The sequence below is a fragment of the Pistacia vera genome, unplaced genomic scaffold (assembly GCF_008641045.1).
Source record: "Pistacia vera cultivar Batoury unplaced genomic scaffold, PisVer_v2 Contig566, whole genome shotgun sequence".
Taxonomy (NCBI): Eukaryota; Viridiplantae; Streptophyta; class Magnoliopsida; order Sapindales; family Anacardiaceae; genus Pistacia; species Pistacia vera.
The window spans coordinates 75,721-147,809 of record NW_022196408.1 but is presented as its reverse complement, the minus strand read 5'-3'; the positions used below and the strand labels follow the sequence as shown (position 1 = coordinate 147,809).

Below are 72,089 nucleotides of genomic sequence, written 5' to 3'. Positions count from 1 at the left end.
AAGTTTTTTTTCCCCTTAAATATGCTTTTTTTTTTTTTACTTATTTAAACACATAAACATAATATACAAAAAATACAAAAAGCATAAATCTAAAAACATTAAGAAGAAGAAAGAAGATTAAAGAAGAAAAGAAGAGAAAGAAAGAAGTGAAGTAAATTGAAAGAGAAGGGAAACTTATGCTGCTTCGAACGGTTAATTCAACTTCGCTTGGAGTCACCAAGCAAAGTGGAAAAATGAATCCATACATATGGATTTTCACTTGAATAAAGATTTTTTTTTTTTTTTTTTTTTTTGAAGAAACATCATGTAAGACAAAGAGACTAGTTTATGGGAGAGAAAAGACCAATTCACCTCTGCAACTTGTTAACTTAATCTATTAACCAACAAAATTTATGTAGTTTATTTTTTAATTTAATTATTGAATTGGGTAATTTAGAGATTTAATCAACCCCCGTTGAACACATTTTAAGCCACATGAATCATTAATAGTTTAAAAAAATTGTCAAACATTTTTCGAACGACAAGTTTGCATGAAAAAAGAGTAATTTTGTATTTTATTTGAGTTTTGTTGGTTATAAATAGAGATGGGCGTTTTCCTTGTCCCGTTGGTGATTTTTCCTTGCAAAATCCTTGTAATCCAGGGTGGACAGGACGGAGACAGGGAATGGGATATGTTAGAACTCGAGCCTAATTGATCAATTTCGCCAACACAACCAAGATTCAAGATTAAATCGCACACACACACACACAAAATCAAGACAAGATTTACCGTGGTTCACTTATCCTTTTATGGATAAGCTAGATCCATGTTGAGCTCAGGAACGGTATGAGCTCGTTGTACTTTCTATTATCAAGAACAATCAAGATTACACAGATTTGACAAGCACCAGATCTACACAAATGTAAACTGCAATCAGCCTAACAAGATACCCACTAAGTATCCCTAACCCGAGAGAACAACACTCTCACCCAAATGATTAATCTTCCTAACCACTCGAAATGATTACCCAAACAATCTGTAAAGAACTCACAACCCTAACTTAGAAATCGCACAAAGGAAGAAAACCTAACAGTATGTCATTTCTGTGTAAAAGTGAGTTTATATATGGTTGACTTAAGAGATGATTCTGGCCGTTAGATCTGGAGTGCATTTTGCGGTCTAGATTCATTCTGGTTGCTTTGTCTAAAATGACGTCGTACTTCTTTACTCAAAACGACGCTGTTTTAGGCTTCCATTTTTAACAATCTCTACCTTGGAAGCACTGGAAACAACCTCTCTGCGCATCTTGCTCAGTTACATTCCATCATAGCTCTTATATCACTCCAGAATACTTGATATACAGCAGGTTCAAGTAGTGCTTGAACTTGGCTGGAGTGATTATCTTGGTGCCCATGTCTGCTGGATTTTCTTCCATGGGTACCTTCTTAAGATCAATGATTCCACTTGCAACTTGATCCCTTACGAAGTGATAGCGGACATCCATGTGTTTAGTTCTTTTGTGATACACTGGATTTTTGCTTAGATGAATTGCACTCTGACTGTCGGAATACACTGTCACCTTTCCACCAATTAGATTTGCCTCTGTCAGAATTCCTTTTAGCCATAAGGCTTCTTTGACTACATCAGTTACTACAATGTACTCTAATTCTGTTGAAGACAGTGCTACTATAGGCTGCAGTTGCGATTTTCAGCTTATACAATTTCCACCCAGTGTAAAGAAATATGCTGTCGTTGATTTCCTAGTATCCTTATCACCTGCAAAATCAGCATCTACAAACCCAACCAGATCAAATGCAATATTTCTTGTTAAAATAGATAAATAAATGGGTTAAGTTAAAATAATTAAATAAATAAAAAGAGGTACAATCGTAGAAAGGAAGAGTGGCTTGAGCCACATACTATGAAACGTATAATTATAATATGTTGTTGCTCCAATCATTTTAGAGTATGGCAGCACCGCAGCAGTACCACAGCTAATCAAAGAAAATATTCGAATATTCTCACAACCTGAGTATAAACCAAAGTCTCCTGATATCACTCTGTCCATTTACACTCACAATAACTTCTTAGTTACAACTTTCGTTTAATTTTGTCTTACACGATGTCTCAACAACATCCTTTATTTGCTAAAATTATACCTCCTACCATGACCAGTCACACTGTATACTTCAATCAAAATTTCAAATAAGCACAACAGCAGTAATTCCTTTTTGATTTGATGAAGACTGTTATGTGCATAATCCGTAATGGTATCCAAGGAAAGATTATGTGAATCATGCCACTTACCTTCTAACAATATGGAGTCAACACTCCAACTGTCAAATAAAGTAACTGAAGGCTTCCTGAATGCCACCACCCCATATGGTATATATCTACAAAACGTTTAATTTTTTCAAGGAATCAGTAGCACATCCTCCATCTTCCAAATTTGATGCTGTTTTTTATGCTGATACCTTCAAGGAAGCCACATAAGTATTCCCTGCAAGTCAAGAAAGCTAGATATATATCCTCTGCAAGTCAAGAAACAAACAAGAATTTAACTTTTACATAAAATCTATTATCTAAAATATCAATATCATCTATATGAAATATAAAAAATTCTACTCGAGCGAGATAAATATCATTATACCTCACCTGATAAACTGAAAGTGATTGGTCTAAGAGTGACTAGAGTTTTTGCAATTTTTTTGGAAATTAGTCCTTTTATGGTAGAAAGTAAGTTTTTTTTTTCCCCCTTAAATATGCAATTTTTTTTTTTTACTTATTTAAACACATAAACATAATATACAAAAAATACAAAAAACATAAATCTAAAAACATTAAGAAGAAGAAAGAAGATAAAAGAAGAAAAGAAGAGAAAGAAAGAAGTGAAGTAAATTGAAAGAGAAGGGAAACTTATGCTGCTTCGTGCGGTTCATTCAACTTCGCTTGGATTCACCAAGCCAAGTGGAAAAATGAATCCATACATATGGATTTTCACTTGAATAAAGATTTTTTTATATTTTTGAAGACAAAAGAGACCAATTCATGGGAGAGAAAAGACCAGTTCATGGGATAGAAAAGACCAATTCACCTCCGCAACTTGTTAACTTAATCTATTAACAAACAAAATTTATGTAGTTTATTTTTGAATTTAATTATTGAATTGGGTAATTTAGAAATTTAACAACCGCCGTTGAGCACATTTTAAGCCACATGAATCATTATTAGTTTAAAAAAATTGTCAAACATTTTTCAAACGACAAGTTTGCATAAAAACAGAGTAATTTTGTATTTAATTTGAGTTTTGTTGGTTATAAATAGAGATGGGCGTTTTCCTTATCCCATTGGTGATTTTTCCTTGCAAAATCCTTGTAATCCAGGGTGGACAGGACGGGACAGGGAATGGGATCCCTGGCCCCGCCTTGCCCTGTGCCCATCTCTGTTTATAACCAAGAAACTCAAATGCATAAACTGAATTTCTTGGTTTGGTTACTAGTTTAAAGAATTTATAAAATCAGTTAACTAGAACCAATTTTGTAAACTGGTTTTCACTTTAAACTTAAAAAACCTTAAATCCCCAAATCTATTTCTCTTTACTTTTCACCCTTTATGCATTTCTCCTATTTACTTTTACACACAAACACAAATTTTAGAATTTAGTGTGAGATTCAGACCAAGTAAGGTGGGGAACATATTCATATAGAAGTTGAAAAAAAAATTAAACAAAATAAAAAATAAGTAAAAGGGAAAAACAGTTCAAAATCGGTTAATCGGCTTTTACTAATCGGTTTTCCTTTTAACCGGTTCGGTTTCAGTTCAAGAAAATTCTTGAACTGAAAAATCGGTTCGGTTAACCGGTTATGAACACCTCTAACTAAGACTATATCAAAATATATGCCACTCACATTAATCAATTCACAGACTCACAAGAGAGATAAAGAAGGAGAACTTGGAGCCAAAACTTCAGCATCATAACTGTTAGTGTTTTTGTAAATGCCGGTTGTCCAAAGAAAAGAGAGAGAATGAATAAAAACTGGACTACTTTTCATTAGACAGAAAACTGAATATAACATGCTGTTGTTCAATGTTCCAACTACTGTCAGAACTTTCACTTAATCTCAGCTAGACCACTCACTTCTAACAACTTCAAACAACTTCATTACAAAATAAGCTAAGTCAACTAATTCAAAATTAACACTAAAATATACAGAAGGATTTAAGCTACTGAACTTCAGAACAGCACCATGCACGTCCATCCACAGCAGCAAAACAACTTCAACTTATAGCAAATCTTACTTCCAGCACAGCACCAATCTTCAACACTCCACCTTGGTGCTTTGGCTGGAAACACCAAGTTTTAGCCTAAAGGCTTCAAACTTGGATTTGCAAAATACCTTTATCATTATGTCAGCAAACTGATCTTCCCATCTAAAGTGCAATAAGGTTACTTCCCCACTCTGTTCAGCTTCCCTAACAGCATGATACTTGATCTTAATATGCTTAGTTCTGTCGTGGAGTACAGGATTCTTTGCCATTGCCACAGCTGACTGGTTATCATATAGGATCAGCGTAGGACCACCCTGCACTTGGTGCAAGTCATCCAACATTTTTCTCAGCCACACAGCCTAGTTCACTAATGCTGTGGCAGAGACATATTCAGCTTCAGTAGTAAACTGTGCCACAGTCTCTTGCTTCCTTGATAGCCAACTGATTGCACCCTTATTCAGATAAAACACATAACTAGAGGTGCTTCTTGCATCATCCAAGGATCCAGCCCAATCACTGTCAGTGTACCCCAACAATTTCAGACTTTTAGCCTTCCTAAAACAGATGCCTAACATGATGGTTCCCTTTACATATCTCAACACACATTTTGCAGCCTTAAGGTGCAATTCACTTGGGTTGCTCATGAACCTTGAGAGATAACTTGCTGTGAACATAAGGTCAGGTCTGGTGGCTGTATAATACAGCAGACTTCCTACTAAGCTTCTGTATTTCCCTTCATCAACGCTCTCTGCACCATCTGTTTTGCTTAATTTTAGGTTGGGAACCAGAGGAGTATTCACTGGTTTGCAATTCTCCATTCCAAACCTTAAGAGAAGCTCGGTTGCATACCTTTGTTGACACACAAAAATCTCACCAGCAGCCTGAGTTATCTCCATGTCAAGAAAGTACTTCATCAATCCCAAATCTGTCATTTCAAATTCAGCTTGCATATCCAACTTGAACTGGTCCAATTCATCAGGATTACTCCCTGTTACCAACAAGTCATCAACATATAGGGAAACCATAGCCACTCCTTTCTCAGTTTTCCTAATGTAGAGAGTGTGTTCATTAGGACTTCTAGTGTATCCAAGGCTGCACAAATGGTCATTTATTCGGCTGTACTACCAGGCTCTAGGGGCCTGCTTCAAGCCATACAAGGCCTTCCTTAGTAGGTACACATAGTCCTCCTTTCCCTCAACCTTGTAGCCTTCGGGTTGCTCTACATACAGCTCCTCTGAAATCCATCCATTCAGGAATGCTGATTTGACATCTAGCTGGAAAATTTTCCAGTTAAACTGAGCTGCAAGTGCCAACAGCAGCCTGATTGTGTCTTGCCTAGCAACTGGGGCAAAGGTTTCTGAAAAATCAATACCTGGTTGCTGTGCAAAACCCTTTACCACCAGCCTTGCTTTGTGCTTGTAGATTGAGCCATCAGGGTTGATTTTCAGTTTGAAAATCCATTTCACCTAAATGACTTTCCTTTTTTCAAGTCTTGGTACCAATTTCCAGGTTTGATTTTTATCAATCATACTCAGTTCTTCCTGCATTGCAGCCCTCCACAATTCAGATTTTGCAGCATCCAGGTAGCATCTTGGTTCCACCACTGCCATATTGCACCTGTCATACACATCAGCTAGAGTTCTAGTTCCTCTAACAGCATGTTCTTCTTCCTCATCTGAATCTGCCTCTTGAATCAGTCCCTCACTTCTCTCATTATGACTTGATTCAGCCTGCACATCAACCCTTTTTTCCTCCCAATTCCAGACTCCACATTCATCAACCTTTATGTCCCTTGTGATTACAATCCTTTTGGACTCAGGAACATAAACTCTATAAGCTTTAGAGTTGCTGCTGTAGCTTATAAATATCCCAATTTCTGCCTTGTCATCCAACTTGGACCTTTTGCTGGCTGGGATCATCACATAGGCTATGCTTCCAAATTCTTTCAGGTTCCCTACTGCTGGCTTGACTCCACTCCATGCCTCAATTGGTGTTTGATGTTTGACTGCCCTGGTGGGCAGCCTATTCAGCAGGAAAACTGCTGTATTAATAGCTTCTGCCCAGAACACTTTAGGGAGGTTTTTTCCAGCCATCATACACCTGGCCATTTCCATAATGGTTCAGTTTCTTCTTTCACAAACACCATTCTGTTGAGGGGTGTATGGTGCTGTGAACTGCTGCTGTATTCCAGCTAGGCTGCAGACTCTCTTGAACTCATTAGAAGTGTACTCTGTTCCATTGTCTGTCCTTACTGCTTTGATCAAGGTTCCAGCTTCATTCTCCACCAGCAACTTAAATTGTTTGAACACAGCAGCCACTTCATTTTTCTGCTTCAAGAAATAAACCCAAGCCACCCTTGAGAAATCATCAATGAAGAGTACAAAGTACCTGCTGCCATTTAAAGATTTTGTCTTCATTGGACCACACACATCCGAGTGGATCAATTGCAGCTTGTGGCTTGCTCTCCAGGCTTGATCCAAAGGGAATTATGGCCTGCTGAGTTTGCCAAGCTGGCAGGCTATGCACAAAGTCCTTTTCTCTTCTATCTCGGGCAGGTCTAATACCATGTCCCTTGACTTGAGCTCTTTAATTCCAAGGTAATGAAAATGTCCAAGTCTTCTATGCCATAACTCAGACTCTTCAACCTTGGTGATTAATGCTGAGTTTTCTGGTTTTTTCAAGTCTAGAGGAAAGCTTTTACCAAGCATCCTTACACTCAACAACTCATTTCCCTCACTATCCTTTATAATGCAAGAATGGTTTTGGAAATGCAAGGTATAATTTTTCTCTAACATTTGACCTACACTTAGCAAATTTTGTGCAATTTCAGGTACAAATAGAACATTAGAAATAACCTTAGTCCCTGCCTGAGTTTGGACTGCTACATCTCCAATTCCTCTTGCTTCCACATAGTCCCCATTTCCAACCTTAACCTTGGAGCTATAAGTCCTGTCCAGTCTAGTCTAAGAAAATTCTCCACATTTGCTGCCATGTGGTTAGTACATCCGTTGTCTATCAGCCAAACATCTCTATTGGTCTGCATTGAGTAGCATGAAGCTACAAACAACTGTTATGGTTCACTGGTCTGCTGCTGGTCATCTGCACTTTGTGCTTGCTGTGATGGCTGTGCAGCCTTGTTCCTGCACACTTTTTCAATGTGGCCGAACTGCTTGCATCCCCTGCATTGAATCCCAGGCCTGAACCAGCACTTAATGTCAAAATGTCCCTTCTTTTTGCAGTGGGAACATGGTGGATAATTTCTTCCTCCACTCTGCCTTCCCCACTGACCACCAGCCTTCTCTTTTCCTCTCTTATCTCCAGCATATTTTCTATTACTTCCCTGCATATTCACTCCCTTTTGAGCAGCCAGCATAGCACCTTCATTTGAATCATCTTGCCTCATTAACCTTCTTTGTTCTTGGGCCTGCAGGGCATGAACCAATTCAGTGAGGCTGATTTGGGAGAGATACTTTGAATCTTCTAAGGATGATATCTTGGACTCAAATCTTTCCGGAAGGCTGACTAACACTTTCTCAACTATCATCTTGTCACTCATCTCAACTCCCAATAATCTGATTTTGTTCACCACACTCATGAGTCTATCTCCATACTCTTTAACCTTCTCTACCTCCTGCATTCTCAGCATTTCAAACTCCCTACGCAGGTTCATGACTTGCATGTTACGGGTTGTATCACTTCCCATGAACTCCTCTCTCAATCTATCCCAAGCTTTCTTTGTAGTTTCACATGCCATTATCCTTGTAAATACAAGGTCTGTTACTGCAGAATGTATGTGAGAAAGAGCTCTTGGAGCTTTGGACATTTCCTCCTCATACATCCTCATTTGATTCAAGGTTGGGTTTGGACCAAGTTGCGGTGGTTGTTTCTCCTCTTCCACAGACTGCCACAGCCCTTGTCCTCTTAGGTAGGCTTTCATTCTAACAGCCCATATGTGATACTGGTCTCCATTGAACACTGGAGGTGAGAGAGAAGCTGATTGAGTAGCCATGCTGAAACTGGTTACAGTTTTCTGGAAAATTTGTTCTTGCAGAAGGTCGAAGTTTGATGGTGATTTTGAATGAGTTTTTTGAGTGAATTTGTTAGATGATGGTTGGTTAATGGAGCTCTGATACCATGTTAGTGTCTTTGTAAATGCCGGTTGTCCAAAGAAAAGAGAGATAATGAATAAAAACTGGACTACTTTTCATTAGACAGAAAACTGAATATAACATGCTGTTGTTCAATGTTCCAACTACTGTCAGAACTTTCACTTAATCTCAGCTAGACCACTCACTTCTAACAACTTCAAACAACTTCATTACAAAATAAGCTGAGTCAACTAATTCAAAATTAACACTAAAATATACAGAAGGACTTAAGCTACTGAACTTCAGAACACCACCATGCACGTCCATCCACAGCAGCAAAACAGCTTCAACTTACAGCAAATCTTACTTCCAGCACAGCACCAATCTTCAACAATAACTGTCAAGTCGCTGCCGTAATTCTCAACCAGTTTGAAGCAATTATAAAAGTACAGTTCAATTCCTCGGGAAGTGCTTTGTTCTGGTGGCGATAGTCTTTCAAGTGAAGTACAATCCTGTGCTCCAAGAACAACTATTTGTGGTGGAAGCTCTGGCAATGACTGAAGCTTCTTGCATCTTTCCAACCAAAGAATTTCAAGTTTCATAAGTTGATTGATGCTTGGAGGTAAGGTATCAAAGTTGTTTCCGCTTAAATTTAGTTCTTCTAACGAGCATAAGGAGCCAATATCATTGGGGATCGCTCCATGCAAAAGATTACAGTCACTAAGATCTAAAATTTTGAGAGTAATTAAACCTGAGAGAGGTGGCAACAACGAACACATGGAATCTGGATTTTTGTTCGGTAACAACAATGACAAGAAGAAAGTGAACCAGGTTTGGGGTCGTTGTCCGTTACATCCATGAAGAGAGAGTTTTTCCAGCTTTTTCAATTGTACTATGGAGGATGGTACTTGTCTTATTGCCGTCCTACTCATATCTAGTTCTTCCAAACATTTAGCTACCCCTATGTTTTGAGGCAGCTTGTCTAATTTTAAGCAGCCACAGAGATTAAGAATCTTGAGAGACTTCAAACCATGGATATCGCTTGGAAAACTCAAAAGATTTCTACAATTCTTCAAGACAAATACAGTTAGCTTTGTGAGAACTGCAACAGATGGGTGAACCTCATGCAATTTCGTACAGCCTTCAAGATCTAGCGTCTCAAGATTTGGAACCCCAGTAAAGTCTGGAGTTGTTATCAGGTTGCAGGAGTGACTGAGATTAATGGTTTTCAACTTCAAAAAGGACTGTAAGAAACAGAATAGAGTTAAGAAAATACGCTTGCAAGGACTTGACGTACGTTGTAATAAAAGTAATAATGAATAAAGAAAAAATACCTTCATGCCCTCCGAAAGATATTCAATGCAGCTGTTGCACATAATTAGTTCAAAGAGATTCTCCAGGTGGAAACATAAGGGCAAGAACTTTAAAAGGTATCCATTCCATTCGAAAAAACGTAACTCACTTGAGAGATATTCGACGTTCTCGGAAAGGTGAACATTACTGATGCTAAGTAACCTTAAATTGGTCATGGCTGAAAAAGATTTACCATGCAGGCCCATGATTCCTTGTTCGCGCATATCTCTCGAGTGAGTTACATCAACCATTATACCTTCAATTGCTTCTGTTTCCTGATAAACAAGAAAGAAAAAACTAATAACTGATGCATCCATAATCAGTTTTCTGAAGTAATAGTTATCAAAGATTTGTCAACCAGTTCTTCTATTCCAATATTTGCATAAAAATTGCAACTATTTAGTATCTCAATAACTTGATAGTTTTCCTCTCCTTTGAAGAAACATGCTATATCTAAGAATATTTTCTTGTTCACATCCTCTAGTACATCACAACTTATTCTGAGTGATTCCAAAATATCTCTATTTGGAAATTGTTGTAGTCTATCCAAGGTACTCTTCCATACCTCAACACCACTTCTACCACACAAATGGGATCCCAAAACTACAATAGCTAATGGAAGTCCGTTCGTGTAATTCACCACCTGTCGCGAGAGCTCAAGAAGATCATTTGTGGGTTGTGAGTTTTTAAAGGCATTCAAATGAAACAGCCGAAGAGATTCATGGAAAGTCAGTCCATTAACATCATATATGTTTTCAGTTAGATGGGATAGCAAATGTTTATTTCTGGTTGTAATGATGATTCGACTCCCAGAACCAAACCATTCTCTCTCCCAAGCTAAACTCTTCAATTGTTTTAATTGATCCACATCATCAAGAACAAGAAAAACCTTTTTCCGGTAGAGACGTCTTCTAATCAAGTTGATTCCATGAGAAACATCATCCACATGTAAATTTCTTTCATGCATGAGTGAATGTAGAAGTTTTTGCTGCAAAGGTTTCAGACCTTCTTTGTCATTGACTTGTCTAATAATGCGAAGAAAGCATCTACAATCATAGTCTCTTGAAAGCATTTCATATACAACTTCAGCTATTGTAGTTTTACCTATCCCTCCCGTTCCACAGATGCCAATGAAGCGAACATCGTCCAATCCTGGTTTTATGTATGCAATCATTTTCTCCACTCGAGACTCCATACCAACAAGATCTCGTGTAATATATGATGGAAATTCTTGATCAAGTTTTCTCGATAGGTCTTCAACAATATCTTGGATAAATTCTGTTTCATGCCTACAAAGAAGAGCAATAAACAAAGCAAGTAAAAATAATTTGACAATCAGCTATAATGTACTAAATTGTTTTTTGAAAAGGAACATGAATATGGTACACGGACTTTTTTTTTTTCTAAAAGAATTTAAAAACAACAGATATGTTATACTGGTCAAAACATGCTACAAGTTATAATTACTCAATTTGGGATATGACTTTTGAAAGATGTTTAAAATATGAGAATTGCATTCGAAATAGAAATTTTATGGGGATGTTAATAATCAATACTGCCTTACCAAAGTATATATAAAATTTCCATGAAAAACATTTCGACTTTTAGTACTGATATTTTCAAATTATCGGAAAAAGTAAATTATTGTTAACTATTTAATTATGCAGGGTATTTATTGCTAGATATGCGCATTGGAAGCTAAGAAAGCCACAATCTATAAGGAGAATAATCAGTACCTCTCCTGCAAATGGTATCCAGAAATACTGGCAACTCGTTTGAGAGCTGATCTCCAACTTTGCACCTTCTCCTGATTCTCTTCTTCATATCAAAAGCTTTCTTGAAATCTCCCCTCTGTTTCCTTACATCTGATGGATGTACGTCGTAAAAAATTGGAAAAGCTGTTTGCCCCTTATCCTCCATGCAGTCAACAATCTTGGCAAGTTCATCCAAACACCATGTAGAAGTAGCATAGTTTTTTGATAATATTGTGATGGCAAACCTCGACTCTTCGATAGCCGTGATGAGAGCTGAAGAAATTTCTTTTCCCCTCTCAAGTTTTTCATCATCTCTAAACGTAAAAATTCCTTTCTGAATTAAAGCATAATATAGATGATCGGTAAAGTTTGTTCGAGTGTCCTCACCTCTAAAACTTAAAAATGCGTCGTATCGCCATTGATGGACAAATGATAAAGACGCCATTGAACTTAGCAGCTCCTCTGCTCCGAAATTAAGAGAAAAACACTACTTCTGTAAATTGTAAGAATTAAGCAATTTCAATGGTCAGTAAGACCATAAGAGTACACGCTTTCAAGTGTTATGGACGTGGGAAGACCTGGCATGTTTGTATTTGAGGTTTATCTTATTTCTGTAGGCTTTAGGAATGAACTATAAAGCATCTCCGACAATTTCTGGCACGCCTGTAGAGCCCACAAATAATGTCATATTTAATGTACCTTAATTCAATACATCTTGGTTTTCTTTTACACTTGCGCAAGAAAGTTTGATTTATTTTTTACCCTTACCCTTCTGCGAAATTTCAGTTTTATCCCAGCCTTAATTTACCAGGCTTTAAAGCACAAACACTCATTCACGATTAATGTAAGAAATAGTTAAACCCAAAAGTTACAAGTCCAAACATTATAATATAGTGACATTTTCCTCCCAGAAGTAATTGTCATTAGCTTAATCGGTTAGATAAAGGGATAAAGTTGGAAATGCATTGAAAATTAGTCATGTATTAAAAACAAGAGTTTCTTTTTTGTCTCATATTCCTGACAACCACGTTCTCAACCACATCCGTGATCATACTTTGACCTCCATCCGCAACCGTATTTAGGATTGGCCTCTCCAATGATTTCCAAAGTTCTGATACCATTTACACCCACGTAATATTTGTTCTATCCAGTATAACAAATATTATTACAATTAATTACTAAACAACCTAGTTAATTAATTGGAGAGAAAATACATAGATTCAGTTTAACATATCAATTCATACCTAGATATCAATCGTCTTGAATAAACATTTTTCCTTGTCTCGAGTGTACGATTTAAAAGTAAACAAGAGATTGAGAGAACTTTTCACAAACTGAAAATATTATTAATTTTCTCTTGAATAAAATGTACGTACACTTCTCGTTATATAGAGAAGTTTCGGACTTCAATTGAAATTGAATCTGTAAAAGCAAACAAAACAAAACTTACAAAAATCTAAGCTAATGTACAAAAGCTTACAAAGCTTTAAACAATGTACAAAAGTCTTAAATAAGACTTGACTTAGCAAAAGAAAAAGTAATTACAATTTTGACTAACATGTGTCTTACAAAACATATATTACAAACGACTAAATAACACATATTTACTATAGCTGTCAACATCCAATGCTTCTTTAAATCTGGATCATCGAATTTCGTAGGCAAAATCTTGGATGTCCACGTATATTCCCCGCTGTTTGGTACACGTCAGCGTAATACATGTTGGACGATTCTGGCTATCCAAATTTCCATCCCCCTGGATTTTTATCAACCCTTGAAGTTATCCACTTCAATCAGATCTATGAAATCCTTCAGAGTGTCATCTTCTTGTTGGACTTCCTGGTCGTGGGCTAAGACCATCCTTAGAAGATCAATTGTTCCTTCCATCAAGGCTTGCTGTGATAGATGGGCTAAATCGAACCCTTCTAGAAATGTTCTCAACTGGGCCTGATTGTGTTGGAAAAGAGTATCCTGGATCACTGCATACCTGTCTGGTAAAACAACCACTATCCCATTATGGATATAGACAGTAGCATTTGCTTTAATAAGCTCATTCAGTTTGGACTTTACCAGTAACATTTTTGCAATGTGTAACCTAGTCCAATCCTCGTCTTTTTTCTTCTGAATTTCTTCTAGTGCATAAGAACCCATTTTTACCTCACTATTTAACATAATGCGATACCATGGTTCTCCTACAAGAAATTCCCATATCTGTACAGGCTAAACATTGTAGTTCTCTTGCAATGAGGAATTAATCATGCAAGTGAATGTGTCGACCTTCCAATTCAATACACAGAGTGTTTGCTTGACCACGTCTGGCATATTCGGGTCCACCATTGCTTCCTGTACGTCAATTTGCATTGCATCGATCGATCCTTTACTCAAAAGATCTCCACAGAAACCCTTTCTAAAGATTTTCCATGGAATGAATAATTCCATAGCACTATTAGGATAAACTGATAATCCTTGAACCAAATCTGTCATGTCAGTTTTTCCCAATTTCACTATTAATTCATTCAAATTCTCGAGTTTGAGTTTTACCATGTCAAACAAATGACATTCCCTCATTACCTCAAGTTTTTGAATTCCTGCCTCATAGAGTTGTGAAGTTCCTCTAAACTCCTCGTCCTCATAGAACAGTTTATCAGCTTCCAGCCATGCTAACCTCCTTGCTAGCTTCTCTAAACATCTCTGCAACTGTACTTCCCCTTGGCCTGTCACCATAGCGAGCCTAATTTGGGTTTCCAGAGCCTCCCAAAGTGTTTGACTAGCTGAAGTTAACCTTAAGCCTTCTAGAAAGCTAAACCTCTCACAAATATCCGCATCAATTAACTGCTTCTTTTGTGGAGTGTGTGGAGTCACCAAGCTTACAACACCTGATAAAGATTCCTCAGAAAATTTTTTCTTTAGTAGTGGACAATTAGCCCGTTCATGTCCTTCCTGTTTACAAGACCATCAAACAATTGCTTTCTTCTGAGTCTTTTCCTTCTTAGGAGTAACCTCCTTTGCTGAAGTATTTTCCTTTGTAGAAGTTTCACCCTTCAATCGTTGAAATTTTGGGTCTCTTCTTTCCGAAGTATCAGAATCATAATCCCGATTCTTTCCTTCTTTAACCTGCTTTGCCGCAGTAACCTACTTAGAAGAAAAAGCCTCATGCTTATCCGCAGTTTTCTCCTTTTCAGCAGTAACCTTTGAAGTCAAAGTAACCTTCAAAGGACAATTCCTCCTCAAGTGTCCTCGTTGTTTACACTTGGAGCATGAGAAGTGACTTCCAGTTTCCTTCTTGTCCGCCATTATCCTGTAACTCTTCTGAGAAATGTTTGGACAAAAAGTCAGCAACAAAGTTAGATTTACCAGAAATATATTCAAACTTGATTTTATAATCTGCAAACCAAATTGTCCATCTGGTTAATCTAGATTTGTCATCCTTCAAAGACAATTTCATAAAGGTTTTTAGATATTTGGAATATGTCCTTAAAGTAAATTCCTGATTGATTACGAACAATCGAAATCGGTCAATACGTTCTTTCGCTGCTAAAACTTCCTTCTCATGGACAGGATAGTTTATTTCAGTAGGAGAGAATTTTCCTGATGCATATCGAACAATCCGTTCAATATTATCAGTTCCCTTAGCCTTAAGCACTCCTCCCCAATACAAGTGAGATGCATCACTTTCTATAATGAGTTTATCCTCATCCTCTGGGAGTTTTAAAGGTTTTAACTGCTTTGTCAAGGCCTTGGTCCGCTTAACACAATTAGTGTCTTCAAGTATCCAAATCCAGGATACTTTGTCACTAACCTTAAGCATCAAGTCATTGATTACATTAGCGAGATTAGGAACATACTCGCGCATGTAATTGGCTAATTCAAGAAATTGCTGTAACATGTGTTTATCTTCCATCGCATCGGGAAAATCCAGCAACTTCTTCGAGATATGATCTTGGAGTTGAATACCTTCTTCACCTATCTTTACGCCTAAGAACTTCACCTTGTTCTTAAACCATTCTATCTTTCTTTCAGATAGAATCATTCCATTATCAAGGAACCTTTTGATTACCAGTCTAAGATGATTTATATGTTCTTCCTTGGTTTTACTAAAAACCAGAACATCATCAACATAGACTATACAAAAGTTAGATAAGTCCCCAAAGACTGAATCTATTTTCCTCTGGAATATTGATGGTGCTTGCTTAAGTCCAAAAGGCAATACCATCCATTCAAACAATCCTTTCGGACAGGTGAAAACCGTCAAAGGAATGCTTGACTCTGCCATTCTGATTTGCTAGAATCCTGACTTCAGATAGAATTTTGAGAAGATTTTTCCAAATCTAGCTTTATTCAAACAAGCCGATTTGTTTGGTATCTTATAGGCATTTTCAATGGTTTTCTCATTCAACTGCCTATAATTGATAACCATCCGCGCTTTACCTCTTTCCCGCTCAGCTCTATTCATAACCATGAATGCTGGTGAAGAGTGTGGACTTTTACTGGTGCGTATCAATTGCTTTTCCAACAATTCCGATATTTGCTTATTGAATTCCTCCTCTGCATTAGGAGGTCACTATCTTATCATCCTTCCTTTTTAATTCAAGCGAAGCATATATACCGTTCCTTTCCCATAACTTTAATGGTTGATCATCAAAGCATGGAGAAAGTTCCTCTTTAAAGGATTTTACGAGTTCCTCAATCCTTAAAGAGTTCATTTGGCTTTTGTTTTCAACCTTCAAGATTCTCTCCTTAGGTATGAATTTATCTGTGCTCTCAGGACATGCACCAGAGGGATTAACCTCCTGCGATATATCCTGTGTGATCCGGTTTGTATGATGACTAGGATACAATCTTTGATAGAAAACATTACAAGCCTCATCCACTTCTTCTGCTTCAGAAGATTTCAACCACCATTTTTCCTTTTCCAAAATTTGGAAAACAATGTGATCAACTTCTTGGCTTAGTTTTACCGGTCTAAAACCGTTTCTTACTTTTGAAACTTCAGGCTTAGCAAGAATAGGGATTTTATGACCTCCAAGGATAATGTGGTCGTTATCCTGAGTAAACAACCTAACCTCTGCTTGACCTCGTAGAAAGCTATTTCCGAGAATGAAATCTACCTCTAAGTATTCCACTATCAGGACTTCCCTTAGAGTGAATTTTTTCTCGTTTAATAGTATAACCACGTTCTCAACCACATCCGTGATCATACTTTGACCTCCATCCGCAACCGTATTTAGGATTGGCCTCTCTAATGATTTCCAAAGCTCCTGTGGAAAACATTGCTTCCTTGCAATACATTTGGTTGCTCCTGTGTCTACAAGAATATCCAGAGTATATTCCTCATATTCTGGAAAATACAGTTTAGCACGTATGCACGTGTCAATAGTCCCCTGAACTATTGCATGACAATGCATTTTATGACTCATCATCATTTTCGTGCTTGGAGTCTCATCTTCATATACTGGAATTTGCACAGATTCATACCCAACAATTTTCCTTCTACTGCTACTACCAATATCACTAGTAGTATCATCTGTTTCCAATATATTTTTCCTTGATATGATAGGCTGAACCTCTTTATTTCGCTCTAGAGACACCGAGTTTCTAGGTGTAGGAAGAGTAACCTCAACCTCATTATCAACTTCCTGGATTTGAATTCCCCGATTTGGGTTTAATTCCACCATGCTGGGCTGCGTTGAATATTCCAAAACCCATCGTTTCGGCCACGTAAGAGCCTTAGCATTGACTATCGTAGGTCGAATTGGAATTACAAAATCCTATCCTAGGCCATGAATCTCAGTATCTGCACTGGAGTTCATTCGTATAGGATTAACCGAATTTATCAACTGATAAATCAACCTATACTGAACTGCTATTCTGTCACTAGAAGGCAGCAAGTCTTCCAATCCCGAAGTATGAATTCGAAGAACTATAATCTGTTTAAGATTTGGATCCATAAGACTAACCATATATCCTGGTTTAACAGTCCCATAGGCATCCCCCAAAGCCAAATTAGCGTGAAAACCGCCAACTAAAGCTTTGCTAAACGTAAGCCATCATCTGTCCAGTAAAGCAACCTAAACAGGTACATTCATTCCTCCACGGAACAGTCCTTGTACCCGAATCTTTACAGCACCAAGTTGTACATAATTATACTTACCATTTACCCGTTTGGCAAGATTTCTAACCTTTTGTAGCCACTTATCGTCCGAAAGTATCAATTCACCCTCTCGAGACTGAGATAGAGCTACATGAACAGGTTTTTCCTGTACATCTTGCAAGCCTTCAGCTTTGGATAACCACTTAGAGTGTTTTTCGAAAACTTCTCTAGGTGTTAACCTCGGAATTACCCAAGTCTCTAGGTTACCCGAGTAATCCTCGTAATTAGATGATGAAAAAATTACCGAGTTAGGGTTTTCATCTTCATTTCTAATTGGGATAAGATCATATTCATTCCCAATTCCGCTACTCCTAGGATATTCATTAAGACTACTAGTCCGTTGCATGAATATACCTATGCGTTGAAGATTGTTCCTCAAAAGACATATCCTTCGAGTCATCCTCTGAAGAATCTGAGGCTTTAGAGTAATTCGAAATTAATTCATAAACCTCATCATCAGAATCAATTTTGTATCCCCAAACTGGCTCAAATTCAAAAGTTTGGCTTTCCGCGTTGATTTCCAAAAATCTTACCGCCGCCTTCTTCTTATCCTTATGAGGGCATTTGTCCGCAAAATGATTTTTGTCATCACAAATCCAGCAACAATTATAATCTTTTGCGTTTTTGCCAGATGGGCAGGTAGCACAAAACTTACGCACTTCGGATTCCTTAGTGTTAAGTCTACCTTTCCTTGTTCGCCTAATAAACCTTCCATGATCCGAAAGATTCTGTGTATTAGTAACAGGTTTCTTTACCATATTACGAAAACGTTTCAGTTTAAAGTTCCTTTTACTGAATGATCATTTTTGCTTCATATGGGTTTTCCAACCTTGATGTTTTGTCGAACTCCTCGACTCACAGCCATATTGTCCTGGTATGCCGTCAAAGTTTTGATAACAAGATTCGTTGAACTCAAGCCTTTTTGCTTCCTTATTTAGCTTGGCATTCAAACATCTTGTCCTCACAAGTTGTCTAACAGCTTCTATTCTTCCTCCCAAAGAATCAACAATCTGATTCTTTACAAGTAGAAGCTTAAACGCCTCATTTGCTGCCTTATCCCATGCTTGGGGAAGCTTAGCAAAGAAAGTATTCTTTATGACTTCTTATGTACCACCAGGCAACTAATAAAAATATCATCTATATTCACAGATGAAATTTTCAAACAGACACATGTCACAAAGCCTAAGCTTTGTCAATGCTTCTAATGCAACTACCTCTGCGAGATTCCTACTGGTTATGGTTATCCCAGTAAATTCTCTACAGAGCACATCCTTGAAGAGTGCGAAAATAACCTCTGTATTCTTCAAGTCCCTTACAGTATCTAACAGACATGTACCAGCTTCTAAACTTCTCCAATAGCTTCCTACAGCTCCCTACAGTGTGGATCTAAGAAACTTGTTAGTATCACTGAGTCCAAAATTCTTATTTTGCACATGAACCCAATTACCAATTTCCCATGCTTCGATCGCATCCGTCACATTCGTAACACAATCGATGTTTAGGAACCTTCCACTAGAAGGTATCTCCACCATTCTAGGTATTCCCCTAGGTACAAATTCTAACCTTATCCTTGTGGGATAAGTAGGTTTGTATTCGAGTTTGGAGATTTCCTTAAGGAATCCTTCGAAAGAATTTAAAGGGTTACGAATTCCTTCAAGGGGATCATCTTTAAACTCATATTCCTTAAGTCTCGAGATTAGCTTATCAGGCTCCACCTTTTTAGGACCTGGAGTAATTTTCGATCCTCCAGTATTTTCTCCTTTCCTTTGTTTCTTCATTTCTTCCTCATAATACCTGCTGATTCGTTCAGCATCTGAGGTAGAAATTTCTGGAAAATCAACCTTCCATTTTCCATCCACTTTGGAAACAAAGTCTTCTTACTTTACACCTTTCATAAAGAGCTTTTCCGCCTTTTCCCAGTCACCTTGGGTTTCCTTGGCTATGAACTGTGCATATCCTGGAGGCAATCTAGGGTATTTTTTCTACAGACTGGCTGCAAACTGATCCAACGCATCCTGACCACCCATGGTCAATCCGAATCAGGTCTCAACTCAGTTGCAAAGTTCGACTCTTTATATGGTTCAAAATCTAGATCCGGTTGGGATTCGCCGTACCAGTAAGGAATTATCGCCTCAGCTTTTTCCAACCACTTATTCTGAAGTTCCAGCTTGGCAACTTCAATGGTTGAAATCTAGCAAATAAAACACAAAATCTTTGTGCACCCTTGGTAAAAGCCTTTTGGATAATATCCAAAAGTTGCTTTACACCTAGCCAAGTCAATACTCTTCTCGAATATCTGGGTTGCCATTACAGAGGTCTAACACAACCCGTTTAACCTCTTGTTCAATATATCCTTCAATGGGCCACACTTGTTTGATGTCACTTAAAACCAGAGACATCTCCTATTTTACCGGCTTAGTAAAATAGTTAGAACTCGTTCCAGTGTCTTGACCTTTTGAAGTACAGAATTAACCTTTTCAATCTAATTCCTGATCTTGATTAATTCTTCGTTCAGAGCAAATATATGATACACAGTATAATTCACTCTCTTGTCTAAGTTTTCAAGCTTCTGGGTCAAAAGCTCTATCTTATCTATGACAGTATTTAACAAACCGATTTCCTATTTTACCTCGAGTCCATGATCCAAATGAAAACAAGTCTTGTTCATACAGACTTCATCATCTAAACCATTATTCATGCTATCAAAGAACTTTCAACAGGTTAACGGGCATAACATACATACCCCCCCGTCTTCCATACATAATAAAGTAGACCTATCTATTTTGTTTAATATTTTTATTTTATTTCTTAATTTTATAATTTGCATTTGTTATATTATTATTTTTAATTATTATATGTCATTAAAGATACTTTTAAATTAAAATTTTCTTTTCTCTGATTAAAGTTGTTATTATTTTAATTATGTTGGATAAAAATATTTTTTGGGAAATTACTTTTTGGTTTTTTATATTTATTATATTTAATTATTGTTTTGTTTATTTTATTTATCATCGGATAAAATAAAAGTGTTTTTTTTTTTTTTTTAATCAAATTTGGTGTGTTAGATAATAGATTAGGTTAACGACAATTATCTTTTAAAGTTCCTCTAATGATAATTAGTCAAGTAATGCAATTATAAATTTATAACTTTAGCTTTAGCTTTTCTTCTTTTGCTTGCTTTTCTTCATCACCGACATTGGAATTTTTGGTTAGCTTTCCAACAATCAATGTGTGAAAGCATTTTTTAATTAAATAATCACCAAGAAACTTCACCCAAGCATTTTTTTAATTTATAGAATTCTTTGTAAAGCTCTTAAAAAGAAGAAATCACTCAATTAACACACACACATATTAATAATAATAAATAATATTTTTCTTTTATTTGTTTATTAATATATATAGTGTATTTTTTTAAAGAATATTATATCATAAAATCGTTATAGTAATAGTGAAATTAACACACAAATATATATATATATAAAGAGAATTGATATAACATTGATTGTAATACATGAAAGATATTCTTATCATTTCACTTACTACAGTCACCATATTGTCTTGTTACATTATGGTAACATAAATTATGTTGTGCTTTTTTTAACAAAATCTAAGAAGCATGTTGATAATAGAAAAAAAAAAATATCAAGCTTAATTTGGAATTGTTGCAGTTTATCTCTTAATTACTTATTTCTTAAGTTAAAATCTATAAAGTATTTATTAATTATCAAAATACCTGCATTATTTCAAACAAATACTTATTTAATTAAAATTTTGAAAACTTCTCAGCTAGGAATGCCAACCGACAACCATTAGAAGATGGTTGAGTATAGTCTTCAATGACTCGTTAGCAACATTATCAATACCATCAAGTAAACCACTAGACTATCTATTCAATTGTGCTTGCGGGAAGGCTACCAGCAATGTTTGCTGTAGCATACCTGAAAAGATCGGTTGAACCTTTTCTAATTCTGAATAATAATCTTATTGTTGCAGAAAGTATTCTTAAAGCACTTTATATTGGGAAAAAAAAAATCACAAATGAACAAGTTTTCCTTTATCTTGTTAGTAATATATCCATGGTCATGGATGACATATGAGTAGTAAGTAAATGGAACGTTATTAAATGCTGAATATTGATAACAATTATATTCTGAAAATGGATATTAATGAAAGATATTTTAATTTGACGCTTATCTCAAATAATAAAAGTGTTATATATATATCTCTAACAATGGGTTTGGGTTTATTGTGAGTGTATTAGACTAGTACTATTATGCTTTATTTTAGTATTTGACTCACATTTGGGGATGCAACCAAGATGTGCTGAAACACATAAATTAGGTGTCCTTCTATGTGTGAGATTGTCGTATTGCCTTCTTTATTTAATTTCAACTATATATCATCTTCAAGCTCCATATAATCATCATAATGAAATTGATCTTTTCATCAATGTTAGCTCAATATGGAAAAGATTCTTCCTTTTCATATTAGGGCTTCTAGATTAACATAATGATTTTAACCTTCTCCACTTGGCAAATATTAAACGGAGTAAATGATTGAAATTTAAAACGACAGCGTCACCCACTTGATTAAAATTCTCCCTTCAAAATTTACCATTAAGGACAAGTGGCAAACACTTACTTATAAATGTTACGTAAAAATAGTGTTGGAATGAAAGAGAGTGAGAGAAGAACAAAGATTATGGAAATGGTGGCACCCCCATAAAACCTTACCCTGGTTTATTTTCCCAGGTGATGCACCCCACCATGAAAGATGATTAAACAAAAAGTACTTATCTTCTCATATAAAAACACAAATTAATTGATTCAATTACAATTCAATTATTTGGGTTCGCCATTGCAAAAATAGTTCAAATGAAATGTCTGATTGATGACTGAATTTAACTCGTTAGATGTGAAAGCAACTACCAATCTAGCTGAAATTATTGACAAAGTGTCAGGAAATTTCTTAGAAAGATATCATGTTAACTAGTTATTTTAATACTCTACATAATCAAACAATTCAAATTGGTAATAAATTAGACCCTTAACTAATTTTATAATATCGAGAATGATTGATAAATATCAAAATCAAACTAAAGTGATGGTGGACCATAATATGCAAGTCTTGGTCAAGTTAATATGAGAATTCACCAACTTCATCAACAAATTAACTTTGTCGAAATTACATATTTATTGCAAGGAAATTTCTTAGAAATTAATTAAAGAGAACATGTTCGTTGCCATACCAACTTGCAATAAAAGGAAGAATAATTTTGGATTTTGTAATTCCACAAGAGAGTAGTGTTGACTCAATCAGTACATAATACTAATAGTGCAAGCATTTAAAATGAATAATATTCAACAAAATGATGTGGCAAAATATAACCTATAGAGTGGATATACAAAGACAACTCATTAATTGATGTATCATTTAAAGAATAATATCACGTCACTTTATATTCAATTGAACTCTTTGTTAGAAGATTTTGTAATTGTAATATTACTTATTTAAAATTTACGACAGGAAAAAAGAAATTGGCTTTGGAAATTAAAGGTTAAAAGGTCTCACAAATTAGTAAAATAAATAGAATAAAAATATTTCCCTAGAGTCACTATATTATCTTGTTCCATGATAGTAACTTTAATTAAATTGTGCATTTTAATAAAACATTTATCAAAATCTTAAAAGCATGTTGACGATGAAAAAAAAAATGGAGCTTGAATTAGTGTAACTTCTCTCTTAATCACTTATTTCTTAAGCTAAAATCTGTAAAATATTTTTTAGTTATCAAAATACCTCCATTATTTCATACAAATACTTATTTGATTAAAACTAATCATATGATAGGGATGCCCATGGACAAGAATTGGAGTTTGATGAGCCATCAGCCATGTGCTTTTTTTTCTTTTCTTTTCTTTTATAAAATAATTAAATATTCCATGAATCTAACTTTTAAACCCTGGAATTTATTTCGTTTATTTTGTTTTAGAAAGAGCCCAACAACACCCACCACTAAACCTACAAGCCCACCTTGGAAAGGCCGACACCCAACAGCACAAGCATTAAATTAAGTTGAGTCACCCCCAAGCCAAGCCCAAAATGAGAGACTTCCTATTGCTTTCCATGATATAATTTCAAAGTTAGGAGATTGAATAACAAGTCAATGATGAAGACGAAGATGAAACAACAACTAAAGATAGAATGAAGTAGCAGAAACGGATATGAAAATTAAATAATTTCCATCATGAGTATTATATTCATTTTCTAAATTATTTTAATTTGGTGTGTTGCTGGGTTAGTTGCATAGCTGCTTGGTTCTTCCTAACATTAATATACAATTCATTATGAACCTCATCGACGGAAGAAGCTCTTACCATGTGCAGGCGTGAATAACCTTCTTCTACCAGCAGATAGATTGCATACAATGTAAACTTCATATACAATATCCTAAAGCTAGAGTACTTTCTCATATGCCAGTGCCCTTTCAAACAATCCACAGATTCTGTTTTGCATGGCATACTTCTGTTTGTGTTTGAAATTGTAGGTCTGACTCACATATCAATCACTCTGTTGATACCAGTTTTTCTTCATCGACCTCAAAAGCTTTCCTTGCTTGTTTTAGCGATTAAGTTTTGTCAATCAATAAAATTTCATCCAATATTTCAATAATACCATAAAAGTATAGTTTTAAAGCACCAAACTTCCTCAAATACAAAAAGCAAGAAAAAGACAATTGCATTGCACCACCTTCCATATCCCACAAAAGCCAAGGAAATATCTCATACTAAAATCTTTCAAGATAATAATTTAATCATTGTGCTAAGATACTCTTATAGTATAGAATAAATGGACATCCGGTGACATAACAATGGAGATATTTTTATTAGAGAGTTTATTTATGAAGGTGCATTGAAGTTTATTTTTTTGGATAAGCAGAAAATTAATATAAAACCCCATGTGGGAAAATCAACTTTCCATTAATAACAAGGTGAACTAAGCAAGCTCTCATGAAAGATATCTTTCTGATTAAATATTGAAGATCCTCAACTGATAACTTTCTTCTCTTTGAGCCAATATCCTATGCTTTATCTGCCTCTACAAAAAGTGGCATGTATAGTACGATGTTATATTATCAGAGAAATTAAAAAGATGAGTACTAATCAGAAAGAACGCATACCAAATCTGTGACATATTCCACAACTATGTCCTCCACAGGTGTCAAAGTTTCTGGAAGCAGCTGAGTGAAACAAAACAAGAAATTCATACATATATCAAACTAGACATAAAATTTAAAAAAGCAAAATGCATATCATTATACATTCCAATAACAAAATAACAACAGTTCCATATGAATCATGTAAAAGTAAAATTTGACCACATGGAGACTAAGGTCTCTAGCTGTTAATGGAGCATGAATTATTATAATGGCATGAAATAGTCATTAAAGTAATATATACATCAATTCATTAAGAAGCTGATATATATTAAGAGAGAATATACAGCATTGGATAATATATGTATATGCATGCAGGTAAGTATTTTCAGGACATACATTCAGGAGGCTTGAAAAAGATTATTTCATTTTTGGATTATGCAGACTGCAAAAGGTTTAAGCTACAGGCCACTTAAAACAGGTAATAAACACTGCAAACAAGGTTCACATTATTTTGAGGCAAGCTTCAAAAAGTATGAAAAGACTCTTGTCAACTATTTTCTGGGTTTATCTTACCAAATTCACAAAATCCCCCAAAACCAACTGGCTAGAGTCAACTGAGTGAACAACAAGTAACCCTAATGAACAACAAGTAACCATAGCAATGAAAGCAATTTGTAATTTTATGGAATGAAGAAGAAAAGTCATCCTAAGGGGGGAAAAAAAGAAGAAAAAAACTGTCCCCGGATTACTAAAGCCAATCTAATGTTTAGATTAGCTAAATCTAAACATCAGAGTAATTTCATATGAAAATTAGGGCATGCAAGAAAATGAGCTAATTCAAGTCTGATAGAGGTTGCTAATAGAGCTTACTTTTAAAAGTTATGGTTTGGTCATATCCACACGAACCAAAATAAAGTTAGTAGATAACAGATTCACCAAATAGCATATGCAGTTCCATGCATAACAAACAAAATCATTAAATTTGAGATTGCTCATCAACACCATTCAGTGTCCCAATCCTGTTGATGGGGAAAAAAAATAAAAAATAAAAACAAAAGTTAAAAGACAGTTACCATTACTTACATTAGGATAATCACCAAAACGTACATCAAGTGCTGCACTGTCGTACCAAAGTACATGAATAAAAATACAAAAATAGCAGATAGAACTCCCAAAAAAGTGGTTTTCACTAATATAAGAAATTTAAAACAGAAACCTTAGGCATTTACTCACAATCTTTTTGAAAGACTCCTCGCTTGCGCTTAAAGGAAGTTGTTTCATTAGGCTGCAAGGATCTTGCCTTCTGTTTTCGGGATTATCTGGCAGAAGAGTTACTCATCTTGTATACAAAATGTCTGTCTCTTTACTAACTATCACAAAAATCAACTACATTGAATTGCAAATACTACATGACTAGAGAAATAACTAAATTATATAATTTCAAGTGCAATACTAAGAATATATTCCAGTTTGTTCATCCTAATTACAAGCATTAAGCATTTGTCACCTCACTAGCCCTATCATTCCTGTAACAAAAACCCTCTTCTATCATATTCAGAGTAAACAAACGTCTAAATTTACATAAGCCAAGAAAACAAATAACTCAATTTCTTCTTTTTCTATAAATAAATAAATTAATTACTAGAAAACACAAACTGAAACGAAGTCAATTCTTGATGCACGGTTTACTATCATCATTATTGCAATTTTATGGAGATTATTATGGCAACTAACAGCTTTCTTGCTAAGGAATTTCTTTGCAACTCATCAGTAATTTGTCAAAATTGAACTGTTGATTAATTTAAAATTCTCAAAGTAACTTAACTAACAAAGACACCTTCACTCACACTCGGCAATTAAATAAAAAAGTCGAGGATCAATTTGTTATAAATAGTTCAAATTATGCAATTGAAGAATCTAATCTTAATTAGTCACGAAGATGTAAATAGTTAACTTGTCGAATTTAATTTTATTCACCTTGCTGAACAACTAAGCATGTCTAATTAGTTTTATTTAATTATTTTAATGGGTCCCACACTAAATTAGTAAAATATAATTGGTAGCTACCTAGGCTTGTGACTACTTGTATCTTTGAGTCCAATTTTTCACAATCTTACACAAAAGTGTAACGCCCACATAGAGGTACGTAGCTTTATAATTCCCTAATACTCTTAGTTGAATTTTGTTAAAGTATATTGAACAAATATGAGGAAAATGCCTTAAAATTTCATTAGGGGTAAATAGTATTTTCACTTATAATTAGTTAACACGGGGATGAAAATAGATAGAATTTTATAGAGAAGGTAACAAAAATGGGCATTATGTAATTGATTAAGGGACTAGAGAATTTCATAGAAAGTGTAAGGGCAAAATGGGAAAGTAGAAGTACAAATGAGATATTTTGAGTTCATTCTTAAAAACCCTATCATTCTCTACTCCTCACCACCACTTTCATCTCCAAATTCTCTCATTTTCTTCATCAAATTTCCAAGGCAATTTAGAAGATTTTGGTAGATATTCAATCCTAGCATCCAAAGGTTTTAAGAAAAAGAGGAGATCTACCAAAGAGAGAGTTTCTAGTGTGGAACTACTCAAGATCAAGGTAAGTAAATCCAACCCAATTTTGATTTTAGTAAGTTTGTAGAGATTTATACTGTATGATGTGCTTATGTTTTTGAGAAGTTTTGATTAGATTGATACCTGATGATAATTAAAATTCGGTCAGGAATAATGTACTTTGCCTATATGGTGATTGATGGAAGTTTGGTTGAATTTAGAAAGAGTTTGAGTAGACTTTATGGAGTGTAGTTTCCTGGTCAAGTCTAGTGTTGATTTAATGGAGTTTTGCTTCAAATATTGGTGGCTTGAGAGAAGTAGAAGTGTAGCCAAATGAGTTTGAGTATGCATGCAATTTGTTTGATGAAAATCCTAAGAGAAACATATTACCATGGTTGCCTTGTCACGCCATGCCATTCTGATGATTTTTGGCATTTTACCAATTGAATTAGGTTGAGACCAAACATAAAGTTGTAGCCATATCTTTAAGTTTTAAAACGAGACTAGGATCGTAGCAATCCGATGTGTATAACTCGAGATATGCCTTCTTGATATGACTTGTGTAGAATGACTACCTAAAAATATTTGTATGTCTAATAATCTATGATTGATTTCAGTATGGGAATGTTGTTGTGTAAATACATTCTAATGATTTTTTTTTATATGCCATAATGCATTCTCAGATTCTCACATTTGCATTTAGAAGAATAGCAAAGATGAGCATAGTTCCATGCACATACACATTGATGAAATAGTAAGAATAAAGAAAAAGAAGAAAAGAATTAATTGTAAAAATAAAGAAGAAGGTTGTTCGATGGGAACTCGTGAGTAACAGAGAAGAATTCTCACATACACGCCGTCTTCAGTAAGCGACCTCAGAATCAGAAAGAAGTAAGTGTACAATTCGTTAGAAGTGTATGGATGGAGAACTGTACCAACAAATTTACCTACATGCACGCTGCCTTTAGTGAGCGGCCTCAGAATCAGAAGAAGAGTTGTATAGTCTGATAGAAGTGCATGTAGATGAGGACTGTACCCATTCACAGGGTTCTGAATCAATGCCTCAACCGAGTCCTTGGCATAGAAAGAAAGAAGAATAGAACACAAAAAGAAAGAACATAACATAAGAAAGAAAGATTAGAACACGAAAGAAATAATAGAATAGAAGAAAGAAGACAAACAGAAACAGAAAAGAAATTGTATTCTTTATGCTTTGCCTCCATCATGGCATTCATATTATTCAGAATGGTTTCTATAATTGTGCTTACATGTTAATAATGAGAAACAAGAATAAGAAAGAACAAAGAAAACAATAGAGAAGAACAGAAAAAGAATAGAGAAAGTACAGAGAGAAGAACAGAAAAAATAGAAGAACAGAGAGATAGAACAAAAAAGAATAAAGAAAAATAGAAAGAACGAGAAGAAAGAAGTGTGATTAAGAAGAATTCAGAATATGACAACGAGATAGAAGGGTAACATAGCGGGTTGACTTACTGAGCAATTAGTGTTCACCCCATTTTTTCATGTTTTTGCAGGTAGTAGATGAGATGCGTCGCTTGAAATGTTAAGATGCGGAAGGGTCAGGCAACACTGTCGAGCTTCTTGAGAAATTTATTTACACTATGTTATTTTTTGTATATATAAAGAAAAATTCGGCCCATTATTTATATTCTCGTAATATTTATTTAGTGAGTTTTACTGTTTATTTTACGGTATACTAGCTAGAGAGACCATTACAAAATTACACCGCTTTCTTGCTTTCTTTGCTCTTACACTCATCCATGGTTCTCCTCTTGTGACAACCAAAACCATGGCCGAACTTTTATTATAATTAAGAGTAGGGTGTGTTTCTCATCGGGGATTTGTCAAACACATGATAGCCATTCACAAGCAAATTAACAAACCCAAGAAATTTAGAACCCATTTAACTAATCAACCAAAGCAAATAAATATCAACACAACAAAATACAATACATTACACTACAAACAAGAATTTTAATTAAATCAAGCACCCAAGCATTATACACAAGAATGAAAGCTATGCATGTGATATTGAAGTAGATATAAGTAAATTGAGATGATTAAAACCCACCTTCGGAAGAGTAACTGTCAGCTTGTTCGGAGCTGAGGTGGAGAACAATGCATTTTAGAAGGAAACTAAAAGAGGTTATAGTATTGAGTTCTGCCATTCATCGCCTCTTTTGATTGAAAAGAAAAGTATATTGGTGAATCTAAAATACAGGAAACTCAATACATTTTTGTATGAACTCTATTCATCATTATATCAAATAGTATTTTTTGACATTTATCACTGTATTATATTTAGTTCTATACTTTACAGTGTGTGTGGCTTGTCTAAATACAATATCCCGTCTTGCAAGCCCACCCCAGACAAGCCACAATACCCTCATCAAGCAAGGCCACTAATGACCCACCAAGCCCATAGGATTAATGATTCACCACAGCGTATTGTGTACGGTATAAGGATTGTTCATCTTCAGAGGGTGCTGTAACCCACAGGATATAGATGTTCAAGTTCAGAATCTAAAAATTATCAAGTCAATTAAGGAATTTACGTTATGTTAAAATTAGCAGTAAAAATATTAAACTACTGAAATAGAAATGATTTGGGAATATCATAATTAAACTTTTGATACATAAGAGGGGTTGAATATGCTTGCATGTAACACCTTGGGTGACTTAGTGTTAACTATGACTCTTGGTGTATTATTCAAGAGATTTTGAGTTCGATCCATCTATCTGTCACTTCAAGGTTTCATGAGATTAGTTGGAATGCTCACAAGCTAACTCGGACACCCCCGGTCGCAAAAAATAAATAAATAAATAAAATAAAATATACTTGCATATAGCTGCGCATTATTAACATTTTTCTACCAAGAGGGTTTTTAGAGATGAAGGAAGTTGGCCTCTTACAATGATATTTGAGAAGAAACAAACCATCTACTTTTAAGCACTGAATGTGTGCACTGTTGTGCAAGAAGTTAGAGTTTCTATATTGTATTTATAATGTTAACTTTCTTGTAGGATAATGATTTGTTGAGATTCTAATAAGTAACCTCTTCTGTTTTTTTAATTAACTATTCAGATTAAGAAGAAATAATGAAAAGAAAACATTATCACTGGTTGAACTACTATGTTTCAGCTCAAAGCTCAACGTGTTTAGAAAAAATAGTTTTGTGTTTAAGCTGGCCCGAACACCTCGGTTACCAAAAATAAAAAATAAAAAAAGGATAGTTCATGAACTTATATATCTCAGCACTCCAGCTTAGCTTGTGTTGATTATAAAGAAGTTAAAAGAACAGTAATACTACGTTTACCGAGTAAATTACCGATTTCACATACCGATGCACTTGCCCAATTCTCAAAATCTCAAATTTTAACTTAATCATTATGTCAAATCGGTACCTTTATCGGTAACTCAAGCATTATTGTAAAGAATTTATGTAAGGCTATTAGTATCTTTGTAAAGTCCAGCTTGTCTCTATGCTTATTATTAATAGTTTACTACTATCCTTTAGAGGTTTACATAAGCTTTTTGCAAACCATCAAACCTCTCTTTGAGACAGTGAGATTTTTAATAATTATTTGAGGTTTTTTTTTTTTTTTTTTTAATGATTCCCATAATTATTTGAGACCTTTTTTTTTTTTTTTTTTAGGTTTCCAATACATGTAACTATATTGTTAAAATGTTAATTATATGAGAAAGATAATAATGAGTGAAATATTGAATTAAATAAAAAGTATATTATTATATATTCTAAACCAATATAATTATGATAATTTAACATATTATTATCCTATGAATAACAAATGAAATATTTATTTTGGTCAAGAAGAAGATGAAAGAAAGACATGTATAAGAGTCATTAATTTTGAACATAAGGGGCACGCACCCTCTGTTGTCAATTCATTGGATAAGGATACATATTTCACATTATTATATGGTTAATGTTTTAATTTTCTTTTATCCAATTGTAATGTCAAGGTTGGAACTTGTAGAATTTGCCTCTAATACTATGTTAAATTGTCATCTCACCACAAAACTTGAGTTAATAAGTGATGGCTCAACATTATATTGGTCTAATAATTTCCAATTTTTTAATGGTGGCATGAATCACTTTTGCAATAAAATCTTTATCTTTTCATTACTGTGATAACTTTTCAATAGTATGTCGTTTGACTTTATTTTTATTTCATTTTTTAAATGTCATTTATCTCATGCATTTTTTTTTTTTTTTTTTTTTACACTTTATTGTATTTAAGGGATAAAATTCATTACATCTCCGTAGGTAATCTTTTTACGCAAATTTTTTCTTGTTCTGTTGAAGTTTAAAAACTAAATAAACCTATGAATATGATTAGTCAAAAAGTAAGATGAACATTTATTTTCATCAACAATATTTAATTTATGTTTTTAATTTTTATTTAAAATTTATGTTAGATATTTAAAATTTAGGTTAAAGTATATTTAAAATTTCTTTTAAAGTTTATTAACTTTACCATGTAAAAATTATGTGTAGAAAATATATAGTTTTGTAATATTATTTAATTTCTGTAAAAAAAATATTATTTAGTATTAATTTTAATAAAATACTTTTATAAGAATCTTAAATATATTAAATTTATCCCCCTATTTGCTTCACTCTTTTCAATCATTTTTCTGTTATCCTATTTGGATTAAAAAACAGAATAGGTGTCTGTTTATTTATTGAGATGATTATTTTGAAAATCAATCTGAATCAAATAAGATTTTTCCTACTGAAAATGAAAAGTGTGTAGGACTTTTTTTCTATTATCCTTTCAAAACATTTTTTCAACTCTATTTAACTGAAAACAATTACATTTTACGATAAAAGTTTATAAATTAACAAAAACACCCCAACCCACCCAAGCCATTATCGATCGCCAACAACCACTACTGGCAGTTACCACTACTGCAACTGATCGTTAGTGCCGATCTGGCTATTACAGGCCAGATTCACCATGGATCTGGTCGAAAACAGCTAGATCTATAGGCATAGCTTCGTGGTCATTGACGACGGCCATATTTTGATTGTTAACGATGGCAAAAAATCTGGTTGTTAATGACGGCTAGATTTTGGCCATAGATCTAGCTGTTTCTGACCAGATCCATAGTAGATCAAGCTGGAAAAGGTCAGATCAGTGCATGATCAGCCAGATCTAGCAGGTAGTGTGCCATTCCGCAATTGCCACTTGCCGTCTGACAATGATGACTAGCTGGTAGCAACTTTTGGTGGGTAGCGGTGTTTTTGTTAATTTATAAACTTTTATTGAGTTCGGGGGCTGTTTAGCTAAATTAACAAATATAAAGGGTTAAAAATAATATAAATATTTTCAAACTTTCAATGGGTAAAGGTCTTTATGGATACTTTTAGGAGATTTAAAAATGACAGACAAAGTGTTATATTTTGTTAAGGAAACAATGAAAGAAAAGCTTATATATGGTTAATTAGCATATTATAAGAACACATTCTCACTATCCTTACAAATCTTTGATCTCTTCAATGGTGGCATAAGTTTCCTATAGCAAATAAAGTTTTTATTTCTACATTTTATGGTAATTTTTTAATTTATTGTTTTACATAATTTTTGGATTTTATTTTACACGTTATGTATCTTATGATTTTTTCTTTAAATTATTGTATTTAGTTTTTCTAAGATATACAGCTCATTAAATTATTGAACTTTACATGTCAAGTATCTCCTTAAATCTTTTACTTAATTTTTGGATTTTATTTTACATGTATCGTAGGCAGTAAATAATGAAGAAGGGGGTTAAAGTGTGAAGTTTAAGGAATAATGGGGTCCAAGTGGTTGGTGACCACATGTGAATATGCAACCCTGCACTTGGAAGAAGTAGAAAAATGAATAAATATAGTGATAATTTGATTCTTCGCCGCCGTAGTAAATAGGAGAGAAAATCGAATTTCTTTCTTCGTTTTTACAATTTTGTTTTACAATTTACAAAAGACAAAAAATAGGAGTTAATTAATATTTTACTATTTTTTATATTTTAGAGTTCTAACTATTAGTTAGTTATGGGCTATGGGCGAACGACGGGAATTGAACCCGCGCATGGTGGATTCACAATCCACTGCCTTGATCCACTTGGCTACATCCGCCCCTCTTAAAAAATTACAAAAAATCCAATTTCTACTAATAATTTTTTATCATTATCCATTTTTAATGGTACCTTTATACCCACAACGGTCGGCCATACTATTGCTATCAATAGATTAAAAAAAAAAAACTGGAGATTGGAGGATAGAGGGTGACAATTGTATTGGAAAGAGAAATTATATATTAAAAAAATAGTATGATCTGACATAAAAAAGGTAATACATACAAAATATTAGATCTTGTGTGATTTAAACTATATAGAGAAAGATCTCTTTGTAAAAGTTATCAAATAATTGAAGGAGCAGGTTGATAATTATTCAAATTATTGTTCATCCATCTAACATTAGCCATTCACGGTCTAGTTTAGTGAGATTAAATTATATATTCATGATTTTCTTTGCATTTTTTATGCAAACAAATCATTCATGGTTGAATTCACATTAAACATGCAAAATAAATTATACAGAACGCATAAAATTAAATGCTAAAATTACATAGTGACTGTCGGTAGTACCATCTATAAATATAAGTTACCAAATTAGAAGATATTATATTTCTTATATACTATTTAATATAATTCAGGTACGACACTTCTCTTTCTTTCTCTTTTTCTTCTTTCATAAACTCTCAATTCTGGCCATAAATCTAACGCCACCGATTTCATCAATCTCTAATGTCCATACCCAGTTATCTAAAACCTATCAATATTCTCTAATGTATAAATATATATACGGTCCGTTCATTTTCATTTATCCAGTCATAAGTATAACGTTAAAAAAATGTTACAATATCTCTTATCACCTTAGTGTTATATATATTTCTGGGAGCTGCATAAGGTAACTAATTAATTAGAGAAATGTATTTTCTTATTGCAGAAATGGAATCCCAACTGCCTGCTACGTCCAAACCGTCAAATGAAGAAGAAACCTGCCCTAAAACCCCAGAAACATACAGGAAAATCATTTCAACTCTTCCCAGAGAAGATGGCTGGAAGGCTCACGGCGATCTTTGCCTATACCAAAACTTTTGGTGCTATTCCTATGGAATAGAAGGTGCCATGTTTGCTCAAGATCACTACAACGCTCAACCCACCGATATTTTTCTTTGCAGCTTTCCGAAAAGTGGCACCACTTGGCTCAAGGCCCTCACCTTCTCCGTTGTAACTCGAACTCATTTCGACAATTCCACAACCCCATTGCTCTTAAAGGGTCCCCATAATTGCCTTCCCTTATTGGAGATCGATTTTTGCAGGAAAGGAATAAAGCCAGAGCCGGGATCTCTTCCACTTGTGGCCTCCCATTTGCCGTACGCTTCGTTGCCGAAATCTATAAATGATTCAGGGTGTAAGATTGTTTACATTTGCAGAGAACCAAAGGATGCGTTTGTTTCTATGTGGCACTATACACGCAAGTTACCTCATGGAGTTCAGGAACCGATGTCTTTGGAAGAGGCTTTTGAGTTATTTTGCAAAGGAGTTTCTGATTTTGGCCCTTATTGGGATCATGTATTAGGGTTCTGGAAAGCAAGCTTGGAACGACCTGAGAAAATATTGTTCTTGAAATATGAAGATATGATGAGGGAGACGTTGTTGTATGTGAAGAGGATGGCGGAGTTCATGGGATTTCCTTTCTCCTTAGAGGAAGAGAACAAAGGGAAAGTAAGGAGTATAGTTGAGTTTTGTAGTTTTGAGAATTTGAGCAATTTGGAGATTAATAAGAGTGGAAAATATGCTCCACATATTCCCGTTGAGAACAAAACATTCTTTCGGAAAGGTAAAGTTGGAGATTGGAAAAACTATCTTACGCGTGAAATGGCTGAGCATTTGGATGAAATAACAGAGCAGAAATTGGGTAGATTTGACTTATCATTTGATGATGTATAAGCGTAGACAATATTCTTGTAATAAAGGAAAATAAAAATGTCGTGTTCTGTAAGGATTTGTTCGATTTACATATGTGGGTACTCTCTTCACATTTTCAATTTATTTGTTGGAAGTTCAAGTTTGTATTGTGTTTTTTCTTCTCCCTTTGATTTCCTCCTCTCCTTTTTATATTTCTTTCCTTCGTGGTTTTTCTCTGCCCTTTCTCTATTCTTTTTTTTTTTTCTCTCTTTCTCTCTCCTTCGCCTCATTTCCACGAGAAAAACTTACATGAGACAATCTTATCACCTCATCTTGATGATGTGACGAGACCGTATAATGAAATGGTGATATATAGAATTAGTTTTCATAACCATCATGGTGGCTGTAATTGATGAATCGGTTAAAGTAGTTACTGATCAGTGATACTAATAGGTGGATAAAAGAAAAAATTTGGCATAAATGTGACAATATATACCACTATTTCATTATATAATCTCAACATCTCATCTAAATGAGGTGGCAAGATGTTCTATAAGTATTTTTACATCTCCACCTCCTTATTTATGTTGATTATAAACTTGGGCCTTTAGTCCATCAAATTCTTTTCATTAGTGTGTGGGCTTTAAGCCTTTAGAAAAGGATTCTATGCCCTTTTAGTTGGCCACCAACTCCATAACTCTTAAAACAAAAAAATTTACATAAAAGTATTCCTATTCTTTGATATATTTAAACATGCGTTGATCTTGGCCCAAAATTATAGTTTTTGGTGGCACAACTGCACAAGGCGGTCAAAGTTTTGAATTTCGAAACTGAACTGCTTCTTACGGCAAATATAGAAGTCATTTGTTGATGATTTTTTTTATAATTCCCATGTGACTTTGATGGTTGAATAGATTTAATGTTCTGCACATTTTCATATAAATGGTGTTGTTTGATGTATACGAACCGAGCCGAGTTAAGTATCTCAGTACTTGAGCTCGGCTCGTGATGAACAATAGCAAGCTTGAGCTCGAGCCGAGCTCAATCGAGCTTTAATATTCCTGTTCGAGCTCGAGCTCGTGAGTCTGGAATGGTACTTGAGCTCGAACTCGAGCTCACTCAAAACCGAGCTCAATAATTTATTATATTTTCTCTTTCTTCCCGCATTTTCTCTTTCTTCTTTTCACCTATCAATGTCATCTCATTTTATTTTATTTTTTCTCTTTCTCCCCTCATTTTCTCTTTCTTCTTTTCACCTATCACCTCATTTTGTCACCTCAACTTTTTTTTTCTCTCTCTTTCTCCCCGTCTCTTCTCTTCTCTTTCCTTACTTCTCCAGATTTTCTCCTTCATATTTTTATTTTTTTCGTTCTCCCCATTCTCTTCTCTTTCTTCTTTACTTCTTCCATATTCTCTTCTCTATTCTCACCTGCTCTTCTCTTTCTTCTTTTGCTCCTTTAGATTTTCTCCTTCATTATTTTTCCTTCACATTCTAAGCTCAAATGGAACCGAGGATGAATAAAGGTGAAAGAGATGAGTTTTTGTTTGAGCTTTGAAATGGGTTTTGAGTTTTTGTCTGTGAATGGGTCATGGGTGTTGTTTGTAATTTTGATAACTTAAAAATAAAACTTTTAAAATCTTACAAATTGGCCCCCAAGCTCATTTAAGCTCGCGAGCTCGACGAGCTGAGCTCAGCTCGGATCGAACTCCACTTGTTACTTTTCACGAGCTCCTCGAACTCGAGCTTGACTCGACTGATTTCGAGTCGAACTCGAGCTTACGACGAGCCGAGCTCGAGTAGCTCGCGAGCTACTTGGCTCATGTCTCACCCTTAACTCCGACAATGGTCGCTGATGACAATCAATGGATGGTGTGGACTTTTTTTTTTTTTATTTTATTAAATCATTAATTCAAATAATCATAAATTTATTTATAAAATAATTTTATAGGTAAAAAGTTATCATTACGTATATGTTAATTAAATTATATTAAAAGAAAAAAGAAAAATGGGTAATCAGGGTACACTTGGTTCATTATTGCTTTTTAGACTAATATTTTGAAAAAAAATAAAATTAGGTGGTTATTACGATATAGGATTTGGAAATTAACAAAAATACTCTCCTAGGTTTGTTTATTTACTAAACACCCTTGTAATAAAACATTGACAATTAATAAAAACACCGCCACCTACCTATTAAATACTGACAACCGGTCACCACCGCCAGAGGATGGCCGGAGTCGTCGTATCGGCACACGATCGATTGGATCTGGTCGGTCATACACTGATAAGTCATACGCTGATTTGACTTTTTTCGGTCAGATCCACAGTGGATCTAATAAAAAAACACATAAACATAATATAATATACAAATAATACAAAAAACATAAATCTAAAAACATTAAGGAGGAGAAAGAAGATAAAAGAAGAGAAAGAAAGAAGTGAAGTAATTGAAAGAGAAGGGAAACTTATGCTGCTTCGTGCGGTTAATTCAACTCCAAGGGAAGTGGAAAAGCGATTCCATATATATGGATTTTTTTTATATTTTTGAAGAAACATCATGTGAGACGAAAGAGACCAATTTATGGGAGAGAAAAAGACCAATTCACCTCTGCAACTTGTTAACTTACTCTATTAACCAACAAAATTTATGTAGTTTATTTTTGAATTTAATTATTGAATTGGGTAATTTAGAAATTTAACTAACCACCATTGAGCACATTTTAAGCCACATGAATCATAAATAGTTTTTAAAAAAATGTCAAACATTTTTCACACGACAAGTTTGCATTTTAAAAAAGGGTAATTTTGTATTTAATTTGAGTTTGTTGGTTATGATTGTAGAGATAGACATTTTCCCCATATCGTTGGTAATTTTTCCCTGTATAATCCCCGTGATCGGAGTTGGGCAAGACCGGGACGGGGAATGGGATCCTTGGCCCCGCCTCACCCTGCGCCCATCTCTATTTGTAACCAACAAACTCAAATACATAAACCGAAGTTTTAGTATATATGATCACCGCTAGGCCCTCACTAAAGAAGACTATATCAACATATATGCTAATCACATTAATCAATCCACAGACTCACAAGAGAGATAAAGAAGGAGAACCTGGAGCCAAAGTTTCAGCATCATAACTGCCAAGTCGCTGCCGTAATTCTCAACCAGTTTGAAGCAATTATCAAAAGAGAAATCAATTGCCGAGGAAGTGCTTTGTTCTGGTAGCGATAGTCTTTCAAGTGAAGTACAATCCTCTGCGTCACGATAAACTATTGCTTGTGGAAGCTCTGGCAATAATTGAAGCTTCTTGCATCTTTGCAAGCAAAGCCATTTAAGTTTCATAAGTTGATTGATGCTTCGAGGTAAGGTATCAAAGTTGTTTCCGCTTAAATTTAGATCTACCAACGAGCATAAGGAGCCAATATCATTGGGGATCGCTCCATGCAAAAGATTACAGTCATTAAGATCTAAACTTCTGAGAGTAATTAAAACTGAGAGAGGTGGCAACAACAAACACATGGAATCTGGATTTTTGTTCGGTAACAACAATGACAAGAAGAAAGTGCACCCGGTTTGGGCTCGTTGTCCATTACATCCATGAAGAGAGAGTTTTTCGAGCTTTTCCAATTGTACTATGGAGAATGGTACTCGTCTTATTGCTTCCCCTATGTTTTCAGGCAGCTTGTCTAATTTTAAGCAGCCAGAGAGATTAAGAATCTTGAGAGACTTCAAACCATGGATATCGCTTGGAAAACTCGAAAGATTTCTACAATCCTTCAAGACAAATACAGTTAGCTTTGTGAGAACTGCAACAGATGGGTGAACCTAACGCAATTTCGTGCAGCCTTCAAGATATAGCCCCTCAAGATTTGGAACCCCAGTAAAGTCTGGAGTTGTTATCAGGTTGCAGGAGTGACTGAGAGTAATGGTTTTCAACTTAAAAAAGGACTGTAAGAAACAGAATAAAGTTAAGAAATAACTTGCTTGCAAGTACTATATCCATGGCCATGGATGACATATGAGCAGTAAATAAATGGAATGTTATTAAATGCTGAATATTGATAACAATTATATTCTGAAAACGGATATTAATATAAGATAGTTTAATTTGATGCTTATCTCGAATAATAAAAGTGTTATATATATATAACAATGGGTTTGGGTTTATTGTGAGTATATTAGACTAGTACAATTATGCTTTATTTTAGTATTTGACTCACATCTGGGGATGCAACCAAGATGTACCGAAACACATAAATTGGGTGTCCTTCTATGTGTGAGATTGTCGTATTATCTTCTTTATTTAATTTCAACCATATATCATCTTCAAGCTCCATATGATCATCATAATGAAATTGATCTTTTCATCAATGTTAGCTCAATATGGAAAAGATTCTTCCTTTTCATATTACGGCTTTAGAATAAAATGATGATTTTAACCTTCTCCACTTGGCAAATATTAAACGGAGTAAATGATTAAAATTTAAAACGACAAGGTTACCCACTTGATTAAAATTCTCCCTCCAAAATTTACCATTAACGACACGTGACAAACACTTGATCATAAATGTTAGGTAAAAGTGGTGTTGGAATGAAAGAGAGTAAGAGAAGAACAAAGATGATGGAAATGGTGGCACCCCCACAAAACCTTACCCTGGTTTATTTTCCTAGGTGATGCACCCCACCATGAAAGATGATTAAACAAAAAGTACTTATCTTCTCGCATAAAAACACAAATTAATCGATTCGATTACGATTCAATTATTTGGGTTTGCCATTACAAAAATAGTTCAAATGAAATGTCTGATTTATGACTAAATTCAACTCGTTAAATGTGAAAGCAACTACCAATCTGGTTGAAATTATTGACAAAATGTCAGGAAATTTCTTAGAAAGATATTATGTTAACTAGTTACTTTAATACTCTAAATAATCAAACAATTCAAATTGGTAATAAATTAGACCCTTAACTAATTTTATAATATCAAGAATGATTGATAAATATCAAAATCAAACTAAAGTGATGGTGGACCATAATATGCAAGCCTTGGTCAAGTTAATACGAGAATTCAACAACTTCATCAACAAATTAACTTTGCCGAAATTACAGATTTATTGCAAGGAAGTTTCTTAGAAATTAATTAAAGAGAACATGTTCGTTGCCATACCAACTTGCAATAAAAGGAAGAATAATTTTGGATTTTGTAATTCCACAAAAGAGTTCTGTTGACTTAATCAGTACATAATACTAATAATGTAAGCATTTAAAATGAACAATATTCAACAAAATGATATGGTAAAATATAACCTGTAGAATAAATATACAAAGACAACTCATTAATTGATGTGTCATTTAAAGAATAATATCATATCACTTTATATTCAATTGAACTCTTTGTTATAAAATAAAGGATGTGGTTGGGCTCTTTTTAAAACAAAATAAACGAAATAAATTCCAAGGTTTAAAAATTAGATTCATGGAATATTTAATTATTTTATAAAAGAAAAGAAAAAAAAAGAAAAAAAAAAAAGCACATGGCTGATGGCTCATCAAACTCCAATGCTTGTCCATTGGCATTCCTATCATATGATTAGTTTTAATCAAATAAGTATTTGTATGAAATAATGGAGGTATTTTGATAACTAATAAATATTTTATAGATTTTAGCTTAAGAAATAAGTGATTAAGAGAGAAGTTACACTAATTCCAAACTAAGTTTCATTTTTTTTTTTTTTTTCCATCGTCAACATGCTTTTAAGATTTTGATAAATGTTTTATTAAAAAACACAATTTAATTAAAGTTACTATCATGTAACAAGATAATATAGTGACTCTAGGGAAATATTTTTATTCTATTTATTTTACTAATTTGTGAGACCTTTTAACCTTTAATTTCTAAAAGCCAATTTTTTTTTTTTTCCTGTTGTAAATTTTAAATAAGTAATATTACTATCATTTGAATCAGCGAAAACTTACTTATGTTTGATTAATTTCTGAATATTCCTAAAATCAACGGAGTTCAGTTATTTTTATCCGTATGCATTATATTAATTTTATCACTATCCACATTGCATCAACTAGTCTATAAAGTCTATCATATACCAACATGAAACTTCATCAAAAGCTTTCATTAAGACTATAAACATGATTATAAATGTGAATTGAATAGTCGAAACCTTCATCAAAACTTCAGCCTGAATTTTCCTACTAACATTGTTGAGTCAATGCCCAAGTCTCCATCTGCATATTAATTAAATCCGGGTCTTTGTATAAATGGTATCATTACTCCACTTCCAGGATGACCACCACTTCCAAGAAACATAACAAAGCTTGAATGATTCCACCACTTCCAGGATGACCAAATATAATTAGCATTTAATAATAAAATTAATTAATGTCATCACATTCACCCCAAAACACTTGGACCGGGTCGTATATAGGTAAGGTATTGCCAAATCTCTTATTATAAATTGCTGCCTCTTGGAGCCCTTTCCTTCATAATGAATTCTATGCCAATCAATCAAATTAATATTTGAATGAATTAGCAAGAGTAGCAGATTGTTGTTGTTGTTGTTGTTGTTGTTTTTTTTTTTTTTTTTGGCCTTCACAAATGCCAGGAATCCAAGATCTCGTTGCAGGGGCTGCCATCGGAGTTGCATTTCAACTGCTATCTGATGAGATTAAAGACACCAAGGCAAAGTCCAGGAAATTCAAATCCATTCTAGAAAGCCTGGAAAACACTCTCAAATTACTAACTCCTAAGATCATTGAACTGGAGAAATTTAATAAAGAGCTTATGGACAACTCAAGAGAGGAGATTCATTTATTACTTGGGACATTGAAGAAAGCAAGACAACTTGTTTCTACTTGCTCAGAGATCCCATGGTGGAACAAGGTGAAGAAGTACAGGTACGCAAAAAGGCTTGATCAACTGGATTCATCTCTATATAAGCTTTTAAATGTTGAGTTCCAGGCTGCACAATCGCTTGATATCTTAAGAATTTTAGCTGAGGTTACTGAAACGAACCAGAAATTGGATCGAATGAACCTGCATGACAAGAACAATTACGCAACATCAAAAGTAAAATCATCCAATTACACAGCTGGGACGCCGAGAGAGGATAAAGAGGATTACTCATCGGACTCAAGTGAGGGTAAACACAAACCAAGGTTCGAACTAAAATACAAAAGACAGAAGAAAAGAAGTAAAAGGTATATTAGAATTCACATTAGGTGATCGCGTACAATAAAAGCAAACATGTCTAAGAAAATGCATTTAATTTTCATTTTTTTTTTCTCAAATAACAATGTATTTAGATCGAGTGTTGTATTAGCCATTCCAATGTTGAAAAGGTATTTGTTATGCCCAGGAAAATGAAGGGCTGACGTGGAAAAATCACGTGAAGGGTGACCTGCTCCCGTCAGAGCAGCACGCACATGTCAGACCTGCCAAGTGATATGGAGCCCACACACGTCCTTTTTTCTGCAACAAGTCGTGCGATGTCAGCTTGGGAAAAGGAAAATGGGACGTAAAACCGGATTGTATCCTGACAATCACACCAAACCATGGATTTAGTGATGATTATACGCTTTAGTCTGATATAAAATGAAGAAGACTCCTTCATTAGGGGGATTCGGCCAATGCATGCAGGTAAGTATTTCAGGCATACGTTCAGGAGGCTTGAAAAAGATTATTTCATTTTGGATTATGCAACTCAAAAATTTAAAGCTAAGGCCACTTAAAACGGTAATAAAACACTCAAACAATTCACTTATTTTGAGGCAACTTCAAAAGTATGAAAAGACTCTTCAACTATTTTCCGGTTTTACTTACCGAATTCACAAAATCCCCCAAAACCAACTGGCTAGATGTCAACGAGTGACAACATAACCCTAATGAACAACAAGTACCATAGCAATGAAGCAATTTGTATTTTATGGATGAAGAAGAAAAGTCATCCTAAGGGGGGAAAAAAGAAGAAAAAAACTTGCCCTGGATTATAGCCAATCTAATGTTTAGATTAGCTTAATCTACATCAGAGTAATTTCATATGAAATATAGGGCATGAAGAAATGAGCTAATTCAGGTCTGATAGACGTTGCTAAAGAGCTTACTTTTAAAAGTTTGGTTTGGTCATATCCACACGAACCAAAATAAATTAGTAGATAACAGATTCACCAAATAGCAATCAGTTCCATGCATAACAACAAAATCATTAATTTGAGATTGCTATCAACACATTCAGGTCCCAATCCTGTTGATGGGGAAAAAAAAAAAAAAAAAACAAAAGTTGAAAGACAGTTACCATTACTTACATTAGGATAATCGCCAAAACTACATCATGTGCTGCACTGCAGTACCAAAGTACATGAATAAAAATACAAAAATAGCAATAGAACTCCCAAAAAAGGTTTTCCACTAATATAAGAAATTTAAAACAGAAACCTGCATTTACTCAAATCTTTTTGAAAGACTCCTGCTTGCGCTTAAGGAGGTGTTTCATTGGCTGCAAGGATCTTGCTCTTTTTTTCGGGATTTCTGCAGAAGAGTTACTCCTTGTATACAAATGTCTTCTCTTTACTAACTATCACAAAATCAACTGCATTGAATTGCAAATACTACATGACTAGAGAATAACTAAATTATATATTTCAAGTGATACTAAGAATACTTCAGTTTGTTCATCCTAATTACAAGCATTAAGCATTCTTCACCTCACTAGCCTATCTTCCTTACAAAAAAACCCTAACTTCTATCATATTAGAGAAAGCAAACTCTAAATTTACATAAGCCAGAAAACAAATATCAATTTCTTTTTTTTTTTTCTTCAAATAAATAAATTAATTACTAGAAAATGCAAATGAAACGAAGTCAATTTTGATGCAGTTTACTATCATCATTATTCAATTTATGGATTATTATGGCAATAACAGCTTTCTTGCTAAGAATTTCCTTGCCTCATCATAATTTGTCAAAATTGAACTTTGATTAACTTAAATTCTCAAAGTAACTTAACTAAAAAGACACCTTCACTCACACTGGCAATTAAATAAAAAGTCGAATCAATTTTTATAGATAGTTCAAATTATGCAATTGAAGAATCTATCTTAATTAGTCACGAAGATGTAAATATTAACTGTCGAATTTAATTTTATTCACCTTGCTGAACATAAGCATGTCTATTTTTTATTTAATTATTTTAGTCCCACACTAAATTTAAAATATAATTGGTAGCTACCTAGGCTTGTGACTACTTGTATCTTTGAGTCCAATTTTTCAACAATCTTACACAAAAGTGTAACGCCCATAGAGGTACGTAGCTTTATGAATTCCCTAATACTCTTAGTTGAATTTTGTTAAAGTTATATTGAACAAATATGAGGAAAATGCCTTAAAATTTCATTAGGGGTAAAATGTATTTTCACTTATAATTAGTTGAACACGTGGGAGTGAAATAGATAGAATTTTATAGAGAAGGTAACAAAAATGGGCATTATTGTAATTGATTAAGGGACATAGATGGAATTTCATAGAAAGTGTAAGGGCAAAATGGGAAAGTAGAAGTAACAATGAGATATTTTGAGTTCATTCTTAAAAACCTATCATTCTCTACTCCTCACGCACCACTTTCATCTCCAAATTCTCTCATTTTCTTCATCAAATTTCCAAGGCAATTTAGAAGATTGGTAATATTCAATCCTAAGCATCCAAAGGGTTTAAGAAAAAGAGGAGATCTACCAAAAGAGAGTTTCTAGTGTGGAACTACTCAAGATCAAGGTAAGTAAATCCACCCTAAGTTTGTTTTTTAGTAAGTTTGTAGAGATTATACATGTATTGTATTGCTTATGTTTTTGAGAGTTTTGATTAGATTGATACCTGATGATAATTAAATTCGGTCATGAGAATGTACTTTGCCTATATGTGATTGATGGAAGTTTGGTTTGAATTTAGAAAGAGTTTGAGTAGACTTTAGGGAGTGTAGTTTCCTGGTCAAGTCTAGTGTTGATTTAATGGAGTTTTGCTTCAAATATTGGTGGCTTGAGAAAGAAGTAGAAGTGTACCAAATAGAGTTTGAGTATGCATGCAATTTGTTTGATGAAATCCTAAGGAAACATATTACCATGGTTGCCTGTCACAGCCATGACATTCTGAGTATTTTTTGGGCTTTTACCAATTGAATTAGGTTGAGACCTAAACATAAAGTTAGCCATACTTTAAGTTTTAAAACGAGACTAAGATCGTAGCAATCCGATGTGTATAACTCGAGATATGCCTTCTTGATATGACTTGTGTAGAATGACTACCTAAAAATTTTTGTAGTCTAATAATCTATGATTGATTTCAAGTATGGGAATGTTGTTGGTAGAAATCCTATTTCTCTAAATGTATTTTTATATGCCATAATGCATTCTCAGATTCTCACATTTGCATTTAGAAGAATAGCAAAGAATGAGCATAGTTCCATGCACATACACATTGATGAGAATAGTAGAATAAAGAAAAAGAAAGAAAAGAATTAATTGTAAAAAGATAAGAAGAAAGGTTGTTGCGATGGGACCTCGTGGAGTAACAGAGAAGAATAGTCTCACATACACGCCGTCTTCAGTAAGCGACCTCAGAATCAGAAAGAAGTAAGTGTACAATTCGTTAGAAGTGTATGTGGATGAGAACTGTACCAACAGAATTTACCTACATGCACGCTGCCTTTAGTGAGCGGCCTCAGAATCAGAAAGAAGAGTTGTATAGTCTGATAGAAGTGCATGTAGATGAGGACTGTACCCATTCACAGGTTCTGAATCAATGCCTCAACCGAGTCCGATTGGCATAGAAAGAAGAAAGAATAGACACAAAAAGAAAGAACATAACAAAGAAAGAAAGATTAGAACACGAAAGAAATAATGAATAGAAAGAAAGAAGACAAACAGAAAACAGAAAAGAAATTGTATTCTTTATGCATTTATGCACATGCATCATGGCATTCATATTATTCAGAATTGGTTTCTATAATTGTGCTTACATGTATAAGTGAAAACAAGAATAAGAAAGAACAAGAGAAACATGAGAAAGAACAGAAAAAGAATAGAGAAAGTACAAGAAAGAACAGAAAGAATAGAGAAAGAACAGAGAGATAGAACGAAAAAGAATAAAAAAGAATAGAAAGACCAAGAGAAGAAGAAGTGTGATATAGGAAAGAATTCAGAATATGAACAACGAGATAGAGGGTAACATAGCGGTTTGACTTACTGAGCAATTAGTGTTCACCCCATTGTTTTCAATGTTTTTGCAGGTAGTAGATGAGATGCGGTCGCTTGAAATGTTAAGATGCGGAAGGGTCAGGCAACACTGTCGAGCTTCTTGAGAAATTTATTTACACTATGTATAGTTTTGTATATATAAAGAAAAATTCGGCCCATTATTTTATTCTCGTAATATTTATATTTAGTGAGTTTTACTGTTTATTTTACGGTATACTACTAGAGAGAGCCATTACAAAATAACCGCTTTCCTTGCTTTCTTTGCTCTTACACTCATCCCTGGTTCTCCTCTTGTGACAACCAAAACCATGGCCGAACTTTTAATTAATAATTAAGAGTAGGGGTGTTTTCTCATCGGGAATTTTGTCAAACACATGATAGCCATTCACAAGCAAATTAACAAACCCAAGAAATTTATGAACCCATTTAACTAATCAACCAAAGCAATAAATATCAACACAACAAATAACTACATTAACATACAACAAGAATTTTAATTAAATCAAGCACCCAAGCATTATACACAAGAAATGAAAGCTATGCATGTGATATTGAAGTAGATATAATTAAATTGAGATGATTAAAACCCACCTTCGGCGAAGATGTAACTGTCAGCTTGTTCGGAGCTGGAGGTGGAGAACATGCATTTTAGAAGGAAACTAAAAGAGGTTTATAGTATTGATTCTGCCATTCATCAGCTCTTTTTGATTGAAAGAAAATAGTATATTGGTGATCTAAAATACAGGAACCTCAATACATTTTTGTATGAACTCTATTCATCAATTATCAATAGTAATTTTTTGACATTTATCACTGTTATTATATTTAGTTCTATAGCTTTACATGTGTGTGCCTTGTCTAAATACAATATCCCTCTTGCAAGCCCACCCCGACAACCCCACTAATACCCTCATCAAGCAAGGCCACTAATGACCCACCAAGCCCATAGGAAATGATTCAACACAGCGTATTGTGTACGGTATAAGGATTGTTTCATCTTCAAGAGAGTAAGCTGTAACCCACAGGATATAGAGTTTTCAAGTTCAGAATCTAAAAATTATCAAGTCAATTAAGGAATTTACGTTAGGTGTTAAAATTAGCATAAAAATATTAAACACTGAAATAGAATGATTTGGAATATCATAATTAAACTTTTGATACATAAGAGGGGTTGAATATGCTTGCATGTAACAACCATTGGTGACTTAGTGGTTAACTATGACTCTTGAGTGTATTATTCAAGAGATTTTGAGTTCGATCCATCTATCTGTCAACTTCAAGGTTTCATGAGATTAGTTGGAATGCTCACAAGCTAACTCGGACACCCCCGGTCGCAAAAAATAAATAAATAAATAAAATATACTTGCATATAGCTGCGCATTATTAACAATTTTCTACCAAAGGGTTTTTAGAGATGAAGGAAGTTGGCCTCTTACAATGAATATTTGAGAAGAAACAAACCATCTACTTTTAAGCACTGAATGTGTGCACTGTTGTGCAAGAAGTTAGTTTCTATTATTGTAGTTAAATGTTAACTATTCTTGTAGGAAATGATTTGTTGAGATTCTAATAAAGTAACCTCTTCTGTTTTTTAATTAACTATTCAGATTAAGAAGAAATAATGAAAGAAAAACATTATCACTGGTTGAACTACTATGTTTCAGCTCAAGCTCAACGTGTTTAGAAAAATAGTTTTGTGTGTAAGCTGGCCCGAACACCTCGGTTACCAAAAATAAAAAATAAAAAAAGGAATAGTTCATGAACTTATATATCTCAGCACTCCACTTAGCTTGTGTTGATTATTAAGAAGTTAAAAGAGCAGTAATACTACGTTTACCGAGTAAATTACCGATTTTCACATACCGATGCACTTGCCCAATTCTCAAAACTCAAATTTTAACTTAATCATATGTCAAATCGGTACCTTTATCGGTACACTAAGCATTATGTAAAAGAAGTTATGTAAGGCTATTAGTATCTTTGTAAAGTCCAGCTTGTCTCTATGCTTATTATTAATAGTTTACTACTATCCTTTAGAGGTTTACATAAGCTTTTTGCAAACCATCAAACCTCTCTTTGAGACAGTGAGATTTTTAATAATTATTGAGTGTTTTTTTTTTTTTTTTTTAATGATTCCCATAATTATTTGAGACCTTTTATATTTTTTTTTTTTTTTTTTGGGTTTCCAATACATGTAACTATATTGTTAAAATGTTAATTATATGAGAAAGATAATAATGAGTGAAATATTGAATTAAATAAAAGTATATTATTATATATTCTAAACCAATATAATTATGATAATTTAACATATTATTATCCTATGATACAAATGAAATATTTATTTGGTCAAGAAGAAGATGAAAAAGACATGTATAAGTCATTAATTTTGAACATAAGGGGCACGCACCCTCTGTTGTCAATTCATTGGATAGGATCATATTCCACATTATTATATGGTAATGTTTTAATTTTCTTTAATCCATTGTAATGTCAAGGTTGGAACTTGTAAATTTGCCTCTATACTATGTTAAATTGTCATCTCACCACAAAACTTGAGTTAATAAGTGATGGCTCAACATTATATTGGTCTAATTTTCCAATTTTTTAATGGTGGCATGAATCACTTTTGCAATAAATCTTTATCTTTTCATTACTGTGATAACTTTTCAATAGTATGTCGTTTGACTTTATTTTTATTTCATTTTTTAAATGTCATTTATCTCATGCATTTTTTTTTTTTTTTTTTTTTACACTTTATTGTATTTAAGGGATAAAATTCATTACATCTCCGTAGGTAATCTTTTTCGCAATTTTTTCTTGTTCTGTTGAAGTTTAAAAACTAATAACCTATGAATATGATTAGTCAAAAGTAAGATGAACATTTATTTTCATCAACAATATTTAATTTATGTTTTTAATTTTTATTTAAAATTTATGTTAGATATTTAAAATTTAGGTTAAAGTATATTTAAAATTTCTTTTAAAGTTATTAACTTTACCATGTAAAATATGTGTAGAAATATATAGTTTTGTAATATTTATTTAATTTCTGTAAAAAAAATATTTTTAGTATTAATTTTAATAAATACTTTTATAAGAATCTTAAATATTTAATTTATCCCCCTATTTGCTTCACTCTTTTCAATCATTTTTCTGTTATCCTATTTTGGATAAAAAACAGAATAGGTGTCTGTTTATTTATTGAGATGATTATTTTGAAAATCAATCTGAATCAAAAGATTTTTCCTACTGAAAATGAAAATGTGTAGGACTTTTTTCTATTATCCTTTCAAAACATTTTTTCAACTCTATTTAACTGAAAACAATTACATTTTACGATAAAAGTTTATAAATTAACAAAAACACCCCACCCCACCAAGCCATTATCGATCGCCAACAACCACTACTGGCATTTACCACTACTGCAACTGATCGTTAGTGCCGATCTGGCTATTACAGGCCAGATTCACCATGGATCTGGTCGAAAACAGCTGTATCTATAGGCATAGCTTCGTGGTCATTGACGACGGCCATATTTTGATTGTTAACGATGGCAAAAAATCTGGTTGTTAATGACGGCTAGATTTTGGCCATAATCTAGCTGTTTCTGACCAGATCCATAGTAGATCAAGCTGGAAAGGTCAGATCAGTGCATGATCAGCCATCTAGCAGGTATTGTGCCATTCCGCAATTGCCACTTGCCGTCTGACATGATGACTAGCTGGTAGCAACTTTTGGTGGGTAGCGGTGTTTTTGTTAATTATAAACTTTTATTGAGTTCGGGGGCTGTTTAGCTAAATTACAAATATAAAGGGTTAAAAATAATATAAATATTTTCAAACTTTCAATGGGTAAAGGTCTTTATGGATACTTTTAGGAGATTTAAAAATGACAGACAAAGTGTTATATTTTTTAAGGAAACAATGAAAGAAAAGCTTATATATGGTTAATTAGCATATTTGTAAGAACGCATTCTCACTATCCTTACAAATCTTTGATCTCTTCATGGTGGCATAAGTTTCCTATAGCAAATAAAGTTTTTTTTTCTACATTTTATGGTAATTTTTTAATTTATTGTTTTACATAATTTTTGGATTTTATTTTACACGTTATGTATCTTATGATTTTTTCTTTAAATTATTGTATTTAGTTTTTCTAAGATATACAGCTCATTAAATTATTGAACTTTACATGTAAGTATCTCCTTAAATCTTTTACTTAATTTTGGGATTTTATTTTACATTTATCGTAGGCAGTAATAATGAAGAAGGGGTTAAAGTGTGAAGTTTAAGGAATAAGGGTCCAAGTGGTTGGTGACCACATGTGAATATGCAACCCTGCACTTGGAAGAAGTAGAAAATGAATAAATATAGTGATAATTTGGTTCTTTGCCGCCGTAGTAAATAGGAGAGAAAATCGAATTTCTTTCTTCGTTTTTTACATTTTGTTTTACAATTTACAAAGACAAAAAATAGGAGTTAATTAAGATTTTACTAGTTTTTATATTTTAGAGTTATAACTATTAGTTACTTGTGGGCTAGGGCTAACGACGGGAAGTGAACCCGCGCATGATGGATTCACAATCCATTGCCTTGATCCACTAGGTTACATCCGCCCTCTTAAAAATTACAAAAAATCCAATTTCTACTAATAATTTTTTATCATTATCCATTTTTAATGGTACCTTTATACCCACAACGGTCGGCCATACTATTGCTATCAATAGATTAAAAAAAAAAACTGGAGATTGAGGAATAGAGGGTGACAATTGTATTGGAAGAGAAATTATATATTAAAAAAAAGTATGATCTGACATAAAAAGGTAATACATACAAAATATTAGATCTTGTGTATTTAACTATATAGAGAAAGATCTCTTTGTAAAAGTTATCAAATAATTGAAGGAGCAGGTTGATAATTATTCAAATTATTGTTCATTCCATCTAACATTGCCATTCACGGTCTAGTTTAGTGAGATTAAATTATATATTCATGATTTTCTTTGCATTTTTTATGCAAACAAATCATTCATGGTTGAATTCACATTAAACATGCAAAATAAATTATACAGAACGCATAAAATTAAGCTAAAATTACATAGTGACTGTCGGTATTACCATCTATAATATAAGTTACCAAATTAGAAGATTTATATTTCTTATATACTATTTAATATATTCAGGTACACACTTCTCTTTCTTTCTCTTTTTCTTCTTTCATAAACTCTCAATTCTGGCCATAAATCTAACGCCACCGATTTCATCAATCTCTAATGTCCATACCCAGTTATCTAAAACCTATCAATATTCCTAATGTTAAATATATATACGTCCGTTCATTTTCATTATTCCGTCATAAGTATAACGTTAAAAAAATGTTACAATATCTCTTATCACCTTAGTGTTATATATATTTCTGGGAGCTGCATAAGGTAACTGATTAATTAGAGAAATGTATTTTCTTATTGCAGAAATGAATCCCAACTGCCTGCTACGTCCAAACCGTCAAATGAAGAAGAAACCTGCCCTAAAACCCCAGAAACAACAGGAAAATCATTTCAACTCTTCCCAGAGAAGATGGCTGAAGCGCACGGCATCTTTGCCTATACCAAAACTTTTGGTGCTATTCCTACTTTATAGAGGCGCAATGCTCGCTCAAGATCACTACAACGCTCAACCCACCGATATTTTTTCTTTGCAGCTTTCCGAAAAGTGGCACCACTGGCTCAAGGCCCTCACCTTCTCCGTTGTAACTCGAACTCATTTCGACAATTCCACAACCCCATTGCTCTTAAAGGGTCCCCATAATTGCCTTCCCTTATTGGAGACGATTTTTGCAGGAAAGAATAAAGCCAGAGCCGGATCTCTTCCACTTGTGGCCTCCCATTTGCCGTACGCTTCGTTGCCGAATCTATAAATGATTCAGGGTGTAAGATTGTTTACATTTGCGAGAACCAAGGATGTGTTTGTTTCTATGTGGCACTATACACGCAAGTTACCTCATGGAGTTCAGGACCCGATGTCTTTGGAAGAGGCTTTTGAGTTATTTTGCAAAGGAGTTTCTGATTTTGGCCCTTATTGGGATCATGTATTGGGTTCTGGAAAGCAAGCTTGGAACGACCTGAGAAAATATGTTCTTGAAATAGAAGATATGATAGGGAGACGTTGTTGTATGTGAAGGGATGGCGGAGTTCATGGGATTTCCTTTCTCCTTAGAGGAAGAGAAAAGGGAAAGTAAGAGTATAGTTGAGTTTGTAGTTTTGAGAATTTGAGCAATTTGGAGATTAATAAGAGTGGAAAATATGCTCCACATATTCCCGTTGAGAACAAACATTCTTTCGGAAAGGTAAAGTTGGAGATTGGAAAAACTATCTTACGCGTGAAATGGCTGAGCTTTTGGATGAAATAACAGAGCAAAATTGGGTAGATTTGACTTATCATTTGATATGTATAGCGTAGACAATATCTTGTAATAAAGGAAAATAAAAATGTCGTGTTCTGTAGGATTTGTTCGATTTACATATGTGGGTACTCTCTTCACATTTTCAATTTATTTGTTGGAAGTTCAAGTTTGTATTGTGTTTTTTCTTCTCCCTTTGTTTCCTCCTCTCCTTTTTATATTTCTTCCTTCGTGGTTTTTCTCTGCCCTTTCTCTATTCTTTTTTTTTTTTCTCTCTTTCTCTCTCTCTTCGCCTCATTTCCACGAGAAAAACTTACATGAACAATCTTATCACCTCACTTGATGAGTGACGAGACCGTATAATGAAATGGTGATATATGAATTAGTTTTCATAACCATCATGTTGGCTGTAATTGATGAATCGGTTAAGTAGTTACTGATCAGTGATACTAATAGGTGGATAAAAGAAAAAATTTGGCATAAATGTGACATATATACCACTATTTCATTATTAACTCAACATCTCATCTAAATGAGGTGGCAAGATGTTCTATAAGTATTTTTACATCTCCACCTCCTTATTTATGTTGATTATAAACTTGGGCCTTTAGTCCATCAAATCTTTTCATTAGTGTGTGGGCTTTAAGCCTTTAGAAAAGGATTCTATGCCCTTTTAGTTGGCCACCAACTCCATAACTCTTAAAACAAAAAAATTTACATAAAAGTATTCCTATTCTTGATATATTTAAACATGCGTTGATCTTGGCCCAAAATTATAGTTTTGGTGGCACAACTGCACAGGCGGTCAAAGTTTTGAATTTCGAAACTGAACTGCTTCTTACGCGCAAATATAGAGTCATTTGTTGATGATTTTTTTTTATAATTCCCATGTGACTTGATGGTTGAATAGATTTAATGTTCTGCACATTTTCATATAAATGGTGTTGTTTGATGTATACGAACCGAGCCGAGTTAAGTATCTCAGTACTTGAGCTCGGCTCGTGATGAACAATAGCAAGCTTGAGCTCGAGCCGAGCTCAATCGGCTTAATATTCCTGTTCGAGCTCGAGCTCGTGAGTCTGGAATGGTACTTGACTCGAACTCGAGCTCACTCAAAACCGAGCTCATAATTTATTATATTTTCTCTTTCTTCCCGCATTTTCTCTTTCTTCTTTTCACCTATCAATGTCATCTCATTTTATTTTATTTTTTCTCTTTTCTCCCCTCATTTTCTCTTTTCTTCTTTTCACCTATCACCTCATTTTGTCACCTCAACTTTTTTTTCTCTCTCTTTCTCCCCGTCTCTTCTCTTCTCTTTCCTTACTTCTCCAGATTTTCTCCTTCATATTTTTATTTTTTTCGTTCTCCCCATTCTCTTCTCTTTTCTTCTTTCTTCTTCCATATTCTCTTCTCTATTCTCACTGCTCCTCTTTCTTCTTTTGCTCCTTTAGATTTTCTCCTTCATTATTTTTCCTTCACATTCTAAGCTCAAATGGAACCGAGGATGAATAAAGGTGAAAGAGATGAGTTTTTGTTTGAGCTTTGAAATGGGTTTTGAGTTTTTGTCTGTGAATGGGTCATGGGTGTTGTTTGTAATTTTGATAACTTAAAATAAAACTTTTAAAATCTTACAAATTGGCCCCCAAGCTCATTTAAGCTCGCAGCTCGACGAGCTGAGCTCAGCTCGGATCGAACTCCACTGTTACTTTTCACGAGCTCCTCGACTCGAGCTTGACTCGACTGATTTCGATTCGAACTCGAGCTTACGACGAGCCGAGCTCGAGTAGCTCGCGAGCTACTTGGCTCATGTCTCACCCTTAACTCCGACAATGGTCGCTGATGACAATCAATGGATGGTGTGGACTTTTTTTTTTTTATTTTATTAAATCATTAATTCAAATAATCATAAATTTATTTAAATAATTTTATAGGTAAAAAGTTATCATTACGTATATGTTAATTAAATTATATTAAAGAAAAAAGAAAAATGGGTAATCAGGTACACTTGGTTCATTATTGCTTTTTAGACTAATATTTTGAAAAAAAATAAAATTAGGTGGTTATTACGATATAGGATTTGGAAATTAACAAAATACTCTCCTAGTGTTGTGTTATTTACTAAACACCCTTGTAATAAAACATTGACATTAATAAAAACACCGCCACCTACCTATAAATACTGACAACCGGTCACCACCGCCAAGGATGCCGGAGTCGTCGTATCGGCACACGATCGATTGGATCTGGTCGGTCATACACTGATAAGTCATACGCTGATTTGACTTTTTTCGGTCAGATCCACAGTGGATCTAATAAAAAAACACATAAACATAATTATATACAAATAATACAAAAAACATAAATCTAAAACATTAAAGGAGAAAGAAGATAAAAGAAAGAAAGAAAAGTGAAGTAATTGAAAGAGAAGGGAAACTTATGCTGCTTCGTGCGGTTAATTCAACTCCAAGGGAAGTGGAAAAGCGATTCCATATATATGGATTTTTTTTATATTTTTGAAGAAACATCATGTGAGACGAAAGAGACCAATTTATGGGAGAAAAAGACCAATTCCACCTCTGCAACTTGTTAACTTACTCTATTAACCAACAAAATTTATGTATTTTATTTTTGAATTTAATTATTGAATTGGGTAATTTAGAAATTTAACTAACCACCATTGAGCACATTTAAGCCACATGAATCATAAATAGTTTTTAAAAAATGTCAAACATTTCACACACGACAAGTTTGCATTTTAAAAAAGGGTATTTGTATTTATTTGAGTTTGTTGGTTATGATTGTAGAGATGACATTTTCCCCATATCGTTGGTAATTTTTCCCTGTATAATCCCCGTGATCGGAGTTGGGCAAGACCGGACGGGAATGGATCCTTGGCCCCGCCTCACCCTGCGCCCATCTCTATTTGTAACCAACAACTCAATACTAAAAACCAAGTTTTAGTATATATGATCACCGCTAGGCCCTCACTAAAGAAGACTATATCACATATATGCTAATCACATTAATCAATCCACAGACTCACAAGAGAGATAAAGAAGGAGAACCTGGAGCCAAAGTTTCAGCATCATAACTGCCAAGTCGCTGCCGTAATTCTCAACCATTTGAAGCAATTATCAAAAGAGAAATCAATTGCCGAGGAATGCTTTGTTCTGGTAGCGATAGTCTTTCAAGTGAAGTACAATCCTCTGCGTCACGATAAACTATTGCTTGTGAAGCTCTGGCAATAATTGAAGCTTCTTGCATCTTTGCAAGCAAAGCCATTTAAGTTTCATAAGTTGATTGATGCTTCGAGGTAAGGTATAAAAGTTGTTTCCGCTTAAATTTAGATCTACCAACGAGCTGGAGCCAAATCATTGGGGTATCGCTCCATGCAAAAGATTACAGTCATTAAGATCTAACTTCTGAGAGTAATTAAAACTGAGAGAGGTGGCAACAACAAACACATGGAATCTGGATTTTTGTTCGGTAACAACAATGACAAGAAGAAAGTGCACCCGGTTTGGGCTCGTTGTCCATTAATCCATGAAGAGAGAGTTTTTCGAGCTTTTCCAATTGTCCTATGGAGAATGGTACTCGTCTTATTGCTTCCCCTATGTTTTCAGCAGCTTGTCTAATTTTAAGCAGCCAGAGAGATTAAGAATCTTGAGAGACTTCAAACCATGGATATCGCTTGGAAAACTCGAAAGATTTCTACAATCCTTCAAGACAAATACGGTTAGCTTTGTGAGAACTGCAACAATGGGTGAACCTAACGCATTTCGTGCAGCCTTCAAGATATAGCCCCTCAAGATTTGGAACCCCAGTAAAGTCTGGAGTTGTTACAGGTTGCAGGAGTGACTGAGAGTAATGTTTTTTCAACTTAAAAAAGGACTGTAAGAAACAGAATAAAGTTAAGAATAACTTGCTTGCAAGTACTTATCCATGGCCATGGATGACATATGAGCAGTAAATAAATGGGTTATTAAATGCTGAATATTGATAACATATATTCTGAAAACGGATATTAATATAGATAGTTTAATTTGATGCTTATCTCGAATAATAAAAGTTGTTATATATATAACAATGGGTTTGGGTTTATTGTGAGTATATTAGACTAGTACAATTATGCTTTATTTTAGTATTTGACTCACATCTGGGGATGCAACCAAGATGTACCGAAACACATAAATTGGGTGTCCTTCTATGTGTGAGATTGTCGTATTATCTTCTTATTTATTCAACCATATATCATCTTCAAGCTCCATATATCATCATAATGAAATTGATCTTTTCATCAATGTTGCTCAATATGGAAAAGATTCTTCCTTTTCATATTACGGCTTTAGAATAAATAATGATTTTAACCTTCTCCACTTGGCAAATATTAAACGGAGTAAATGATTAAAATTTAAACGACAAGGTTACCCACTTGATTAAATTCTCCCTCCAAAATTTACCATTAACGACACGTGACAAACACTTGATCATAATGTTAGGTAAGTGGGTGTTGGAATGAAAGAGAGTAGAGAAGAACAAGATGATGAAATGGTGGCACCCCCACAACCTTACCCTGGTTTATTCCTAGGTGATGCACCCCACCATGAAAGATGTTAAACAAAAAGTACTATCTTCTCGCATAAAACACAATTAATCATTCGATTACGATTCAATTATTGGGTTTGCCATTACAAAAATAGTTCAAATGAAATGTCTGATTTATGACTAAATTCAACTCGTTAAATGTGAAAGCAACTACCAATCTGGTTGAATTATTGACAAAATGTCAGGAATTTCTTAGAAAGATATTATGTTAACTATTTACTTTAATACTCTAAATAATCAAACAATTCAAATTGGTAATAAATTAGACCCTTAACTAATTTATAATATCAAGAATGATTGATATATTCAAAATCAAACTAAAGTGATGGTGGACCTAATATGCAGCCTTGGTCAAGTTAATACGAGAATCCAACAACTTCATCAACAAATTAACTTTGCCGAAATTACAGATTTATTGCAAGGAAGTTTCTTAGAAATTAATTAAAGAGAACATGTTCGTATAAAATTTCAACCAATATTTCAATAACACCATAAAGTTATAGTTTTAAAGCACCAAACTTCCTCAAATACAAAAAGCAAGAAAAAGACAATTGCATTGTACCACCTTCCATATCCCACAAAAGCCAAGGAAATACCTCATACTAAAATCTTTCAAGATAATAATTTAATCATTATGCTAAGATACTTTTACATTATAGAATAAATGGACATCCGGTGGCATAACAATGGAGATATTTTTATTAGAGAAAGTTTATTTATGAAGGTGCATTGAAGTTTATTTTTTTGGATAAGCAGAAAATAAATATAAAACCCCATGTGGGAAAATCAACTTTCCATTAATAACAAGGTGAACTAAAACAAGCTCTCTTGAAAGATACCTTTTTGATTAAATATTGAAGATCCTCAACTGATAACTTTCCTCTCTTTGAGCCAATATCCTGTGCTTTATCTGCCTCTACAAAAAGTGACATATATAGTACGATGTTATATTATCAGAGAAATTAAAAGATAAGTACTAATCAGAAAGAACGCATACAGAATCTGTGACATATTCCACAACTATGTCCTCCACAGGTGTCAAAGTTTTTGGAAGTGGCTAAGTGAAACAAAATCAGAAATTCATACATACATCAAACTAAACATAAAATTTAAAAGAGAAAGATGCATATCATTATAAATTCCAATAAAAAAATAACAACAGTTCCATATGAATCATGTAAATGTAAAATTTGACCACATGGAGACTAAGGTCTCTAGCTGTTAACGAAGCATGAATTATTATAATGGCACGAAATAGTCATTCAAGTGATATATACATCAATTGATGAAGAAGCTGATATATGTTCAGAGAGAATATACACCATCGGATAATATATGTATATTGTTAGAATTCCACATTGAAAGAGAAAGGGTGGGCATGTGGGTTATAAAGGCTTGGACACCCTCCCTTGACAAGCCGGTTTTCCAAGGAGAGTTCTACCCAAGCCCATGAAAGACCCATGGCCCAACCCAAATTATTGAGTTATTAGAGTGGGTTCCTATCAATTGGTATCAGAGCATGATCCTGCGCCTATGTGGCAGCGCACGCGTGGCAGGCTGACCCGTGGCAGGCTGACCTTGGGCCCGGGCTGCTACCCCGAGAAAGGGCATGGAGGCCCGAGGGAAAAGGGGATCCGTGTAGTCACCCAAGGGGTAAAGAGGCCGACGGGGGTAAAGAGGCCGACGTGGATGTCGGTTGCGGAAGCGTGGTGGAATGTTAGAATCCCACATTGAAAGAGAAAAGGGTGGGCATGTGGGTTATAAAGGCTTGGACACCCTCCCTTGGCAAGCCGGTTTTCCAAGGAGAGTTCTACCCAAACCCATGAAAAACCCATGGCCCAACCCAAATTATTGAGTTATTAGAGTGGGTTCCTATCATATATACATGTAGGTATGTATTTTCAAGACATACGTTCATGAGGCTTGAAAAAGATTATTTCATTTCTGGATTATGCAAACTATAAAAATTTTAAGCTATAGGCCACTTAAAACGGGTAATAAACACTACAAACAATTTTCACATTATTTTGAGGCAAACTTCAAAAAGTATGTAAAGACTCTTGCCAACTATTTTCCGGGTTTATCTTACCGAATTCACAAAATCCCCCAAAACCAACTGGCTAGAGTCAACCGAGTGAACAACAAGTAACCCTAATGAACAACAAGTAACCATAGCAATGAAGCAATTTGTAGTTTTATGGAATGAAGAAGAAAAGTCATCCTAAGGGGAAAAAGAAAAAAGAAGAAAAAAACTGTCCCTGGATTAATAAAGCCAATCTAATGTTTAGATTAGCTTAATCTAAACATCAGAGTAATTTCATATGAAAATTAAGGCATGTAGGGAGATGAGCTAATTCAGGTCTGATAGACGTTGCTAACAGAGCTTACTTTTAAAAGTTATGGTTTGGTCATATCCACACGAACCAAAATAAAATTAGTAGATAACAGATTCATCAAATAGCAAATACAGTTCCATGCATAACAAACGAAATCATTAAATTTGAGATTGCTTATCAACACAATTCAGCGTCCCAATCCTGTGATGAGGGGAAAAAAAAAAAAAAAAAAAAAGTTGAAAGACAGTTACCATTACTTACATTAGGATAATCGCCAAAACCTTACATCATGTGCTGCACTGCAGTACCAAAGTACATGAATAAAGATACAAAAATAGCAATAGAACTCCCAGAAAAGTGGTTTCCACTAATATAAGAAATTTAAAACAGAAACCTGCGGCATTTACTCATAATCTTTTTGAAAGACTCCTTGCTTGCGCTTAAAGGAAGTTGTTTCATTAGGCTGCAAGGATCTTGCCATCTGTTTTCAGGATTGTCTGACAGAAGAGTTACTCATCTTGTATACAAAATGTCTCTTCCTTTACTAACTATCACAAAAATCAACTGCATTGAACTGCAAATACTACATGACTAGAGAAATAACTGAATTATATGATTTCAACTGTAATACTAAGAATACGTTCTAGTTTGTTCATCCTAATTACAAGCATTAAGCATTCTTCACCTCACTAGCTCTATCCTTCCTATAACAAAAACCCTAACTTTCTCCTAAATCTTCTATCATATTTAGAGAAAGCAAACATCTAAATTTACATAAGCCAAGAAAACAAATAATTCAATTTCTTTTTTTTTTCTAAAAATAAATAAATTAATTACTAGAAAATGCAAATTGAAGCAAAGTCAATTTTTGATGCATAGTTTACTATCATCATTATTACTATTTTATGGAGATTATTATGGCAATTAACATGCTTTCTTGCTAAGAAATTTCCTTGCCGCTCATCAATAATTTGTCAAAATTGAACTATTGATTAACTTAAAATTCTCAGAGTAACTTAACTAATGAAGACACCTTCACTTGCACTAGGCAATTTAATAAAAAAGTTGACAATCAATTTACTATAGATAGTTCAAATTATGCAATTGAAGAATCTAGTCTTAATTAGTCACGAAGATGTAAATACTTAACTTGTCGAATTTAATTTTATTCACCTTGCTGAACAATTAAGCATGTCTAATTAATTTTATTTAATTATTTTACCCGTTCCCACACTAAATTAGTAAAATATAATTGGTAGCTACCTAGGCCTGTGACTACTTGTATCTTTGAGTCCAATTTTTCAACAATCTTACACAAAAACTAACTGCTTTCTTGCTTTCTTTGCTCTCATACTCATCCATGGTTTTTTGTGACAATCAAAACATGGCCGAACTCTTAATTTATATTTAAGAGTAGGGGTGTGTTTCTCATCGGCGAATTTTGTCAAACACATGATAGCCAATCACAAGCAAATTAACAAACCCAAGAAATTATGAACCCTTTTAACTAATCAACCAAAGCAAATAAATATCAACACAACAAAATACAATACATTAACATAAAAACAACAATTTTAATTAAATCAAGCACCTAAGCATGATACACAACAAATCAAAGCTATACATGCGATATTGAGGTATATATAAGTAAATTGAGATCATTAAAACACAGCTTCGGGGAAGATGTAACCGTCAGCTTGTTCGGAGCTGGAGGTGGAGAATGGCACATTTCAGAAGGGAAATTCAAAGAGGGTATTTGTATTGAGGTGTATAAAGAAATTATGTGGTGAGTTCTGTCATTCATCAGCCTCTGTTTTAATTGAAATGTTACTAGCAAAACTTTATTCATCAATCGTCTAACAATAATTTTTGGAAATATTTTCACTGTTATTATACTTAGTTCTATAGCTTTACAGGGTGTGTGACTTGTCTAAATGAAACATCCCGTCCTGCAAGCCCACCCAAGACAAACCCACTAACACCCTCATCAAGCCAGACCACTAATGACCAAGCCCAATAGGATTAATGATTCAACACAGCTTATTGTGTACAGTATAAGGATTGCTTATCTTCAAGAGAGGTAAGCTTTAACCCACAGGATTTAGATATTTCAAGTTCAAGAATCTAAAAATTATCAGTTCAAATAAAGAATTTAAGCTAGTGTTAAAATCAGTAGTAAAAATATTAGATTAGTGAAATAGAAATGATTTGGGAATATCATAATTAAACTTTTGATATATGAGAGGGTTGAATAAACTTGCATATGGCGACACATTATTAATAATTTTCTACCAAAAGGGTTTTTAAAGATGAAAAAAGTTGGCATTTGAGAATTTTACTTTAAAGATATGCAACTCATTAAATCTCAGTTGTAGATTATTGGTGGCCGGCACGACCTAGGCCAAACGATTTGATTACGGAGATTATTTTTTATGCATTAGTGACAGATTTTATTTTTCTGAAAATGCAATATAAGAGGGTAAAAATGGTTAATTAGTTGTATTATAGGTAGAACCATCTATAAATTAATGTTTTTTATTTCTTGCAGTCATTTATGTTTTTGTTGAAAATGATCGATTCCTTTGATTTAAGTGTCCATGTGCTACTTCTCTATCTCTGTGATCTGCTTTCTCTTAAGATTCTAACGAGGTTGAAGAGATATCGTAGGTAGTAAATAATGAAGAAGGGGGGTTTAAGTGTTAAAGTGTGAAGTTTAAGGAATAATGGGGTCAAAGAGCTTGCTAGTGAATTACATGTGAATATGTATGTGAGCATTTGCATCTGCATTATGCAATATGAACTTTTATCAATAGAGATGGAAAACAAATATTAAAAAGAACTGGAGATTGGAAGATAGAGATTAACAATTGTCTCAGAGAGATAAATTATATATATATAATATGATTTAACATAAAAAAAGTAATAAGTACAAAATATTAGATCTTGTTTGACTTAAATGACAACGACAGAACGATCTTTTTGTGAAAATTGTCAACTAATCGAAGGAGCAGCTTGATAATTATTCAAATCATTGTTCATCCATATGACATTAGCCATTCACGGTCTAGTTTAGTGAGATTAAATTTTATATTCATGATTTTCTTTTCATTTTTTATGCAAACATTAAATATGCAAAATAAATGATACAGAACGCATAACATTAAATGCTAAAATTACATGTTATATATATTTATTGATAATGATTAAATTACTAAGATTACTCATATATTAGAGAAATGTACTTTCTTATTGCAGTAATGGAATCCCAATTGTCTGCGACGTCCAAAACGTCAAATGAAGAAGAAACCTCCCCTAAAATGCCAGAAACATATGGAAAAATAGTTTCAACTCTTCCCAGAGAAAATGGCTAGAAGGCTCACGGCGACCTTTGCCTATGCGGCTATGCCAAAACTTTTGGTGTTGTTCCTACTTTATAGAAGGCGTTATGTTCGCTCAAGATCACTACAACGCTTAACCCACCAATATTTTTCTTTGCAGCGTTCCAAAAAGTGGCACCACTTGGCTCAAGGCTCTCACCTTCTCTGTTGTAACTCGAACTCATTTCGACAATTCCACAACCCCATTGCTGTTCAAGGATCCCCATAATTGCCTTCCCTTATTGGAGATAGATTTTTACAGGAAAGGAATGAAGCCGGAGTCGAGATCTCTTCCACTTATGGCCTCCCATTTGTCGTACGCTTCATTGCCGAAATCTGTAAATGATTCAGGATGTAAGATTGTTTACATTTGCAGAGAACCAAAGGATGCGTTTGTTTCTTTGTGGCACTATACACGCAAGTTACCTCATGTAGTTCAAGAACGATGTCTTTGGAAGAGGCTTTTGAGTTCTTTTGCAAAGGAGTTTCTGATTTTGGCCCTTATTGGGATAATGTATTGGGGTTTTGGAAAGCAAGCTTGGAACAACCTGAGAAAATATTGTTCTTGAAATATGAAGTTACGACGAGACGTTGTTGTCCGTGAAGAGAATGGTGGAGTTCATGGGATATCCTTTCTCCTTAGAGGAAGAGAATGAAGGGAAATTCAGAAGTATAGTTGAGTTTTGTAGTTTTGAGAATTTGAGCAATTTGGAGATTAATAAGACTAGAAAATGTTCTTTCAGAAAGGTAAAGTTGGAGATTGGAAAAGTTACCTTAGACGTGAGATGGCTGAGCGTTTGGATCAAATAAAGTTGGAGATTGGAAATGTTCTATCCTTCTCTGTTTTTTAATTTAATTTTTTTTTTTTTTTCTCTCCTTTGCCTCATTCCCACAAAAAAAACTTACATGAGATTGTCTTATCACTTCATTTAGATGACGTGATGAGACCGTACAATGAAATTATGACATATACAATTATTTTTCATAACCACCCATCATGGTGGCGCTAATTGATGAATCAGATAAAGTAGTTATTGATCAATCATATTAATAGGTGGAGAAAAGAAAAAAATTAGTATATATGTGACAATATATGTCAATATTTCATTAGACGTGGTCAGATGTCATACATAATTATTTCTATGTCTGCACCTCCTTATTTATGTTGATTATTAAACTTGGGCCTTTAGGCAATCAAATTCTTTTTATTAGTATGTCGGCTTGAAGCCTTTAGAAAAGAATCCCAGGCCCTCTTAAAAGTAGTTGGCCACCAACTCTATAGCTCTTCCGAAAAAAAAAAAAAAAAAATAGAAATATTCCTATTCTTTCGATTTATTTAACCATGTGTTGATCTTGGCCCAAAATTGTTTAAGTAATGTTACAGTTATTGAAAAAAGCGGACTAAATTCATGCATCGAATGATGTAGCGCAATTATGACCGTTGATTAATATTAATTTATAATTAATTGATGATTAAGATTGCGTTACGTCATTCGATGCATAAATTCAGTGTGCTATTTTCGATGACTATATTATTTTTCAAATTGTTTTTTCCAGCAAAAGGCGGTCAAACAGTTTTGAATTTCGAAACTTTAACTGCTTCTTACGGCCACGACCAATGTAGAAGTCATTTGTTGATGATATATATATATTTTTTTTATAATTCCCGTGAGAGTTTGATAGTTGAACAGATCTACATGTTCTGATCATTTTCATGTAGATGGTGTTGCCAAACCTACTCCTTACAATGGTCGCTGATGACAATCAATGGATGCAGTGGACTTTTGATTTTTATTATTTTATTAAATCATTAATTCAAATAATCATAAATATATTTATAAAATAATTTTATAGGTAAAATGTTATTATTATGTATATGTTAATTAATTATCTACAAAAATGTATTTAAAAAAAAAAAAAGAATGGGTAACTCACTATCTCGCAAATCCACCCAATTCTAATCCATTTTCAAATTTTAAATAATGGAGCGGGTGTGGGATGGGTAAATTTTGTATCACTTGGCTGTTACAAGAGCTATGACTTTTTAAAACATTGGAAATAATTTTACTTTGGCTAACTCTTTGGATGCAAGTAAGGTACGACTAGGACTTTGGCTAACTCTTTGGATGAAAGCAGGCTTGGAACAGCCAACAAAATATTGTTCCTAAAATATGAAGCTGTGATTAAGGAAACTCGTTTTATGTTAAGAGAATGATTGAGTTCATGGGATATCTTTTTTCATCTAAAGAAGAAAAAAGAAGGAAAAACTCAAGATATTGTTCAAATTTGTAGTTTTAAAAGTATGATCAATTTTGAGGTGAATAAGAATAGATCTTCTAATTATGTTTGCGTTGAGAACAAAATGTTCTTCCGCGAAGGTAAGATTAGAGAAGTTATCTTACACATGAAATGATAGATCATTTAGTAAAATAATGGAAGAGAAATTGGGTGGATATGGTTTGTCATTTTAATCCCCATAGAATTTTTTAGGTTAAAGATTATGTATGAATAATGTAATCACCAATGTTTGTTATAAAGAAGAAAATAATCATTGTCATGTTTTTTTTTTTATAAGGATTCAATTATGTATGCTTAGGCTACTCAATGAGTAGTTTGTATTCATGTTGATCTTAATTTTTATGATTTTAAGGTAAATAAGCTCTATCAATTTACTTATTATTATTATTTTTTATCGAGTTGAATGTGAGGATTTGAACTTTAGATGTTTAGCTTTGATAATTAGTTAAATTGTTATTTCACCTGAAAAGCTTAAACTAATAGGTGATGATTACACATTATATTAATTTAATAATCTTTAAACAAAAAAGAAAATTGAATATTACTATTCTTTTTATATATTGGAAGATAAAGAAAAACAATTATTGATAAATTTATGGGTGCGTTTGGTTTAGTATTTTTGATAGGATTTTAGGGATAGTATTGGGTTATTGGATATGAGAGTATTACGAGGTAAATTTTAAAAATTTGTAAAAAAGCCCTTAGGTTTACTAATTTAACTAAAGACCCTAACATATAAAATGACAAAAACACCCCCACCACCTGCAATGTCAGATTCAGGCCACCACCGCCGGAATCTGGCCGGTTAAAGTATATAAGCTCAATCAATTTACTTCTTATTATTATTATTATTTATTTTATCCAATTGAATTTGAGGATTTAAACTTTAGATGTTTAACTTTGATAGTTAGTTAAAGCTTTAGAAGCTCTTATAATCTTCTTGTTAATCATTTGAATAAAACTTTTACTGCTTTTTTAATATCTGGTCAAATCAAACAATAAATGAACCCACTAGCAATTCATCGAGCCCGACCCAGACCATTAACCTCGCCGAGATCAACACCTATTTGAGGCTATTCAACCCGGGCCAATGACCCTTCAAGCCCATCTAAGAATGGCCCAAGCCTAACATACCCACATAGAAGAAAGTTGAATCGTCCAAGCCCAACCCTAATGAGACTCCATCTCTTGCACTTTCTCATCTGCACCCCGTCCTTTCAAAAAATTCTGCTCTTGGCTTCTTGACGGCTTCATGTTAATTGCCTTCAAAAAATAAAAAACACCTCAGATTCGGACCCGAGTTTTTATATTATTTAAAAAACTTTTACTTTTTTTTTTTTTAAATGATCGACTCCAACGGCTCTTAATACAAGTGCATTACAGACCCAGAGTTTAGTTCCATATTTCCGGTTACACCAAGTGGAAGGATCAGTTTTTATTCTTGGTTGGTGTTTCCTTTTCAAAAGAATGAATAAATCATTATAAATTTTGAAGATCTATGAAATTCTCTTAGTCATTGCACTGGCTCTCGATTTTATTTGTTATGTTTTATTTGCATCGTTGATTTAATTCTGTTTGTTAGTTCACCGCTCTGATTGTGTTTTTAAATTCTGCATTGATTCAGGTATATGGACAAGAAGCTTCAGAGTAAGTTATATCAATGCTATTTGTGCTGAAGTTTTTGTTTGGTTTGTTATAATGGTTGTAGTTATCAGGCTGGTATTTGTTTTCTGGTAAATTGATTATTGTGTTTTTCTCGTTGGGGTTATTGTTAGTATGTTATAATGTTGTTGTTTAAATCGGTAGTATTTGGGTGTCTAGTAAATTTATTATTTTGTTTATTGGGATTATGTTATGGTTATATTAATATTTCTCAAATGTTTGGTTCAGTTTATTCATGGATGTCAGATTTTAAATTCTGTTGAGATTTTAATGTTGTCTCTATTCAAGTTATATTTTTCTTGAGACCTGCTATGGTTCCATAGAACTGAACTACTTCTTAGACTTCCTGGATATCCATTGTACGTCCATGAGAGTTTCGTTTTGATTTTCTAATTTCCTATATCTGCATATTTCCTATTTCAATTTTCTATGCGTATTTTATAGAATCAAATGATAAAGAATAAACTTCTTATTGACATTATCGTCTTATCATTGCTTTTTTCTAGAGTGAGATATGAAATTACATAAATAGATATTTGGATTTAGCAAAAATGTTTGGTTATTGGGGAATAACATCGGTACCTAAATGAGTTTTTTGGTGGTAGAAGATTGCCTTTCTTTTTGGTATTATTCCAAAAATCTATGTTTTTCCTAATATCTATGTTTCTAAGAGCATTCCCCAATTCCGTCTATTTCAGCAACTTTCTTTTTATGGGCTTGTGCTTTAGCTTCCATAGGTAATCTTTCTATAAGCTAAAGCTAGTAAAATTAATGAAAGATGCAATTATGGAACCAGCTGACTATTTTAGTCCTTAGTTTGGGCACTATTTTGTGTACTAAAAGTAACTGCGACTAACTTTGTTATATGAAATTTTGGGAAGTGAGTAAAGAAAAAACCTAAATAATTTTTTTCTATGGCAGGGCCATTATTTTACATTTGTTCTGCATACTACTGAATCATTTTGTTTACTCATTTTGCTGACTCAAGGATAAAATATTATAATGTGTCATCTATGTCTTATACTTTTTTTTTTTTTTTTTAATTTTTAATTTTTTGCTTCGATTGAAAAATTGACATTTTTCAAAAGAATTTTGTTTGCTTTGTCATGCGTTATTACTATTTAGTGATCTATGGTTGTATATTTGCCTATGCATATCTATTGATGTTAACTTTGATGCATATCTTCTGTGGATTTCCATTTGATTCTTTCAAAGAATTTAATGCTTTTTTTTTTCTTTTTCTTCAATCTTGTATAGTTTTTGTTCTAATACAGTTTCTTTGTTTTCTACCTTTTTTTTTTTTTTTTTAATAAATGCTTTTTAGATTCTTTTATTGGTAATCATTGTAAGCTGCACTGCCACATTTGCCTTGTGCCTGACTAAAGCTATCAGGTTAAACCTTCAATGTGATACACTCCCATAAACAACCATTATAAACAAAATAGAAATATTCTGGGGTATGTTCCACGACTTGTTGCATTGATAGACATTCAATTTGTTGCTTGTAAGTGTCATTTGTAATAGCTGGGCACTGTTGGAGATTATTAATTCTTTTTAATATAAAATCATTGGTATTTTGTACTGCTGTCAAGCTGAATGCTAACCAGATGGTTGTTGGAACACTTCGTTGTTTTATCAGTTTATGAATCTTGTGGTTGACAACACAGTGGAGGTGAATGGCAATGAGAAAACTGATATAGGGTGGTAGTGAGTCTTTTGCTTTTCCTGTTGTTAGCAGATAATCAACTCTAATAGTAAGGACACTGCAACAGTCTTTTCTAATTAATTTCTGTATATAAACTGTGAGTTAAATCATATGTCACCTAAGCCATCTGTGAATTTAAAAAAAAAAAAGCCTTTTATTCAATTTGAGTCATGATACTTATTACATGGAAATGGTTTGAGTTAATGATTTCCTTCTGTTTCCGCACTGCTTTTTTGTCTGCCAAGTGTGACAGATGATTGGTTGTTGGAGATGGCCAAATTCACACCAAAACTTAAAGTTCTAAATTTTTGGGTGAGAAAGAACACCGGTGCAGTTTACACAAAATATGTACAAGCAAGTAAAAGAGAGTCCTCATCATTTGATGTGAGTTTTTGTTCCTAATATGTGGTGTTACAAATTGAATTTTTTATGGTTGGAATTATATGTTAACTTAAGTGCATTATGGAAACTTTTTCTCTTTGTTGGTTCCCAGCTCTTTATTATGGTTTACTGATTTCATTTGTAAATATTCTTTGTGTTTGTTTTAATAGTTTATTGTAACTTAAATCCTTTTGCAAGTATCATCATTGCCTTTTAATATATTGTTGACAACACTGACATAGCCTTGATGTTCAGTACTTTCTATCTCAAATACCTGGTAATGCAATAATTGTAAGCCCAGAGACTTGAACCCTTCAGTATAATTTGAGATTAATTAGACATATTTTTGCAGTAGCAATTGTTTGCTGATAAATTACTTTTACTTTTAACAATGTAGGAGATGCTAATGTCAATCATCAGATTAACAAATAATAATGAATGTAATGATAGTAAGATAGCTGCATGTTTGTAATTCTTGATCCGTTCTCTCTATTCTTCTCTCTTCTTTTCTAAGCTTTAGAGGGTGATTACTATGTGTGAATTCTGAGTAAATTTCTGCTAGTTGTGTAAATGACGACTAGATCTGAGTAGGTGAAAAGTAATATTTAATGCAAACATTTTTTTTTATTTTCCTATGATTTCCTCATTCAGAAGACTCCAATGATTGAACCACAACAGATCTATATAAAGTCCTCAAAGAGCAGTTTGTCATGCCAAGAAGACTGTTGATGACTGGCACACCTATTCATGTTTTGGACACTGGAAGAGTTCCTTTCTACTTTTAATGAAGCAGGGCACTGTTTATTAGGTTACTTTCTACTTCATGAATAGGCTGTGCAACATTGATGAAAAATGCTTTACTTTTTTTCTATTGAATTCTAGTATGTTTTTCACTAGTTGTGCTTAAAAAAAAAAAAAAAAAAAAAAAAAAAAAAAAAAAAAAAACAAACACCTCTATAACCCCTGATGCAATTAGAATCGGAAACAAGACATCTTAGAAAAGAACTTATTTACACAAAAATAATATTATGTACTGCATACTGAAATCAGGGTTCTATTACATTGTTCATTTTATATTTCTGCACCTTAAGCTCAAATTAGTAGATGATGCATCCCTTTTTAATTACTCTTCTTTTCTAAATTAGATCACTGAACTTACCATGTACTTGTTCCTTTTATTCTGCTTCTTCTCGGGAAGTTGGGCATTTGCACCTTTTTTGTACAACAATATACGAATTATTGTTACCTTATTTATGCAAGGACAAGATTAGTGCTTGTGTATCATATAATATTGGGCTTGATGAGGGTAGTGTAAGTAATGCTCTTCAATCAATGGCTTTTGCTTTTGTGCAATCATATAATCCTAGGCGTGAAGTCCCTTGAATCATGACCTGGAATGTTGTTTATCAAAGGAGTATTCTCAGAATTCTAGTTAGTCATTTGCACTTGGTTAAGTCTGACTTATTGATATGTGTTAATTATCTTGATAACTGATTGGGTGGCCTAGTTTCTTCATGTTTGAAGAAGCAAACTATAGCCTTCCTTTAAATATTTTGTCTTGGTGCTGAATTTTCAGAGACAGGTAGATTCTCACTGGATGTCATTGCTTCATTGTAGACACTATATTATTTCAAGATACCTCATTTCTTTTCAGGCTATTTTAGTATTTTTATGACTGCTTTAATCCATTTCTTTTCACATCACAGGTAGTTGAGTAGGAGATCTCTATCTCACTAGACTTGATATGTAATTGTCTTTTCTTCTGCACTAAATTGTTTATTAATGTTTGTAAGAAAGGCTTTTTTATCATCTCAGGTTGTGGCAAAAGTATGGACTATTGGAAGCATGATCTTCTGGTGCATTCTAAGCACACCTTTTAATTTTTCAAACATAGGGTAGGAGATGGGTCAGTTATTAAACACTCACCAGTCAAGCTGTTGATATTGAAGTAGATAGACATTAGAGAAGTTTACTTGATTTAGAATTCCAATTATTGTCAGTAGAATTTTAATTTGCTAAATTATTTTGTTTAATGGCCCACTCCTTTATTGTTGAACTCTTGGCAGTCCTATGTTTTGAATTATCCTCCTTTTAACCTATGATTGAAATGAGTGTTAGGATGATAGCAGAACAATATTTTAGAAGTAAGTTTTATAATTCCTAAAGCTCTCTTCGTTTTGCCTAAATTTCTTCACTTTGTATTAATTCCTTTTTTAGCATATCCCTTTCTACTACGTTGGTACACCTACGAGGAACTATGAAATAGGAGCTTCAAGTTGACCGTTGTTACTATAGGAATGATTTGTTTCCCCTTTTCTTGCTTTTAGTTTATTGGTAGTCTACTCTTGTTTGGTTTATTGGTTGAAATTTATACATGTTTTATTTCCAGGAATTTCTTTCATCCTCATAGAATGGTTAACGTTGATTTCTTTTTAAAGTTTGAGTTCTTATACATATATGATTACTTAACTTGCTATTCGGATTTGTCTTCCATTGTGATGATGTAAACTATGGTGTTGGCTTTGTTCTGAGGGTTTCTCTAGAAACTACCTTAGTAGTGATGTAAGATGATTTCCATTGTTGCACTTTTTGAGTGGCACTCATACAGTGTAGGAATCACGTATCAGATTTCTCGTGTTGATAGGTGTGCTTCTTGCGAGCTGACTGATTTTATGTCATGTCTCTTTCACATTCTCATTTATGCACCTTGTTTGTCTCCTTTTTGGATATCAAATGCCTTGATTTTTTAATCTTT

The 72,089-nt window shown here is 33.7% G+C and overlaps 3 protein-coding genes and 3 pseudogenes across 3 annotated transcripts; 3 read left to right on the top strand and 3 right to left on the bottom strand.

Moving 5' to 3' along the window:
- Positions 1 to 7,319: 7,319 nt before the first annotated feature.
- On the bottom strand, positions 7,320 to 8,258 carry LOC116108482. Its single transcript, XM_031394728.1, has one exon. It carries the CDS (start codon positions 8,256 to 8,258, stop codon positions 7,320 to 7,322), a length of 939 nt encoding a protein of 312 aa, XP_031250588.1.
- Positions 8,259 to 8,639: 381 nt separating this feature from the next.
- LOC116108481 (disease resistance-like protein DSC1) lies at positions 8,640 to 10,657 on the bottom strand. The gene is made up of 3 exons (XM_031394727.1): positions 10,256 to 10,657; positions 9,672 to 9,965; positions 8,640 to 9,581 (listed from the first exon to the last, which is right to left on the bottom strand). The coding sequence occupies exons 1-3, from the start codon at positions 10,655 to 10,657 to the stop codon at positions 8,640 to 8,642; spliced, it is 1,638 nt and encodes a 545-aa protein (XP_031250587.1).
- A 13,503-nt stretch (positions 10,658 to 24,160) lies between these two features.
- LOC116108474 lies at positions 24,161 to 26,093 on the bottom strand (annotated as a pseudogene).
- An 8,002-nt stretch (positions 26,094 to 34,095) lies between these two features.
- Positions 34,096 to 35,452, top strand: LOC116108602 (flavonol 4'-sulfotransferase-like). The gene has a single exon (XM_031394844.1). It carries the CDS (start codon positions 34,329 to 34,331, stop codon positions 35,352 to 35,354), a length of 1,026 nt encoding a protein of 341 aa, XP_031250704.1. The 5' UTR covers positions 34,096 to 34,328; the 3' UTR covers positions 35,355 to 35,452.
- Positions 35,453 to 52,043: 16,591 nt separating this feature from the next.
- Positions 52,044 to 53,029, top strand: LOC116108479 (annotated as a pseudogene).
- A 10,327-nt stretch (positions 53,030 to 63,356) lies between these two features.
- LOC116108478 lies at positions 63,357 to 64,098 on the top strand (annotated as a pseudogene).
- The last annotated feature ends 7,991 nt before the right edge of the window (positions 64,099 to 72,089 follow it).

Excerpts from the sequence above, each read along its gene's own strand:
- LOC116108482 (XM_031394728.1), bottom strand. The coding sequence starts at position 8,258 with ATGGCTACTCAATCAGCTTCTCTCTCACCTCCAGTGTTCAATGGAGAC.
- LOC116108481 (XM_031394727.1), bottom strand. The coding sequence starts at position 10,657 with ATGCATGAAAGAAATTTACATGTGGATGATGTTTCTCATGGAATCAAC. Across the intron at positions 9,966-10,255 it reads GTGGTAGAAGTGGTGTTGAG|GAAACAGAAGCAATTGAAGG; the intron begins GTATGGAAGAGT and ends CTTGTTTATCAG. Across the intron at positions 9,582-9,671 it reads ATCTTTCGGAGGGCATGAAG|TCCTTTTTGAAGTTGAAAAC; the intron begins GTATTTTTTCTT and ends TGTTTCTTACAG.
- LOC116108602 (XM_031394844.1), top strand. The coding sequence starts at position 34,329 with ATGTATTTTCTTATTGCAGAAATGGAATCCCAACTGCCTGCTACGTCC.